At 42.4% G+C, this 71,482-nt stretch overlaps 2 protein-coding genes across 3 annotated transcripts in view; one reads left to right on the forward strand and one right to left on the reverse strand.

The window, feature by feature from the left end:
- The window catches only part of LOC110051049 (uncharacterized), a 7,974-nt gene extending 2,139 nt beyond the window's left edge, over positions 1-5,835 (reverse strand). The window contains exons 1-6 of one of the 2 annotated variants that reach the window (XM_020757020.2): positions 5,651-5,835; positions 4,834-4,932; positions 3,862-4,009; positions 3,672-3,714; positions 2,160-2,376; positions 1,207-1,358 (exon numbers count right to left, since the gene is read on the reverse strand). In XM_020757020.2, the coding sequence (XP_020612679.2) occupies positions 1,207-1,358; positions 2,160-2,376; positions 3,672-3,714; positions 3,862-4,009; positions 4,834-4,932; positions 5,651-5,685 (694 nt within the window). In that variant the 5' untranslated portion in view covers positions 5,686-5,835. Of the gene's footprint in view, positions 1-1,206; positions 1,359-2,159; positions 2,377-3,671; positions 3,715-3,861; positions 4,010-4,401; positions 4,800-4,833; positions 4,933-5,650 lie in introns of those variants that run through there. The other variant, XM_089278492.1, reaches the window with a different exon arrangement.
- A 2,950-nt stretch (positions 5,836-8,785) lies between these two features.
- Positions 8,786-50,575, forward strand: LOC110051048 (uncharacterized). Its single transcript, XM_089276644.1, has 6 exons — positions 8,786-9,073; positions 12,984-26,069; positions 26,182-26,247; positions 41,830-49,062; positions 49,175-49,240; positions 49,658-50,575. Exons 1-6 carry the CDS (start codon positions 8,992-8,994, stop codon positions 49,780-49,782), a joined length of 20,658 nt encoding a protein of 6,885 aa, XP_089132770.1. The 5' UTR covers positions 8,786-8,991; the 3' UTR covers positions 49,783-50,575.
- The last annotated feature ends 20,907 nt before the right edge of the window (positions 50,576-71,482 follow it).

Genomic DNA, 71,482 nt, shown 5'->3' on the forward strand with positions numbered 1-71,482 from the left:
ACTACATTGCACATGTACATTTTGCACAGTCAAATTCTTGGATTAAACCATTTAATACTTTGCCATTTTGCAAGAAGGATGGTGGCTTTCACCTTGATATATTTATGCCCAATATTGTATATTTTAAGTACACACTTCAATGGCATTTCAAACCAGTTTGGTTGATTACCATACTCAAATTTTCAATTAGCCAATTAGAAGCCATGTCTACTGTCCTAATAGTCCACAATATCAAGTCACTGAACTGACGTGGCTATGATATCAAGCTCGCTTAGCCAAACTTGGGTACAATACATGTAAATACACTGTACCTACAGCGTAATCGTACCTTTTTGGTACGCTTTGGTGGCATATCAGGCATGTTTGGTCTCACAGATATGAATTAACCATGCCTCAACCAAACTCGCCTGATACCAAAAAGGTACTGACAATTGGGTACAGTGTACATAATGGTTCACACTTGGTGAAATGCCAAAATATCTATGGAGAGACCAAAATAAATAAATGAGCCCTATATGCTGCCAAAGCATAGCAAAAGAAAATGTAAGATTATGTCATGTACATGTACAATGCTGGTAATTTTTACATGCCCAAATACAGCTACAGACCTGGCCATATCAAGTCAGTAATTTGATATCACTGGATATCAGGACAATTGACATAGCTTTGGACTGGCTAACTTTGATTCTATATATGGTAATGATTAATATCAGACTCCAAGGCAGGAAAATAATTTTGAAAACCACTTGCCGAGTGGGCCAGTATATTTCAGCTTTCAGTTGCCCCTACTAAAATATTGCTTGCCCAATAGGTGCACAACGAACGCGAGGAAAGTATACTTAGCTTTAAATTAATCCATGCTTTCAATTCATTGTTTTGTTCATCTTGCAATCATAAGTTTTGAAATTTTTTCAGATTTGAAATTATCACTAACAAGACTACTGAGGCTAATTTCACTTGCCAAACAGACCACCAAACTTCCATTTTCACTTGCTCATGAACAAAATTTACTTCCTCCGGGCAATCAAACCTGGGTTTTTTTCCCACCCAGGACTCTGTGAACAGTTAGACAGGACAATTATGAAAATAATTGAATTAAAGATTTTAATAGAAGTAGCCAAGTAACATTTCCAACTTTCACTCTCTGGATGCTGCTTTTAGTAACCACTTATATGATCAACTGACAAAGACAATCAATTAATGTACCTATTTCAAATTCTGTGTCTGTAGGAAGGACTGTTGCTTCAGGGTTAATAATTCTGATGATTTCCATTTGTTCTCTGAGGCCCATGGTTAAGGAAGCCACTCTTGTTAAGCATTCAACTGCCTCGACTTGGTCATCAGATGACATTTTGTTCCTACGATAGAATTAATACAGGAATTAGCAAGAATGACAATAAATGCTACGATTTACATGTATTGTAGAAGTTTGGTTAGATTTACATCTAACTTTACTCAAATCCAGGGTGCAAAAAATAAAGTTTCCAGCTTACCATTCGGGCAAGCTGTAACAAGGATGTACTAGTCATTTTCACTTAAGCCCCCAAATTAAACCCCACTTACCACAAAATAACATTTCAGGGGAACATTTAGTGTCAGTAATTGAGAGGAACAATGTTATATGTTGAGTGAAGACTCTAAATCAAATCATTATGGTTCACTAAATACTCCAAGCTCAAAACATTAAAACCCTGTTACTAAATGTCCATGTTTTATAGTTTCATGTAGTTTGGAAAATCCACTAGACCATAATCAGAACTTTTTTTTAATTTAAACTGTGTACAGTGTTAACACAAAACAAATAACTTGTTAAAATTAAAAAGAAAGATAAATAAATACAAGGTGGAAACCCCACAGGCACAGTCCATATAGCTAGCAGGTGATGTTGGATAAAGCTCATAGCAAGCATGTTCACAGAAACAAAACAAGCTTGGGATTTAACATCCATTCATTTACCTCCAACTAAGTAGTGATTCTGTGAATTAATTATTACAGAACCACTGAAAATACATTTACATGATTGGAGGATTGCACATGAATAAGGTTAAGAATCAATAACCGTGTCCTTCACTACATAAAAAACAAAGAAATAAAAATTTAAAACCTCAAATACAAAATGTACATACATGTACAAAAATGTAATACGATATTTGACATACCAACTCAAGCCAAACTCCATGGATTCTTTCAATTTTTGGCATGGACACATATATTTATTTCTTGACTTGGAGCTTGAACTTCTCTCATTTTCCTGCTTGCTTCTCCCCAAAATATCATCGACTAGTGAGCTTTTCTTGGAATCTCCATTCCTTTGGTTCCTTTTTCTACTGCAATTTCGTGTCCAATTGAGTGAGCTGTTCTCTACAGCTTTTAATTCTAGAGAAATTAAAAGAAGGCAGTCAAGCTGTTTTTTTATCACACTGCTACATTTTGGAGTAAAATATATAATTAAAGTGTGTTACCATAAAACTTGTCTCATTTCAACATTTCACATGCTGTGCTGTGAAGCACATATAATTGTGAAACATCTACATGTAAAATAACTGCTAGGCTCAATTGCAGTCTACAGCAATATTGATACACTGCTAATAAGACAATAGTATGATATTGGATGGGTCAGACTAATATAACAAAAATTCCAAGTCAAGTCTTGAACATTTTTTTTAGCTCTGCCTGCACTGTGCCATGGCAAAGTTTCTGCCAACACTCTAATTAAAGTATATCCACACAAAATGTTCCACACATAATGAATTGTTTGTTTCAGAAATGAAAAAAATATTTGGGGGTCACCAACTTCATTTCAGAGATACTGTAAAACGTGTGGAAATTTAGTCTGATTTTGGAAAATTGGTGCACCTAAATCAGCATGGTCTCCAGGGTTTTTAGCTTAAAATATCAAAGATGAATCAATGGAGACAAACTATCCTAGTAATATTTTGTATGAGTGAATCCATTGCGTTAATAATTCCAAATATTGCCAACATTTTCATGAAACTTTACCCTTCAAGAGGCATTTGAAACCGCCACACACATAAATGAAGAGCCAAAAAGAATGGAATTAGATGGTGCATTTTGCAAAAAATTTAAACTTCTAATCAACAGATTTTCTTCAATTTTTCACTAAATGTAGAAAATCGGTAGAGAAAATGATCCATCACAAGAAAAATAGGGGTCACCAAACGTCCAAGATCATTAAATCCAGGTCTAGCTATAGCAATGGCCATCTGCCCCGTACAACAGCCCTATCATTGTTCATTTTATTACTTTGCGCACGCTTGATGCATGACATGGCATCTGAATTTGTATGCACAATAAGGATGAGCAGAAACAACTGGCACAAACATCTCTAAGTGCATGTAATTTTTTCCGAGGGAATGTTCCCCTACAAAAACCTAAAATTGCACAAGAGCATGCCACAAGGAATTATAGATTATAATACTACATGTAGTTCATGGCTGGTAGATTAAAGTTCAGAAAGTTTCCACATGAAGGGAGGAGAAACCATGAATACACATTTGGATTTACGTTCTATCACACTGAAAAACACAATCCATCGACTAGCGATAAACTGACACTACCCATCATTCATATTGGCACTGTTACATACCCTTGTACACTTTTGAAGGGCAACCATTGTCGAAACAGCTGTAAGTGTAAATACAAACTCTCACCTCTACATTTCCTCTCCAACTCTGCAATATTTAGATATGAGCCCTACAACACAACAGCGACGAACAGTTCAAAAAGAGTTTGCAAATATATGTTCCAATGTAGTTTAACAGGCATCACTCAAGAATGAAAAGCCACTTAAAAATAATTTTGTATACCAAATGCACACCACATGTTTATACATGTACTTACTGAGAAAGAAGAGATTTTTCCATCTTCACTCTCAATGTCTATAAATCCGTCATCTGAATTATATTCTGAAGAATTGACTGAAGATGTAGCCGATGTTGATTCACTGTACCAGCAATCTTTATCTTCCTCTATCTCTAACCCTTGACCACTAAACGAAGCAACAAATCTCAAGTTAGTTTGAAATATGACCACAAATCTTCAATCAGGGAAATACATATTTATTTTACTCTGCATGATACAGGAAGTCCAATTGTCATTCACATGTAGTTAAATGTAAAGAAAACTGATACAATTGTTTGTTATAAAAATAAGAATCCTGTGAGCACTACTCCTTTTGCTAACCTAACCAATATCTTTCGTTCAAAGAGTCACCACAAAGTGTGTAACCCTACAGAAGTACTTAGATCACAATTTAACTCCAAGATAGGTCTTCACACCTCAATATTACTATTACACTTGAGAAGCCCCCATTCCCCTGGTGTTTCCTGTACATATAAACATATGCATGTGTGGTGTAGTTCATGTACATGTGATAGGAACCTTTTGATGGCAGTACAAGCACTGTGGTTGTCAATCTGAGCTGGGAGACAAGAATGACTTATAAATTCAATCCAGTCGTGTTCCCAGAGCTTCACTCCTCCTTTTCTACTCATCAGTTGAATGAGGAGACTAAAGGTACAACACAGGTGAGAAACATGATAATCAAAAGCATAATCACTGGGTTTCAAAATTCATAATCACACTCTATCAGGTAATCGAACTGTACTCTTAAGTTCCCTTGTAACAATCGTCGTCACATTCAAATTTACCTGAAATACCCATTGGTTTCCTATGTACGAGTATGCAACAAATTCAATATAGTTTAAGTTTAAGGTTTGACACGTCACTACTATAAATCTAGTCTGCTTGTCAATTAATTTAAAGAAACCCTTGGCTTCATCTGAAAAATGTAAAAAATATTTTATTACTGACCATTCCACTTCTGCAGCTACATCATATTCCAGGAAGGAAGGGGTAGAATAATCATCAAAAAAAGAATCTTTACTAAATGGAGGGGGACTCCCCCAGAGTCTGAAAAAGAAAGGCGACAACACCTGGTTAAAACGAGATGTAAAAACTGCCTTTTCTTGATTAAAGAAAGTAAGCTTAAAGTGAACGAAACCGAAATCAAGACATTTGAAATATACAGTTCACAAGCTTACAAATCACTTAAGAAACAATTGTACTTGAGCAACCAAAGCCCTCATATAGTAGAGATTAGACAAGTACAAAACAAAATAGTACAACAATATCGTCCAAAAACGTCCATTCAAAAGTGGAAACCAAACAAGACGATAAAATTCCTCCTCAAAAACTTGGATGTCATGATCGAATTATCTAGATGAATAATTTAGTCGAACTTTATAATCCCAAATTACATTATGATGTCGTTCACTAACATGTCGCATAGAATGAACAATTGACTTGTTAAAAAATGAGTACGTAGAGTGTAAAAAAACATTCCCAGTACTAAGGACAAGCAAACCTCCTCTGTTCTAAGCTAAAGCTCGCTTCGTACAAATACTCGTGTTAAAAAAGAATTTTACGCAAACTTTCGCCTTCGATGTCTTTGATCAAACAGATATAAAACTGGCAATGTTCAGCAGAACATTCACAAATAGTTTGAGCGGCAACCCGACAAAATATCGACCTTCCGTGGCTTTAAATCCTTTTAACACGTAAGCTTAGTGAAATCTCACTAACTTCAGTGTATCACAACGCGTCCATGGCGACTTTCAACGAAGCTCACCTCATTTCGCTGGGCTCTTCAGGGATCGCTAACATTCTAACCACGCGTATTGAAACATTTCCTTCACGACTTGATAGGTATTCAGGTTATTAGAGGGGCAAACTTCCTCAAAAATACATTTTGCTTCGTAAAATCTTCTCAAGAACAATGCATTCCGTCGAATAGCGCCAAGGTTTCCTCTGCCGTGTTCGTAGCCCACGTGGCTCTAGCCAATCATAACGCAGCGTTTGCGCCATGTGGGAACAAGCTCTTGCGCAATTATGGTCGCCATATTTGGCGCGTCTGAGAACGGGAAATGAATAGCAATAGCCTCCTGAAAATGCACAGAAAATGCAGTCAAATGAGTTGCAATAAAAAAAACCCCGTAACTTTAGAAAACAAGAAAAAGGTGTTTAAATGGCTGAGAAAATGGCAATCTTTCCAGTGTTACCCAGTTTTCTTCATAATTCATAGAGCGAGAGACCAAAATGAAATAGAAACGGAGAAAATATTTGGGCCTGGGCTCTAACCAAATCTTTCTTTCTTTCTTTCTTTCTTTCTTTCTTTCTTTCTTTCTTTCTTTCTTTCTTTCTTTCTTTCTTTCTTTCTTTCTTTCTTTCTTTCTTTCTTTCTTTCTTTCTTTCTTTCTTTCTTTCTTTATTTATGCCATATAATAAATCACTCATTAAGACGAAGCTTGTTCACTCGAGATGACTCGTTCTTTTATTACTTTTAATCAGAGGTCTTGACCGAGGTGAACGCAGTGAGGTCTGTTCACAAGACCGAGGTCAAGATTCTCAAAATTACGTTTAAATGGTAGGAAACCTGAAACTAACAGCTTAATAAGATAGAAAAGCACCAAAGAGATAATGATAAACCATAAAGGAACAAGGATGGCTAAGGATGGAAAAGATTAACACGGATTACAAACGACGAATTTAAAAAATTGAGGCTAAACTTTTCAATATGCGCAAACCATGATGTAACTCCTTTAATGTAACTGGTTTGTACTAGCTGACATTTTGCTTGCGAACGGAGATGAACTGAACTTAAATCTGTCAAAGTGTGCTCGTCCTCTTTACTTTTTTTTCTCATCAGGCTTTTAGGCACTTCTACTTATATATTTAAAAGAAAATAGTCGATATTTTTGTGTTTTAGTTTGCAACTTTTTCACCACAAAATGTAACTGGTCCAGTTGGGAAAATCTAGACCGCGGTCAATATCGATTTCAGCCAATCAAATTCGTGAATTCGGTAGTACCCAGTCTTTGTGGGAAATCGCCATATACTGTAAGTAGGAATATTGAATCAAAAAGGCACCCTGCGCAGAAAAACAACGGATGTCGTAATAAAACTATGATTTTAAAAACTTGGCGTTTCGTAGGCTTCCACTTTAATACATCTTTAGAAGTGACCGTTAAGCTGAAGTACATATAAAGTGAAAGATTGATAACTAATCAACCTCGTTCCCAGAGTCTCTCATCTTCCAGCCCCCCGGGCTCCTGGAGCAAGAGAGGAGAGACGGGTCTCTCCTCTCTCGCTCTGGCAGGGCGGGAAGATGAGAGACCCTGGGAACGAGGTTCAGATTTGGAGATATGTTTCTATCATTTTTGTGCTCTGTTTTGTTGCTTGATAAACTCTAGGTATTCACAATGTCTTGTAAAATGTTGCAAAGACCAAAGCAGCGACGCAACCGACTGAACGTCTGAAGAAAACTCAGTTTTAAGGCGTCCAAAACAGCATTCTAATAGTAGAAACCATTTTTTACCATAATTGCTACTAATCTTACAATCTGATTGGCTAATTTGCTGTTGTCGATAAGAGTTCAGACAACGCTGCTCGCGTCAATGTGTTACGCAATGCCTTTTTCAGCTGCGCCTCGTGAGTCCACAACATTTTGACCGCTATGATGACGCGTACTCGTTGTCGTTAAGAGTAGAGACAACGCTAAACCACATTCGATTTGTTAAGAATATTTCAAAAAATTATCAAAATCTTTTAGGATTACCTTCGGATTGAACTGTAACGCGAAAACGTCAAAGTTTAAAAAGGAACTCGATAATTGAGTCTGCTTTCCTTTGCTCAATCTCCTTTCTTTCCTGTTTTTTTTTTTGAAAAAGCTCTGGAAGCGAGTTTGTGCTTTACTGTATTCTAAAAATGTTTTTATAACATAGCGCGCGCGCTAGTCCTATCTATTTCCTATTGGGCCATCACGAACGAAATCTCTTTGTACGGACGGCCGTGCGTATATCATTAAGATGACGTGTGCAGTTTCAATTTAGCTGCAAAACTTCCGTCGAGTTTAGTGCAAGTTCCTTTTGTTTAGTTTCGGCGAAGTGAATCCAATCCAAACTCTACTTCCAGCCTTTAACTTTTCGGCAAGCTAAGATGTTTCCTTAACCTGAGTATTTTGACTTTGTTTGTCTACATTTTCATTGAGTATTATTAACTTTGTTTGCCTACATTTTCATTGTAAATAATTCCAAGAAGCGAATTTTTCATTGACAATTTTAGAAACCATGGCCAGGTTAAGTGTTTTCGTTCAACCATTGCTCAACTTATTGTGGCGTGTTAGGATCCTAATGACCTTTGTTTTCCTTCACCGTGCATTGTGAGAACTTTGTAGTCAATCACAAATAAAACATGTTTTAGCGCCCAAGTCACGTTTATCGCCATGTTTTTAGCTGTGCGTATATCGAGTTATGGATGCACTTTGGAAGTTTGGAGAGCACTCAAGAAGCTAGAGTTGCTCTCGGCTACGCCTCGAGCAACTCTTACGCTTCATTCGTGCTCTCCAAACTTCCCGCGTGCATTTATAACTCGATATACGCACGCTAAGCATGGACCAATTCTTCACTATTGCTACTAAGGAATTTGCGCAGCTTTTCATAACAAATAAATTGTCAGTGGTGGGAGAGGTCAGGCTTTTTGTTGGATTTCACGTGTATCTCTGGCATAGTTCATCCCATCTTTCTCATTCAGTCCTGCCTTGTAAAAAAGTTTCCTAATTTATCAGATGATCATTAAAAAATATCTTGTCATGTGAAAGCGATGACGTCACAATTGGCTAAAGGACAATTAATGGCAATCAGTGGTGTGAAATAAACCACGTCTCTATCATGCCCTCGGGTCTTATTCATTTTCTGGTCGGCCGACTCAGAGAGACAACAAGACGTGTCTCAAAATTTTCTTTGTTAAGCAAAACTACAGCTTTCCTAACTTTTTGCGGCTCATGGAGTTGCAGATCTGACCAACGCAAAACAAGTTTTGCAAAACGCTAAAAACCGTGATATTTAACTCATTGGGAAGGACTCTGTCAACTCCTTGCAAGCTTGTGTCAGTCGGTTAACGTATCAGTTTTAAATGGACGGACTGAGGAAATTTACAGAATTTTCCACCTTTCTTATAGTGCTGTTCTGTCTGGCGTTTAAGAATGCGTGTGAAGGTATCGTTTATTTCATTATTTTGTTATCGGTGTTATTACGGCCCAGGTAAATTATCTTTAATATACTGTTGATACAAAAACTGTATAGAGCCTTCACTAAGCCAATGGCTTGGGTTGGTAAAACACATAACTTCGTAACGGAAAGAACGATTAATGGCGTAACGAAATTCGACAAAACTATCGACATGTTGTAGAGAGAGTCGATAATTTCGGCCAGTTGACTGTAATAAGCATGCTGACCAGAAAAATTTGTCCACGAAGAAAAAAACTGTTCTGTTTAAACATAGTAGTAACTAACTATGGTTTAATACTGGATAATCCTAGCATTCTCAAACGGATGCGGAAATAATAGCGTGTGGTGCAATAAAAGCAAATGTTCTTAATAACTTCAGTACGATGTTTTTAACACATAGACAAAAGGCGCCACGGTACATTTTCTTCCGACGGTTTAATTTAAGAAATGCGCGATAAAGTTTTGAATATAGTAGAAAGCTTCTTCGTTACTAGAACTCTCTTAGAAGCATTTGTAAATGAACCATTAGCGATAGCAGATTTGGACGTTGTCGTCATCCCAGAATTCCTTTTGTTTTTCTTTATCATTTAAATTTTAAATAACAATTGCCCTAATTAACATAAGAAACAGAAAAAGTGAAGGATTCTCTTAATCGTATTCAAGTGAGGCCATCATGCAAATCGCGTATTACACAACAATGAGAATTATTACAAGAATCAAAATACCCATCGGTTTGGTTGGTTTAGGAATTGGGTAAATAGTGATGTATCTTGTATATTATGAAAGTAACAACAGCTCTGTATTTGGTTCACGCGGAAAATCTCGTTCATGCATGCTGTTTCAGATCTACATGCCATATTTGGAAAGCTCGCCTGGCGCCATGTTGTCAAAAGTCATGTTTCTGAAAACAGCATTCATTCATGTTGACCCAGTGTCCTTCTATATATCGCTCTGACAGAAATAGTTTTGTTTATATAATTTGAAATAATAAGACACTCTAAATGGTTCTCTTCTGTATAACAGAGGTTCTATCACCTCTTGTTGTCATAACAGAAGTGATAGAACTTCTGTTGCATTCAGTTGTCTAATTAAGCTGTGTTCACACAAGGCCGAAACATGATTAGTCTGATCACGAATAAAACATGTTTCGTTATGAAAAGTGTTCACATCAGACAGTGTATTGAGCGAATCATGGTTGAAACTCAATAATATTTATCCTCATTAATTGTAAATATTATTACAGTTTTAGTGTGAGTATTGCAATTTTTATAATTTTATGTGGTGATTTGTTTTTATATGGGGTCACGCAACTCTTTTACAAATTATCCTTACGGCTTTTAATTTCTTTCTTTTTTTTTCTTTTGTTATTGTTTTTTTTTTTGTTGTTGTTGTTTTTTTTTTTGTAAATCTGCCATTTAATTGTAATAAATAGAAACATGATTATGGGGCTATTAAGAGGCCAAATGTCTAGTTGAAATATGGGCCGATGAAGAAATACAACGGCAATTATCGGCGATGGGTAGAAAGCAGGATATTTGGGAGAGCATTGTCGCAAAACTTAATGAAGTGTAAAAAATTTATGCGAGTACCATACAACCATGTATGAAACGTGTTTGAAACCGACATCTGATGTGAACCATGCGATAACAAACATGTTTAGGCGAAACAGGTTTACTCTAATGCTTTAATGTGAACACAGCTTTATTTTATCAAATATATGCGACGAAACAAATAAGCACGCGACTGCAGTGACTTGAGAACTTAGACAGAGCCTCATTGAAAGGATAGTACTGTTGTTTTCGGCCTAACATTGATTGTTTATCGACATTTAAGATTAACTGAATTTACAAATCTTTTTTCTTTTTTAACTAAACTCCATGCGCAAACCGTAGGCATGTTTAAAACTATTGTCTTCTTGGCTCAAATGCTCACATACCTTGCTTTGTCCTCTGAGGCCCTAGGGCGCCAATCATGCCATTCTGTCAAAACATATTAATCAATTAAAGTTGTTTTGATAACTTTAGGTCACCTTAAATTTTTAAGCCAGTGTAAATTTAATAAAGAGACACCATGTTGTCGAGAGTCTGCTTAGTGCATTAGATCACAGAGGACGGCAAAACGTGGTAAGAAAAAAGGTGGCACACCAGCCGTTAGGCGATGGTTTTACTTATGTTCTCAGCACATTTTGACGTCATCTGTGACCCATTAACGAACAGACGCACGGCAACATGGAATCTATCTCGGATTGCAATAATGTAAACTGTCTTCCAAGAGATCATAGGACCAATCAAAATGCGACAATAGTTTGACTCATTATATAAATATCTATGAATAATAAGTTCAATTTATATTTCTTGAAAGTTATTTAGAACTTTTTCGCAATTGAATTCCATCTTGAGACAAAATAAACAATTATTGCACGGGGCTTAGTAAAATATCGTGTCTTATCAGTGAAGACCTGATGAATTGTACTTGATCTTCGAAACTCGCAGAAATCACGAGATTTTGCAATAACTGTGTTCAATAATTGTTCAGTTATCATTTAGTCATTAAGTTGGGATTTCGCGATTATTTTCCGAGACCTCAAGTGCGCGTTGCCTTGCTAAAGTAACAGCGGAACTGTCCCAGCACCTGTGTTGCAAGCTTGTCCTTCCATGATATAAGCTCGCCCGGCTTTATGCCGTTCCGTTTTTCCTTTTAAACATTACCGAAATAGGTAAAGAGCAACTTCTGTTGCCTTCTTTAAAGAAACGTATTCTATATTACACCTCAAATCGTTCTCCAACAATTCTGGGAAACGAGGTGCCATTCCTCATGCACAGCACCGACCAGAAGTGGACACAGCAAAACAAGACCGGAATATAAATTTCTCGTCCCCAGCGCCCTCACGTTCTCAGTCAGCGTTGCGCATACATCCAAGAGACAGCAATCGCTGTGGTTAACATTAGCTCACCATCCAATTTGGGCCGGAACTCGATCCGATTATTAGTGCTGACCATAAAGGTTATGGCCTCTGGGAACCATATCTCAAATCACTGTCAGACAATATTGGGCATGAGCAGAACAATATTTGTAGACAGACAGATGCAGATCTCGTGCAGGGATCTGGGTCATGCAGTGAGCAGGAAATGCTTTATAACATATTTAAAATCCTGGTTGGTTCCTTTCTTATAGAAAAGCCGTTCTCGGCATAAGCTAAGGTTGAATCCCACTACCTCGATTTTTCAAGGGAAAAGCAAAAATGTTCAAAATAGCGAACGTCGTCAAAATAACTGGCTCAGCTTGTGTTAATACAATAAAATCAGTGCGCATGCCCGATGATGAATGACATGATGAATATATCATCTGGCAACCAGGTATTCAAACGAAACGACAACAAATCGATTACAAATAAAACAATTAATCTGCTAATAATATATTTGACTAATTTACTCGATTCTGTTTCGTTAAAAAAGAGTGCAATTTTGTTAGCCTTTTAAAACTTTACTCGTGCTTATTTATTCCAAATTGTAGTTGAAATCATGGAATTACCTTTTACAAACAAGGTTTAGTTTAATTTGCTTCCCTATCGCTGAGAGAAAAGAGCAACCTTGTTTTGTCTTAATACAGAGAGTAACACGAGCATTGAAAAGAGCTTTGAGACAGGTCTTCTGAGTCATAAGGCTTTTCCACTCTCCGGCCTGCAGTAAACCTATATCAAGCGGATAGGACATATTTAGTCACTTTATTACTGGTATGGTATAAAGGGAATATTTCGGTGTAACAATGTCGATATCAAGGAAGTTCTCAGGGAAATCTGTGGACTGACATGTATTTAACGTCACCTACAGGCAGCAAAATACCTGTCCCAACAATACATGTTTAGCATGTTCCTTATAAATTATTGCACTTTTCCAGGTCAAACTGCCTCAATCAGCCATTTCAGTGTGACTCCAAATCAAAGCACCATTGCTGGACTAGTTTCAGAATCAAGCCGCAGTTTCAGTGTGTCTCCAAGTTCAAGCACAAGTGCAAGTGTGTCTCAAAGATCAAGCAGCCGTGCCACTGTGTCAAACAGTTCAAGCAGCAGCGCTGCTGTGTCGGATAGTTCAAGCAGCAATGGCAGTATATCTAAAAGTTCAAGCAGCAGTGTCAGTGTGTCGCCAAGTTCAAGCACCAGTGCCAGTGTGTCGGACAGTTCAAGCAGCAGTCTCAGTGTCTCTGACAGTTCCAGCAGCAGTGCCAGTTTGTCTGATAGCTCCAGAAGCAGCGCTAGTGTTTCAGAGTCCGTAAGGCCAAGTAGCAGTGCCAGTCTGTCTGCCAGTTCCAGTAGCAGCGCTAGTGTTTCAGAATCCGTAAGTTCCAGCAGCAGTACCAGTGTCTCTGACAGTTCCAGCAGTAGCGCTATTGTTTCTAAATACGTAACTTCCAGCAGCAGCAATGCCAGTGTGTCTGAAAGTTCCAGCAGCAGCGCTAATTTTTCAGAATCCCTAAGTTCCAGCAGGAGTACCAGTGTGTCGCCAAGTTCAAGTAGTAGAGTCATTGTGTCGCCAAGTTCTAGCAGCGGTGCCAGTGTGTCGGACAGTTCCAGAAGCAGCGCTGCTGTTTCAGAGTCCGTAAGTTTGAGCAGCAGTACCAGTGTGTCACCAAGTTCTAGCAACAGTATCAGCTTGTCTGACAGTTCCAGCAGCAGCGCTAGTGTCTCAGATTTTCTAAGTACCAGCAGAAGTGCCGGGACGTCTGACAGAGTCACCAGCAGCGCACGTGTTTCTGAGTCCAGCAGAAGTACCAGTGTGTCTGACAGTGTCAGCAGTAGCCCTAGTGTTACTGAGTCCATCAATTCAAGCAATAGTCTCAGTGCGTCTAACAGTTCCAGCCGAAGCGCAAGTGTTTCAGAGTCCGTAACTTCAAGCATCAGTGTCAGTGTGTCGTCAAGTTCCAGCAGCAGTGCCGCTATGTCGCCAAGCTCCAGCAGCAGTGCCAGTGTGTCTGACAGTTCCAGCAGCAGCGCTAGCGTTTCAGAGTCCGTAACTTCAAGCAGCAGTGTCAGTGTCTCGCCAAGTTCAAGCAGAATTGCTACTGTGTCACCAAGTTCCAGCAGCCGCGCTAGTACTTCAGAGGTCGTCAGTTCAAGAAGCAATAGCAGTGTGTCAAAGATTTCAAGCAGAAGTGCCACTGTGTCGCCAAGTTCCAGCAGCAGCGCTAGTACTTCAGAGGTCGTAAGTTCAAGAAGCAGTACCAGTGTGTCAAAGATTTCAAGCAGAAGTGTTACTGTGTCGCCAAGTTCCAGCAGCAGCGCTAGTGTTTCAGATTCCGTAAGTTCAAGCAGCAGTATCAGTGTGTCTGAAATTTCAAGCAGCAGTGCCAGTGTTTCAGAGGCCGTAAATGCAAGTAGCAGTGCCAGTGTCTTTGACAGTTCCAGCACCAGCGCTAATGTTTCAGAGTCCGTAATTTCAAGGAGCAGTACCCGTGCATCGCCAAGGTCTAGTAGCGGTGTCAGTATGAATGAGAGCTTAAGCAGCATTGCCACTGTGTCGGCAAGTTCAAGCAGCAGTGCCACTGTGTCGCCAAGTTCCAGCAGCAGCGCTGGTGTTTCACAGTCCACAATTTCCAGCAGCAGTGCCAGTGTGTCCGACAGTTTCAGCAGGAGCGATAGTGTTTCAGAGTTCATAAGTTTAAGCAGCAGGACCAGTGTGTCGTCAAGTTCTAGCAGCAATGTTAGTGTGTCTGACAGTTCAAGCATCGGCGATAGTGTTTCAGAGTTCATAAGTTTAAGAAGGAGGACCAGTGTGTCGCCAAGTTCTAGCAGCAGTGCCACTGTTTCGCCAAGTTCCAGAGGTAGTTTCAGTGTGTCTGACAGTTTCAGCAGCAGCGTAAGTGTTTCAGAGTCTGTAAGGTCCAGCACCAAGGCCAGTGTGTCTGACAGTTCGAGCAGCAGCGCTAGTGTTTCAGAGTCCAGAAGTTCGGGCAGCAGTGCCACTGTGTCGCCAAGTTTTAGCACCAGTGCCACTGCTTCGCCAAGTGCCAGAAGCAGTTCCAGTGTGTCTCACAGTTCCAGCAGCAGCGCAAGCGTTTCAGAGTCCGGAAGGTCCAGCAGCAGGACAAGTGTATCTGAAAGTTCCAGCAGCAGCACAAGTGTTTCAGGGTCCAGAAGTTCAAGCAGCAGTGCCACTGTGTCGCCAAGTTTTAGCAGCAGAACCAAAGTGTCTGACAGTTCAAGCAGCAGCGCTAGTGTTTCGCATTCCATAAGATCCAGTAGCACTGTCAGTGTGTCTGAAATTTCAAGCAGCAGTGCCAGTTTTTCAGAGTCGGTAAGTTCAAGTAGCAGTGCCAGTGTGTCTGACAGTTCAAGCAGCAGTGCAAGTGTGTCGCCAAGTTCAAGCAGAAGTGCCGCAGCCTCCGTAAGTTCAAACAGCAGTTCCAGTGTGTCTGATCTTTTGGGCAGCAGCGCTACTGCCACTGTATCGCTAAATTTTAGCAGCAGTGCCAGTGTGTTTGACAGTGTCAGCACCAGCGCTAGTGTTTCAGATTCCGCAGGTTCCAGCAGCAGTGTCACCGTCTCTGAAAGTTTAAGCAGCAGTGCCAGTGTATCTGACAATTCCAGCAGCAGCACTAATGCTTTAGAGTCCGTAAGTTCAAGCAGCAGCTCAACCCTGTCGACAAATTTAGGCCTTTCCACTGTTTCACCAAGTTCCAGCACCAGTACCCGTGTGTCTGACAGTTTAAGCAGCAGCGCTAGTGCCACAGTCTTGTCACGTTTTAGCAGCAGTGTCAGTGTGTCTGAGAGTTCCACCACCAGCGCTAGTGTATCAGATTTCGCAGGTTTCAGCAGCAGTGTCAGCGAGTCTGAAAGTTCAAGCGCTAATGTTGCAGAGCCCATAAGTTCAACCAGCAGTACGGATTTGACGGCAAGTTTAAGCAGCACCACTCTGTCGCCCAGGTCCAGCGGCAGTGCCAGTGTGTCCAATAGTTCGATCAGCAGCGCTAGTTTTTCAGCGTTTGTAAGTTCCAGCAGCAGTGCCATTGTCTCCGACATTTCCAGCAGTAGTGCTAGTGTTTCAGAGTCCGTAAGTCCAAGGAGCAGGCTCACTGTGTCTGACAGTTTCAGCAGCAGCGCTAGTGTTTCAGAATCCGTACGTTCCAGCAGCAGTGCCAGTGTGTTTGACAGTTCCAGTAGCAGCCTTAGTGTTTCAGAATCCGCAAGTTCCAGCAGCAGTGTTAGTGTGTCTGACATTTCCCGCGGCAGTGCTAGTGTTGTAGATTACGTAAGTTCAAGCAGCAGTGCCACTGTGTCGTCAAGCTCTAGCAGCAGTACCAGTGTGTCTGACATTTCAAGCAGCAGTACTAGTGTTTCAAAGTCTGTAAGTTCAAGCAGCAGCAACATAAGTGTGTCGCCAAGTTCCAGCAGTAGGCTTAGGGTGTCTGACAGTTTCAAAAGCAGCACTGATGTTTCAGAGTTTGTAAGTTCAAGTAGCAGTGCCACTGTGTCGCCAAGTTCCAGCATGAGTTCTAGAGTGTCTGACAGTTCCACCAACAGCGCTAGTGTTTCAGAGCCCGTAAGTTCCAGCGGAAGTGCCAGAGGGTCTGAGAGTGTCAGCAGCAGTCCTAGTAATTCAGAATCCGCAAGTTCCAGTAGCAGTACCAGTGTGTCCAACAGTTCCAGCAGCAGCGCTAGTGTTCTAGATTCCGTAAGTTTAAGCAGCAGTGCCACTGTGTTGTCAAGCTCGAGCAGCAGTGCCAGTGTGTCTGACATTTCAAACGGCAGTGCTACTGTTTTAACGTCTGTAAGTTCAAGCAGAAGTACCAGTGTGTCGCAGAGTTTAAGCAGAAGTGCTACTGTGTCGCCAAGTTCCCGCACCAGGGTTAGCGTGTCGGACAGTTCCAGCAGCAGCACTATGGTTTCAGAGTCCGTACGTTCAAGCAGCAGTACCATTTTGTCGTCAAGTTCCAGCAGCAGTGCCAGGGTGTCTGACAGTTCCAGCAGCCCCAGGGGCTCAGAATCCGTAAGTTTGAGCAGGAGTGCCAGTATGTATGACAGTTTTAGCAGCAGCTCTAGTGTTTCAGAGTCAGTAAGTTCAAGCAGCAATGTCAGAGTGTCGGCAAGTTCAAGCAGAGGTGCTTCTCATTCCCCAAGTTCCATCAGCGGCGCTAGTGTTTCAAAGTCCGTAAGTTTAAGCAGCAGTACCAGTTTGTCGTCAAGTTTAAGCAGCAGTGCCACTGTGTCGCCAAGCTCAAGCAGCAGTGCCACTGTGTCACCAAGTTCTAGAAGCAGGGCCAGTGTGTCTGACATTGCCAGCAGCGCTGGTGTTTCAGAGTCGGTAAGTTCAAGTAGCAGTGCTAGTATGTTTGACAGTTCCAGCAGCGGCGCTAGTGCTTCAGAGTCCGGAAGTTCAAGCAGCAGTATCAGGGTGTCGCAGAGTTCAAGCAGAAGTGCTTCTGTGTCACCAAGTTCCAGCAGCAGTGTCATTGTGTCTGAAAGTTTTAGCAGCAGCACTATTGTTTCAGAGTCCGTAGGTTCAGGCAGCAGTGCCACTGTCTCGCCACGTTTTAGCAGCAGTGTTAGTGTGTCTGATAATTCCAGCAGCGGCGCTAGTGTTTCAGAGTCAGTTAGTCCAAACAACAGTGTCATTGTGTCTATCAGTTCCAGCAGCAGCCCTAGTGATTTAGATTCCGTAAGTTCTAGCAGCAGTGTCAGTGTGCCTGACAGGTCAAGCAGCATTGCCAGTGTTTCACCAAGTTCAAGCAGCAGCGCTAGTGTTTTACAGTCCGTGATTTCTAGCAGCAGTGCCAGTGTGTCTGACAGTTCCAGCAGCAGCGATAGGGCTTCAGAGTCCATACGTTTAAGCAGCAGGACCAGTGTGGCGCCAAGTTCTAGGAACAGTGTTAGTGTGTCTGACAGTTCAAGCATCAGCGAAAGTGTTTTGGAATCTATAAGTTTAGGCAGCAGGACCAGTGTGTCCCTAAGGTCTAGCAGCAGTGTCAATGTGTCTGATACTTCAAGCAACAGTGCCAGTGTATCGCCAAGCTCAAGCGGACGTGTAATTGTTTTCCTGAGTTCCAGCAGTAGTGCCAGTGTGTCTTACAGTTCCAAAAGGACCAATAGTGTTTCACAGTCCTTAAGTTTAAGAAGCAGTACCAGTGTGTCGCCAAGTTCTAGCAGCAGTGTCAGTGTGTCTAATATTTCAAGAAGGAGTGCCAGTGTGTCGCCAAATTCAAGCAGAAGTGCCACTGTTTCGCCAAGTTCCAGAGGTAGTGCCAGTGTGTCTGACGTTTTCAGCAGCAGTGCAAGTGTTTCAGAGTCCGTAAGTTCCAGCAGCAGTACCATTGTGTCTGACAGTTCCAGCAGCAGCGCTAGTGTTTCAGAGTCCGTAAGTTCAAGTAGCAGTACCAGTTTGTTGCCAAGTTTAAGTAGCAGTGCCACTGTCTCGAAAAGGTCCAGTAGCAGCGCCAGTGTGTCTGACAGTTCCAGCAGCAGCGATAGTGTTTCAGAGTCCATAAGTTTAGGCAGCAGGACCAGTTTGGCGCCAAATTCTAGCAGCAATGTTAGTTTGTCTGACAGTTTGAGTATCAGCGATAGTGTTTCGGAATCCATAAGTTTACTCAGCAGGACCAGTGTGTCACCAAGTTTTAGCAGCACTGTCAATGTGTCTAGTAATTCAAGCAACAGTGCCAGTGAATCGCCAATCTCAAAGAGACGTGCCATTTTTTCCTTAAGTTCCAGCCGTAGTGCCAGTGCCTCTAACAGTTCAAGTAGCAGCGCTAATGTTGCAGAGTCCATAAGTTCAAGCAGCAGTACGGGTCTGTCGGCAAGTTCAAGTAGTAGTGCCACCGTGTCGCTCAGGTCCAGCAGCAGTACCAGTGTGTTTGACAGTTCCAGCAGCAGTGCTAGTGTTTCAAACTCTGTATCTTCCAGCAACAATGCAAGTGTGTCTGACAGGTCCAGCAGCAGCACTATTGTGTTGAAGTCTGTAAGTTCAAGCAGCAGTGCCACTGAGTCGTCAAGCTCCAGTAGCGGTGTTAGCGTGTCAGACATTTCCAGAAGCCGCGTTAGTCTTTCAAATTCCTTAAGTTCAAGCAGCAGTACCAGTGTGTCGCAGAGTTCAGGCAGAAGTGCTACTGTGTCGCCAAGTTCCAGCAGCAGGGTCAGTCGGTCTTACAGTTCCAGCAGCACTACTAGTGTTTCAGAGCACGTAAGTCGAAGCAGCAGTGCCACTGTGTGGCAAATTTCCAGCAGCAGTGCCAGCGTCTCAAACAGTTCCAGTAGCAGCGCTAGTGTTTTAGAATCCGTAATTTTCAGCAGCAGTGGCAGTGTGTTTGACAGTTCCAGCAGGAGCGCAAGTGTTTCAGAATCTCTAAGTTTTAGCAGCAGCGCTAGTGTTCCAGAATCCGTAACTTCAAGCAGCAGTACCAGTCTGTCGCCAAGTTTAAGCAGCAGTGCCACTGTATCCCCAAGTTCTAGCAGCACTGCCAGTGTGTCTGACAGTTCCAGCGGCAGTGCTAGTGTTTCCAGCAGAAGCGCCATTGTGTCTGTCAGTTTCAGCAGCAGCGCTAGTGAGTTCGTAAGTTCAAGCAACAGTGCCAGTTTGTCTGACGTTTCTAGTAGAGGCGCAAGCGTTTTAGAAACCGTAAGGTACAGCAGCAGTGCCAGTGTGTCGGACAGTTCAAGCACCCCTTTCAGTGTCTCTGACAGTTCCAGCAGCAGTGTCAGTGTGTCTGAAAGCTTAGGCAGCAATTATAGTGTTTCAGAATACGTAGGTTTAATTAGCAGTACCAGTGTGTCCGACAGTTCTAGCAGCACCGCTAGTGTTTCAGTGTCCGTTAGTTTAAGCGGCAGTCCCACTGTTTTGCCAAGCTCCAGCAGCATTGCCAGTGTGTCTGACAGTTCAAGCAGCAGCGCTAGTGTTTTAGTGTCCGTAAGTTCAAGGAGCAGTACCAGTGTGTCGCCAAGTTCAAGCGGAGGTGCTACTCTGTCGCCAAGTTCCATCAGCAGAGTCAGTGTGTCTGACAGTTCCAGCAGCAACACTAATGTTTCAGAGTCCGTAAGGTCAAGCAGCAGTGCCAGTTTGTCGTCAAGTTTTAACAGCAGTGCCGGTGTGTCTGACAGTTTCAGCAGCAACACAAGTGTTGCAGATTCCGTTAGTTCTAACAGCAGTGTCAGTGCGTCTAAAAGTTCAAGCGGCATTGCCAGTGTTTCAGGGTCCATAAGTTCAAGAAGCAGTGCCAGTGTCTCTGACATTTTCAGCAGCAGCGCAAGTTTTTTAGACTCGGTAAGTTCAAGGAGCAGTGCCAGTGTGTTGCCAAGTTCTAGCAGCAGCGTCATCTTGTCTGACAGTTCAAGCAGCATTGCCACTCTGTCGCCAAGTTTAATCAGCAGTGCCACTATTTCGCCAAGTGCCGGCAGCATCGCTATTGTTTTGGAGTCCGTATTTTCCAGTAGCAGTACCAGTGCATCTGAGAGTCTCGGCAGCAGCGATAGTGTTTCAGAGTCCATAGGTTTAAGCAGCAGCACCAGTATGACGCCAAGCTCTAGCAGCATTTTTAATGTGTTTGAAAGTACAAGAAGCAGTTCCAGTGTGTTGTCAAGTTCAAGCAGAAATGTTATTTTTTTGCCAAGTTCCAGCAGTAGTGCCAGTGGGTCTTACAGTTCCAGCAGCAGCGCTAGTGTTTTAGAGTCCTTACATTCAAGCAGCAGTACCAGTGTGTTCCCAAGTCTAAGCAGCAGTGCCCCTGTGTCGTCAGGTTCCAGCAGGAGTAAAAATGTGTCTGAAAGTTTCAGGAGCAGTGCTAGAGGCAATGTGTTGCCAAGTTTTAGCAGCAGTGCTGACATTTCCAGCAGCAGCGCTAGTGTTTCAGAGTCCGTAAGTTCAAGCAGCAGTACCAGTGTGTCGCCAAGTTCAAGCAGAAGTGTCTATGTGTCGGCAAGTTCCAGTAGCAGTTCTACTCTGTCGCCAAGTCCCAGTAGTAGTACTAGTGTGTCTGACAATTCCAGTACCAGTGCTAGTGTTTCAGATTCCGTAAGTTCAAGCAGCAGTACCAGTGTGTCGCCAAGTTCAAGCAGCAGTGCCAACGGGTCTGACAGTTTTAGCAGCAGCGTTGGTGTTTCTGATTCCGTAAGTTTAAGCAGCAGTCGTACCAGTGTGTCAGGGAGTTCTAGCAGTAGTTTCATTGTGTCTTACAGTTCAAGCAGCATTGCCACTGTGTTACCACGTTCCAGCAGCAGCACTAGTGTTTCAGAGTCCGTAAGTTCAAGCAACAGTGCCAGTTCGTCTGACGGTTCCAGGAGCAGCGCCAGCGTTTCAGAAACCGTAAGTTACAGCAGCAGTGCCAGAGTGTCGGACAGTTTAAGTAGCACTTTCAGTGTCTCTGACAGTTCCAGCAGCAGTGTCAGGGTGTCTAAAAGATTAAGCAGGAGTTTCAGCGTTTCAGAATACGTAAGTTTAAACAGCAGTACCAGTGTGTCACCAAGTTCTAGGAGCAGTGTTAGTTTGTCTGACAGTTCAAGCAACAGAGCCAATGTATCGCCAAGTTCAAGCAGAAGTGCCACCGTTCAGTCGCCAATTTCTAGCAGTAGTGGCGGTGTGTCTGACAGTTCAAGCAGCAGCGCTAGTATTTTAGAGTCCTTACCTTTAAGCAGCAGTACCAGTGTGTCGCCAAGTTCCAGCAGCAGTGCCACTGTGTCGCCAGTTTTCAGCAGCAGTGCTAGTGTGTCTGACAGTTCAAGCCGCAGCGATAGTGTTTCAGAGTCCATAAGTTTAAGCAGCAGTACTAGAGTGTCGCCAGGTTCTAACAGCAGTGTCAGTGTGTCTGACAGCTCAAGAAGCAGTGCTAGTGTTTCGCCAAGTTCAAGCACAACTGCCACTCTTTCGCCAAGTTCCAGCAGTAGTGACAGTGTGGCTGACAGATTAAACAGCAGCGCTAGTGTTTTGGTGTACTTACGTTTAAGGAGTAGTATTAGCGTGTCGCTAAGTTCAAGCAGGAGTGTCACTGTGCCACCAAGTTCCAGCAGCAGTACCACTGTGTCGCTAAGTTCCAGCAGCAGCCCTAGTGTTTCAGACTCCGTAAGTTCAAGCAGCAGTATTAGTGTGCCGCTAAGTTTTAGCAGTAGTTTTAGTGTGTCTGACAGTTCAAGCAGCATTGCAACTGTGTCGCCAAGTCTTAACAGTAGCGAAAGTGTTTTAGAGTCCATAATTTCCAGCAGCAGTGCCAGTGTGTCTGACAGTTCCAGTAGTAGCGATAGTGTTTTAGAGTCCATAAATTTAAGCAGCAGTACCAGTGTGTCGCCAAGTTCTAGCAGCAGTGTCAGTGTGTCTGACAGTTCAAGCAGCACTGCCAGAGTGTCTGTCAGTTCCAGCAACAGCGTTAGTGTTTCAGAGTCCTTAAGTTTCAGCAGCAGTGCCAGTGTTTCTGACAGTTCCAACAGCAGTACCAGAGTGTCTAATAGTTCAAGCAGCAGTGGCAGTTTGTCTACAAGTTCAAGTAATAGTGTCAATGTATCGGACAGCGAAAGCAGCAGTGCCAATGTTTCCCACAGTTCAAGAAGTAGTACCACTGTGTTTGACAGTTCAAGCCGCAGTTTCAAGTTGTCTACAAGTTCAAGTAGCAATGCCAGTTTCTCTACAAGTACAAGTAATAGTGTCAATTTTTTTACGTGTTTGGGTATCGGTTCTTGTTTGTCTAAAAGTTCAAGCAGCAGTGCCACTTTGTTTCCAAGTTCAAGCAGCGGTGTCAGTGTGTCAGACAGTTCAAGTAGCAGCGCCAACGTGTCGACAAGTCCAAGCAGCCGTATCAGGGTGTCAGAGTCCTTGTCTCACAGTTTAAGCAGCAGTGTCAGTGTGTTATACATTTCAAGTAGCAGTGCCAGCGTGTCGACAAGTCCAAGCAGCCGTGTCAGGGTGTCAGAGTCCTTGTCTTACAGGTTAAGCAGCAGTGTCAGTGTGTTAGACAGTTCAAGTAGCAGTGCCAGTGTGTCGATAAGACCAAGCAGCCGTGTCAGAGTGTCAGAGTCCTCTCACAGGTTAAGCAGCAGTGTCAGTGTGTCAGACAGTTCAAGTAGCAGTGCCAGTGTGTCGACAAGTCCAAGCAGCCGTGTCAGGGTGTCAGAGTCCTTGTCTTACAGGTTAAGCAGCAGTGTCAGTGTGTCAGACAGTTCAAGTAGCAGTGCCAGTGTGTCGACAAGTCCAAGCAGCCGTGTCAGGGTGTCAGAGTCCTTGTCTTACAGGTTAAGCAACAGTGTCAGTGTGTCAGACAGTTCAAGTAGCAGTACCAGTGTGTCGACAAGTCCAAGCAGCCGTGTCAGGGTGTCAGAGTCCTTGTCTTACAGGTTAAGCAGCAGTGTCAGTGTGTCAGACAGTTCAAGTGGCAGTACCAGTGTGTCGACAAGTCCAAGCAGCCGTGTCAGGGTGTCAGAGTCCTTGTCTTACAGGTTAAGCAACAGTGTCAGTGTGTCAGACAGTTCAAGTAGCAGTACCAGTGTGTCGACAAGTCCAAGCAGCCGTGTCAGGGTGTCAGAGTCCTTGTCTTACAGGTTAAGCAGCAGTGTCAGTGTGTCAGACAGTTCAAGTGGCAGTACCAGTGTGTCGACAAGTCCAAGCAGCCGTGTCAGGGTGTCAGAGTCCTTGTCTTACAGGTTAAGCAGCAGTGTCAGTGTGTCAGACAGTTCAAGTAGCAGTGCCAGTGTGTCGAGAAGACCAAGCAGCCGTGTCAGGGTGTCAGAGTCCTTGCCTCACAGGTTAAGCAGCAGTGTCAGTGTGTTAGACAGTTCAAGTAGCAGTGCCAGTGTGTCGACAAGTCCAAGCAGCCGTGTCAGGGTGTCAGAGTCCTTGTCTTACAGGTTAAGCAGCAGTGTCAGTGTGTCAGACAGTTCAAGTAGCAGTGCCAGTGTGTCGACAAGACCAAGCAGCCGTATCAGGGTGTCAGAGTCCTTGTCTCACAGTTTAAGCAGCAGTGTCAGTGTGTTAGACAGTTCAAGTAGCAGTGCCAGTGTGTCGACAAGTCCAAGCAGCCGTGTCAGGGTGTCAGAGTCCTTGCCTCACAGTTTAAGCAGCAGTGCCAGTGTGTCGACAAGTCCAAGCAGCCGTGTCGGGGTGTCAGAGTCCTTGTCTTACAGGTTAAGCAGCAGTGTCAGTGTGTTAGACAGTTTAAGTAGCATCGCCAGTGTGTCGACAAGTCCAAGCAGCCGTGTCAGGGTGTCAGAGTCCTTGTCTTACAGGTTAAGCAGCAGTGTCAGTGTGTCAGACAGTTCAAGTAGCAGTACCAGTGTGTCGACAAGTCCAAGCAGCCGTGTCAGGGTGTCAGAGTCCTTGTCTTACAGGTTAAGCAGCAGTGTCAGTGTGTCAGACACTTCAAGTAGCAGTCCCAGTGTGTCGACAAGACCAAGCAGCCGTATCAGGGTGTCAGAGTCCTTGTCTCACAGTTTAAGCAGCAGTGTCAGTGTGTTAGACAGTTCAAGCAGCAGTGCCAGTGTGTCGACAAGACCAAGCAGCCGTGTCGGGGTGTCAGAGTCCTTGTCTTACAGGTTAAGCAGCAGTGTCAGTGTGTTAGACAGTTTAAGTAGCAGCGCCAGTGTGTCGACAAGTCCAAGCAGCCGTATCAGGGTGTCAGAGTCCTTGTCTTACAGGTTAAGCAGCAGTGTCAGTGTGTCAGACAGTTCAAGTAGCAGTACCAGTGTGTCGACAAGTCCAAGCAGCCGTGTCAGGGTGTCAGAGTCCTTGTCTTACAGGTTAAGTAGCAGTGTCAGTGTGTCAGACACTTCAAGTAGCAGTCCCAGTGTGTCGACAAGACCAAGCAGCCGTATCAGGGTGTCAGAGTCCTTGTCTCACAGTGTAAGCAGCAGTGTCAGTGTGTTAGACAGTTCAAGCAGCAGTGCCAGTGTGTCGACAAGTCCAAGCAGCCGTGTCGGGGTGTCAGAGTCCTTGTCTTACAGGTTAAGCAGCAGTGTCAGTGTGTTAGACAGTTTAAGTAGCAGCGCCAGTGTGTCGACAAGTCCAAGCAGCCGTATCAGGGTGTCAGAGTCCTTGTCTTACAGGTTAAGCAGCAGTGTCAGTGTGTCAGACAGTTCAAGTAGCAGTACCAGTGTGTCGACAAGTCCAAGCAGCCGTGTCAGGGTGTCAGAGTCCTTGTCTTACAGGTTAAGTAGCAGTGTCAGTGTGTCAGACACTTCAAGTAGCAGTGCCAGTGTGTCGAGAAGACCAAGCAGCCGTGTCAGGGTGTCAGAGTCCTTGCCTCACAGGTTAAGCAGCAGTGTCAGTGTGTTAGACAGTTCAAGTAGCAGTGCCAGTGTGTCGACAAGTCCAAGCAGCCGTGTCAGGGTGTCAGAGTCCTTGTCTCACAGTTTAAGCAGCAGTGCCAGTGTGTCGACAAGTCCAAGCAGCCGTGTCAGGGTGTCAGAGTCCTTGTCTTACAGGTTAAGCAGCAGTGTCAGTGTGTCAGACAGTTCAAGTAGCAGTGCCAGTGTGTCGACAAGACCAAGCAGCCGTGTCAGCGTGTCAGAGTCCTTGTCTTACAGGTTAAGCAGCAGTGTCAGTGTGTTAGACAGTTCAAGTAGCAGCGCCAGTGTGTCGACAAGTCGAAGCAGCCGTATCAGGGTGTCAGAGTCCTTGTCTTACAGGTTAAGCAGCAGTGTCAGTGTGTCAGACAGTTCAAGTAGCAGTGCCAGTGTGTCGACAAGACCAAGCAGCCGTGTCAGGGTGTCAGAGTCCTTGCCTCACAGTTTAAGCAGCAGTGCCAGTGTGTCGACAAGTACAAGCAGCCGTGTCAGGGTGTCAGAGTCCTTGCCTCACGGGTTAAGCAGTAGTGTGAGTGTGTCAGACAGTTCAAGTAGCAGTACCAGTGTGTCGACAAGTCTAAGCAGCCGTGTCAGGATTTCAGAGTCCTTGCCTCACAGGTTAAGCAGCAGTGTCAGTGTGTCAGGCAGTTCAAGTAGCAGTGCCAGTGTGTCGACAAGTCCAAGCAGCCGTGTCAGGGTGTCAGAGTCCTTGCCTCACAGTTTAAGCAGCAGTGTCACAGGTTCGCCTTTTAGATCGTTATGTATGAGCGTGTCTCCATCCTCAGCTTCGCTGATCATCATCTGTTGGCGTGTTACAGCTGATCCAACATTATTTTTATTTTTCTTTGATAGAATCATCAGTCCTTATTCTTTCAACCCCATCGGAATCAGTACTTTTGTCTTCTGCAGTTGTTCCAGGTACGCAATCGTTTTGAATGTTACTCTATAGACTTTGCATTTTCAAGTGATTAAATATCTTCAGTAGGAAATATGAAATAACTTCATAACATTACCAACGATCCAAAACGACGACTTTCTTATTGTAAGGGCGAAGTCCAGTTTAGTGGCATTGTTACCGATCAGTCAGTTTTTCTTGAGAAGCATTCTCCTGTCTTCGCTTACTTTTTCCCCCCGATGCTACCATGTCTTGCGAAATTTCTCAATATTTGTTAGTATATACAAAACCTATTGGTGAAATTAGTGTAGCGACGTCAGCTCCGGTGGCAGAGTAGTAGGACGTGCAGGCGAACGTTGTGTGGGTCTGGTAGTGGTAGTGGGTGTGGCTCTGGTAGTGGTTCCCTTCGAAGTTCTGTGACGCTTTTGAGATTTTTTATGCTTTTTGTGATATTTAAGCGGGTCACGTGGTAGCTAGCGGGAAACCATTGTGACGTAAATGTGGCTCTAAAAAGAAAATATATAGAAATTCACGGTATGAAAAAAAAGTCACACAGGTGCAACCTCGTTCCCAGGCTCTCTCTCCACTGCCTCCCTTGGTCGTTGGAAGAAAGACCCTGGTTTCGCCTGATCACGTAACAACCTGTGACACAAACTTTTTCTCGGGGGTAGAGTCAACGAATAATTTTTGTCGATCTCAACTGAAGCGAAAGAAAGGCGATCGCTGGTCATCGCTATATTAAACCACACACGAGCAAATACACCTTTAACATTCTCCAGTCTTATACTGAGCTTCACACAGGTCAAACGAAACATATTTACATATATCCAGCGCATTGAAGTATCACCCTGATTTCAATTCAGCCGGTCGAATTAATAAGAAGTAAAACTGTTTCGATGTTTCTTTTTGCCTGAATTTACCTCACAGCACATTGTTCGCTATATAAAACGATGTTTTATTTACCATTTTGCAAAATATAATTTTTTACTATGCCAAGGAACTGTGTTTAAACATTTGTCTAAATGTAAACTTACATAAAACTGATGCAAATGAAATATAAGTGCAGGCTTATGTCAACAAAACTGTAAATCATTTTACATTGCCCTAAATCAAATGCTAGAATACGCGGCTAATCGGCCGTGTGACAGAAATACTTGTTAACATCCACAATACCCCAAAAAGAAGAAAATAAATTAAATGCGAATTCAAAGATTGAAGATTCGGTGCGTAACGTTTTACATATGCTGACCGTCGAAAAGTTTGAACTCCATTCGGCCGCCGAATCAATTTCTTTGTGAACGAAAGTTTTTTATGTTTTGGAGACGGCAAAAATAATACAACGATCTTCATCGGCAAAATTCCACATTAAACCCCGATAAAGTGGGTAGCTTTTAGTGACTGCTCGAGGTTTTGAAACCCACAAAGTTTGCCTCAGCAACAATCAAAACACTCCGCTACCCCTCCCGCCCAACAATTTTTTTTACATCCCATCTTTCTCATTCAGTCCTGCTTTGTAAAAACGTTTCCTACTTTATCAGATCATCATTAAAAGCACTTTGTCATGTGAAAGCGATGACGTAACAGTTGGTAAAAGGACAATTATGGCAATCAGTGGTGTGAAATAAACCACCTGTCTATCATGCCCTCTCTCTATTAAGCCCCCTCTCGTTGAATTAAGCCCCTTGGGGTCTTATTCATTTCCTGATCGGCCGACTCAGGACCTAACAAGACGCGTCTCAAAACATATCAAACTTATTGCCCACGAACATGAACATTTGCTGTAATTGGCGTCCAGGCTAGCGCGGGCATTATTTGTCTGTAATGCGCTTGCGCATTAGTTTATCCATGGGACTGGGGAATAATTTCCATACGTAAACAATACGTAAATACGGCGGCAGGGAGAGTGAAGAGAGAATCCAATGCACCAAAACGACACATAGGCGAGGTTTTCCATGAGTTATCACCCCAAAGGAAGACGCTGCGAGTAAAAGCAGACCGTAAACTTTATCCTGTGGTTGTCACAGACGTGACAAGATCGGAAAGCGGGTTCATTGTCTTGGTTATAATGTGCGGTACTGATGACGATGACAAAAAATAAAGATAAAGATTAAAGATGACATTCTTTTCCAGCGGATGGAACCCCTTTTTATTCCTTCTGCTCCTTCTTTTGACGACCGTGCGGAATTATTTCACGCAGAGCTATATCGTGAAATAAAAAGAAAGTTGTATTATGGCCGAAAGGACGATCCAGCAACTCGCATTGGAATTAGAATTGATCAGGATGTATTTGATGGAGGGCTTGCATCAGTCGGAAAATCACGGAAAGAACGAGGAAAGACTGTGTATCGAATTAATTCAAACCAGGTCTTAGACCATTTTCTGGGAGTCAAATGGGATGAACGTATATTCGATGAAAATTTACTTGTTGATACTCCAGGTAAAGGAAGCCGATGAATAGCCCGCGAAATCAGACTTTCGGCCATCCTGTCCTTCTCCCACAGCACTCACGGTCGCGCTAAATGCGAGTAACAAATAATAATAATAATAATAATAATAATAATAATAATAATAATAATAATAATAATAATAATAATAAAGATCTTTCAACAGGGAGCCCACTTCACATACATGTGGTTTTCAGTGGGGCCCTGCAAAAATAAAATTGCAAAAGCTAAAGAAATAGTAGATTAAAAATAATAATAACATTTAACCATTGTACTAATAGAAATATACAAAACAGTAAAAAAAAACAAAAAAAAAAAAAACAGAAACAAAAAAAACAAAACAAAAACAGTGTAATACCAATAACTTGGGCGGCCATTTGCCCCATCGAAATCAGCTGCAATCCGGATGAATTATATACCAAAATAAAGGAAATTTTTCGCTTTATTCGAATTGTGCGGTACAAATGTGATCGGAACATGTGCGAAAGTGCGCGGGCTCATTCTTTTGCGCCAACCGTGACAGGAGCTCGAAATCTTCTATAAACATTGCGTAATTCAATTTCAAAAATTCGATTTTGCCCCATTAAAATTTATCGCTATGACATTTGAAGCCATCTTCTGATGCAGCTTGAATGTTCTGTTTTTTGAATTCAAAGGTACAAATTGTTCCCATCCACACGTTTTTGAGTTAGAAAGCAAAATGTTCAAAATTGTGCGTGTTTTTGCATGACCTTGAGTCAGACATTAGTGGGGGCGTGACCACTGGAACTTGATGTAATCTTTTGTTAACACTGAGTTTGATATGTTTTCTTTGTAAAGCAAAACTACAGTTTTCCTCACTTTTTAGCGGCTCACGGAATTGTAGATCTAACCAACGCAAAACAAGTTTTGCAAAACGCTAAAAGGCGTGGTATTTAATTTATTGGGAAGGACTCTGTCAACTCCTTGCAAGCTTGTGTGTCGGTTAACGTATCAGTTTAAAATGGACGGACTGAAGAAATTTACAGAATTTTCCACCTTTCTCGTAGTGCTGTTCTGTCTGGCGTCTGAGAATGCTTGTGAAGGTATCGTTTATTTCATTATTTTGTTATCGGTGTTATTACTCAGCTAAATTGTCTGTAATATACTGTTGATATAGAGCCTTCACTAAGACAATGGCTTGGGTTGGTAAAACACATAACTTCGTAACGGAAATAACGATTAATGGCGTAACGAGATTCGACAAAACTATCGACATGTTGATGAGACAGCCGATAATTTTGGCCAGTTGACTGTAATAAGCATGCGGACCGGAGAAATTGATCCACGAAAAAAATACTGTTCTGCTTAATACTGGACAATCCTAGCATTCTCAAACGAGTGCGGAAATAATAGCGTGTGGTGCAATAAAAGCAATGTTCTTAATAACTTCAGTATGATGTTTTCAACACAGGGACAAAAGGCGCCCTCGTATATTTTCTTCCGACAGTTTAATTTAAGAAATGTGCGATAAAGTTGTTAATATAGTTGACAGCTTCTCCGTTACTAGAACTCTCTTAGAAGCTTTTGTAAATGAACCATTAGCAACAAAACAACAGTCAGAATTATTTCAACAAACAAAATACCCATCGTATAGGTTGGTTTAGGAATTGGGTAAATAGTAATGTATCTTAATGTATTACTGATGTAAGTAACAACAGCTCTAGATTTGGTTGACGCGGAAAATCTCGTTCATGCATGCTGTTTCAGATCTACATACTGTATTTGGAAAGCTCGCCTGACAGCATGTTGTCTTGGTTGCTACGAGAAAAGTCAGGTTTCGGAAAACAGCATTCATTCATGTTGACCCAGTGTCTTTCTATATATAGCTCTGACAGAAATAGTTTTGTTTGTATAATTTGAAATAATAAGACAAACTAAATGGTTATCTCTGTATAACACAGGCTCTATCACCTCTGTTATCATAACAGAAGTGATAGAACTTCTGTTATATTCAGTTGTCTTATTTTTTCAAATGTATGCGACGGAACATATGCGCACGTGACTACAGTGACTTGAGAACTTAGACACAACCTCATTAAAAGGATAGTATTGTTGTTTTCGGCTCAGCATTGACTGTTTATCGACATTTATCATTAACTGAATTTACGAATGTTTTTTTATCTAAACTCTATGCGCAAACTGTAGGCATGTTTAAAACTATTGTCTTCTTGGCTCAAATACTCACATACCTTGTTTGGTCTTCTTAGAACCCAAGGCGCCAATTAAATATGCCATTCTGTCAAAACATTTTAATCAATTAAAGTTGATTTGATAACTTTTTTAGGTCACCTTGAATTTTTTAAGCCAGTGTAAATTTAGCAAATAGACTGCATGTTGCCTAGCGTCTGCATACCAGCCGTAAGGCGATGGTTTTCCTTATGTTCTCACCACATTTTGACATCATCTGTGATCCATTATTACCGAACAGACGCACGGCAACATGGAATCTATCTCGGATTGCAATAATATAAACTGTCTTCCAAGACATCATAGTACCAATCAAAATGCGAGAATAGTTTGACTTTTTATATAAACATCTATGAATAATAAGTTCAATTTATATTTCTCGAACGTTATTTGGAACGTTTTCGCAATTGAATTCCATCTTGAGACAAATTATTGCACGGGGCTTCGTAAAATATCGTGTCTTATCAGTGAAGACCTGATGGATTGCACTTGATCTACGTAACTCGCATAAATCACGAGATTTTGCAATAGCTATGTTCAATAATTGTTCAGTTATCATTCAGTCATGGAGTTGGGATTTCGCGATTATTTTCCGAGACCTCAAATACATGTTGCCTTGCTAACGTAAGAGTGGAACTGTCTCAGCACCTGTGTTGCAAGCTTGTCCTTCCATGATATGAGCTGGCCAGTCTTTATGCCGTTCCCTTTTTCCCTTTAAACATTGCCGAAATAGGGAAAGAGCAACTTCTGTTGCCTTCTTTATAGACACGTATTCTGTATTACACCTCAAATCGTTCTCCAACAATTCTGGGAAACGAGGTGCCATTCCTCATGCACAGCACTGACCAGAAGTGGACACAGCAAAACAAGACCGGAATATAAATTTCTCGTTCCCTTTCAGCGGTGCCCGTACATGCAAGAGAGAGCGATCACTGTGTTTAACACTAGCTCACCATCCGATTTGGGCCGGAACTCGATCCGATTATTAGTGCTGACCATAGAGATTATGGCCTCTGGGAACCAAGTCTCAAATAACTGTCAGACAATATTGCGCATGAGCAGAGCAATATTTGTAGACAACCAGATGCAGATCTCTTGCAGGGATCTGGGTCATGCAGTGAGTAGGAAATGCATTATAACATATTTAAAATCCTGGTCGGATCCTTTTTTATGTAAAAGCCGTTCTCGGCATAAGCTAAGGTTGAACCCCAGTACCTCGATTTTTCTAGGAAAAAGAAAAAATGTTCAAAATAGCGAGCGTCGTCAAAATAACTGGCTCAGTGTTAATATGATAAAATCAGTGCGCATGCCCGATGATGAATGATATGATGAATATATCATCTGGCAACCAGGTAATCAAACGAGTCTATCTTTTTGTCTCGGGTCTCGGGTCTCGGGTCTCGGGTCTCGGGTCGAAGGTAATTTTTTTTTCTGGGTTTGTTTTTTACTCTTTGCTGTAAGCTCAATTTCCGTCACTCAGTCGAGTCCGGTCTACATGTTCCTCCAAGATTTGATTAAATGTCTGCTAGCATGATCGCACTTCATATCACAAACGTCTTTGCGACAGCGAGAAAGATAATTTATGTAGTCTGCTCGATTCAGATATCTTTTTGGGTCCCATGTCGAGGGTTTAATAACATATCACAGACTTGATTATTTATCTATAACCTTCTATAACATCCAAAGTCCGGTTCTCATGTGACTTCATCAAGAAGCCTTAAGGCTTTCAAGCGGGTCATTTTGGCCGATGTACTAATGCCATCAACTTTTGAATGGCTGTATAGAAATAAATCCAAACGGAAATGCTAACATTCAGTTTTGCAGTTGTAATTTCTTCAACAAAAAGATAACACACAGGGATAACAGAAAGTGGTTCGCGTTAATATTTGCATTGATAGTGACAATATTGTGTCAAAGTGCCTCACTCGCTTCAAATTTCACATTTTCAGCTTCAAATTTTTCATTGTGGAAAACAAAATAATACCCTAAAAACGCCTTCCCTGGTTTCGTTTGTGTACCTTTTTTTACTATGTTGCTGTAGTGGTTTAGGTCGTGTTACTACCTGAGCGATTTCGTGTTGACGTCATTGTTTTCCAGTGTTATTGTTACACGCTCAACTCAGACGAAAACAACGTTTTATTAAAGCACAAACTCCGTACTATTGGTATAATCTCCGAGCACATGTTTTCACTCAGCAAAACCAAATCCCAGCATACATTGCGGTACGTGAGCTCATAGTCACACACTCAACATAACATGTCACGTACCCTGCACACTTCCCCACCAAAAATGAAAGTGTTCTCCTAACTATTACAAGATTATTTATCAGAGTTCTCTGCAGCTATAAATGTTGCTTAACATTGTCTCCTTTAGCGCCTTGCGCTCTTTTCTCTGGAATGTTCAGGTTTTAGATGAAGTTCCTCTCATGCCCTCTAGTAGTAGGCAGGTTGTAAGCAGCATGGCCACACCCAGAAATAAAGGGGCGCTCCAGGGTGAATAGCTGCCGCAACAGGGGCTCCGATGGAGTTAACAAATGAACTGCTGACTACTGGTTCAACACACTGGTACTGTGGATTTCCTAGGGAGTTGTAAGTCAGGATCTGCGGTGGTCTCCTTTGGCGCTGCGGCCGAGTCGGCACTTCCTGCTCAGCAATGTCCTCCCCCTCTGATTGTTCAGTCTCGTCATGTTCAGCACTCCCTTGGTTTGCAGGTTCCATTTCGTCTGACGGCCCGTTGTTGCCCTCCGTAGTCGCATGACTCTCGACTGAATCTGAAGGCAAGTCTTGATCTGGAGGCACTGACTCTGAAGCTCTTACTTCACTAGGTATTTCTTCCATAAGGTCCACACTAACGAAATTATCTTCTTCTTCTCTCTCTCTTCTCTGCAAATCATCTCCCGACAAAGGTTGTCTCTGTTGCTGTTTTTTGGGGTCGCTTACCAGAGCCCAAGTTTGGGACATCTAACTCTAGAGCGTCACAAGGCAGTAGTAAATTCCGATGAAGCACTCTTGTACGGCCACCCGCACTCTCAGGCTTAACTTTGTAAGCTGGACTCTGGATTCCCATTCGTTCCTCTACAACATGGATAACGTGCCCCCAGTGGGATCGTAATTTTCCAGGTCCACCGCGTTCTGATAAGTTCCTAACTAGCACCCGGTCGCCTGGCTGGAGGACTCCACCTGAGACTCTTTTGTTGTAATATTCCTTGCCTCGCTCGGCGGTCTTCTTTGCGTTCTGTTGAGCTATCTGGTATGCCTCCTGCATATCATTCTTCCAAGTTTGGACGTAAGTATTGTAATCTCTCTGTGCGCAGTCTTGATTCAAATTAAACACCAGGTCGATGTGCAGGCGTGGTGTTCGTCCAAACAACAAATAATACGGAGCATATCCCGTCGCTTCATGCTTAGTACAATTGTACGCGTGGATCATTTTGTTGAGTGACTCATCACACTTTCGTTTCTTCAGATCTGGAAGTGTTCGTAACATAGACAATAGCGTGCGGTTCATCCTCTCAACTTGCCCATTCCCTTGAGGGTGGTAGGGGCTGGTGCGAGACTTGGAAACGCCAGACAGTTTATGCAGTTGACGGAAGAGATTGTTCTCAAACTCTCCTCCTTGATCACTGTGTATACGGGCTGGAAATCCAAATCGTGGTACAAAATCATTGTAAATCTTTTCAGCCACCGTTCGTGCTGTCTTGTTTCGGGTTGGGTAGGCCTGTGCAAACCTTGTGGAGTGATCTACTATCAGTAAAATGTACTCAAATCCCCGTTGGCTTTTCTCCAAATGGGGAAAGTCTATGGACACCATCTCAAAAGGGGTAGTTGTCGTAATGCTCTCCATTGGTGCTTTAGGGGGAGTTTGGGGCTTCTCTTGCTGGATGCAGCGACATTTGTTGGCAATGAAGTATTCAATTTCCTCTTGCATGTAAGGCCAATAGAACCTGGATCTGGCCAAGTCCACCACTCGATCTGCACCCAGGTGACCCATCTCAATGTAGAGCTCCTGGTAAACCAGCTGCATAAACTTTATGGGTAATACCAGCTGCAATCGACTCTTAGTTTGACGCCACAGAATCCCGTCCGCTGATATGTGGAGTTTATTCCATGCTCTTAAGTAACAAGATGTTGTACGAGTCTCGTTTTTCCGTTCTCCTCCCGATGGGGGATATTCCCGTTTCTTATATGCTAAGATTCGTGAGATATCGGGGTCTTCTCGTTGAGCTTTTTGTATTTCTTCTGAAGTAAGTTGTTGGAAAACTAAATCTGTGACTGCCGGTTCTGCATGAACAATGTCAATGTTTGCTGAGACTGCTGCCACCCAGGGTGTAACGTCTTCTTCCTGATGGATCACTGCTTGTATTGTTGCACAGATTGTGTCCTTTTCCATTTCTGCAGTAGAGTCTTCCATGTATTCACTGGGGTCTAATGGCAGGCGAGGTAGTACATCCGCGTCGATGTTGGATTTACCAGGCCGATACTTGATGTTAAAGTTAAAATCTGCCAGTTCTGCCACCCAACGATTCCCCACTGCTGACAACTTGGCTGACGATAGTATGTAAGTAAGTGGATTGTTGTCGGTGTAGACGGTGAAGGAGGTGGAGTAGTACAAGTAATCACGAAACTTCTCAGTTACCGCCCATTTGAGGACAAGGAACTCCAATTTTCCCGCGTGCATATGATAAATTTTCTCTGATGGAGTTAGAGTCCTAGAAGCATAACCTAAAACTCTCAACTTTCCATCCTGTTCTTGATACAATACGGCTCCAAGTCCCTCTTGGGAGGCATCTGTGTGAAGCACAAATAGTTTGGTAAAGTCTGGGAATGCCATCACTGGAGGAGAAGTCAGTCGATGGATAAGCATGTCAAGCCTTTTCTGATGTTCCTCTGTCCATGTGACCCTATGATTACTAGCCAATGGATCAGGGCCAGCCATTAGATCATACAGGGGTTTAGCTATGCGTGAGAAATCCTGGATGTATTGTCTGTAGTAACTCAGGAACCCTAGCAATTTACGCACATCACCAACGGTTGCTGGTTTCTGTTTCGCTAAGTTCTGTACAGCGGCCGTGTCCTCTGGGTCTAGAGAGTAGCCATCGCCGGAAACAACCCGTCCCAAATATCTAACTCGTCGCTGGAAGAACTTGCACTTTGATGGCTTTAACTTTATCCCATGTTCCTGTAGTCGACGCAGGACTTGCAGGACATCCTGAACATGTTCATCAAAAGTTTTACTATACCCCAAGATATCACCCAGGTAAGGAATGCGGATGTTGTCACGTAAGCCGTCTAGACATTCATTCATACACCTTTGCAAGGCGCTGGAGCATTCATTAACCCAAACGGTATTCTATTCCATTGATACAATCCCCAGGGGGTCACAAATGCAGTGAGGGGGCGACTTTCTTCTGCCTTGAAACCTTGGTGGTAGGCCTTCCCTTGATCAAGAACTGTAAACCATTTGTTGCCGCCCAGACCATTTAAGATGTCTTGTATCCGAGGAATCGGCTGCCGTTCTGGGTATGTTTTCTTATTCAGTTCACGATAATCGATACACAGTCGCAGGCTCCCATCTTTTTTTCCGAACACAGACCATGGGTGAGGAGTAAGCCGAACGGGACTTGCAGATCCAGTTTCGATTAATCAGGTCTTCTAAGTATTCTTTGACTTCATCATAGAGTGGCTTGGGGATGGAGATATAGTTCTTCAGTACTGGCTGATTGTCCTTTAGCTGGATTTCAAACACAGCCAACATAATCGTCGCTTCTTGCAAAGGCACCAGCTTCTTGTCGTAGCATTTCGCGGATTATCAATTGTTCGTTTTCTTCTAACTGACTCAAGTCAACTGGTGGCTCCCATTCATCTTGTTCGTGACCTTGTGAGGTAGCTCCGGAATAAGGTTTCTCCTCTCCTTGAGTGTACTTCTGCTCCGGAGGATTTGGAATCGGCAACACTGACTTAACCATGTGTACTCGGCCCAGTTCTGTTCTGCGCTTTATCACAATGTTTCTGTCTGTATTGTTGCGGACCAGGATGGTCACGTGACTAGATGTTCCTGGGGTGATTTTAGTGAGTTCCTCACTTAATTCCAGTCCATCTGGGAGCTCGCTGTGTTCTTTGGGCTCAAATGTCACTGGCATTCCCTCTGGAACAGGCCCAAAGTGAATTTGACACTTAACTCTTGTTGCCTCTCCTTTTGGCAGCATCACATCTCTCTTTCGGACTTTGGCAGTTGTAGTACCTGTATCCTGTGATCTTGACTGGATGAGATTTACCAGAGCACCTACTTGAGTGTGGTGAACTAAAGGGAATGACTGCTGAATGATGTTACATGCAGCTTGGGGATTTTCGCTGTGTTGACTGAGAACTTCTTCTATAACATTGAAGCCAATGATCGGGTACTCTTGTTCCTTTTGTCCAACCAGAACTGGAACTGTCAGTTCATCAGCGGTTGTGTCATCTCCAGCCAACTTAAACCTGACCTCTATCCAACCATCAAATGGAATGTCTGTCCCATTCATTGCTTCCAGATTTAACTCTCCTCCAGCCCCCAACAACTCTTCGACATTCCTTAACACCTCCAGCGGCAAGTGAGTTTGTTGCCACTTCCTTGACACAACACAGACATGGGAGCCTGTATCCCATAATGCCTCCACTTCCTTTCCCTGAATTAGGCATTTTACCACGCACCTCCGCCCTACCAGTTTTGTCAGCCCGGCCTGCTGTCTTGGTATTAAGTGGCAGGGGAACGTCGTGTTCAAATCATCATCAGCATCTTTAGCTATTTTCCGCTTCTCAAGTTCCTATATAGCCATGCAAACTGGTTTGTGCACAGTTCTGTGTTTTAGTTGACATCCCTTTGAACAATATCTACTGGTCTTACAAGCTCCGCAGCGGTTAAGCGGTACATGGTCTGCTCCTTGTTTTCCACACTGAACGCAACGGGACTGATTTTCCGGCCCGGTCACACCCTGTCCCATGGGCGTGACCTCCGACCGTTTCCCTGAAATTCTGCAGGAGAGCGTCGGCTAAACTGGGCAGTACACTCGCGCACATAATTTCCACTAGCCCCACACCTGAAGCAATGGTTGCAAAGCCATCCATTCCCGCTTTGTTGGCAGGTCCTACACTGTGGAGGTTGTCTCATAGGCTGTTGTGTGGGGGGATTTTGAGCTTGGGGCGTGGCCCGAACTCTCTCTTTGACTGCAGCTACTTCTGCCTTAAGCTCCCTTAGTTCTTTCATAAGGGCTTGCTCCACCTCAGTATTCTTTTTTGCCTGCTTGTCCCCTCCTTCTTGAGCAGCATTCACCTTGGGTGTTAGCTGTGAACCAAATTTCTGTGATCGCTCCATCTCGTTACTGACACACACATTTAGTTTCTCGAATAGCTCTTCATCGCTCATGGTTTTCTTCTCCAGGTAAGGCTTCATTTCGATCTTGATATTCTCATTTTGCAGGCCAAGGGAAAAGCTATGGACAAACATGCCATGTACTAAAGTAGTATCATATTTCAGTTCCGAATCAGTTTCTTGGGATGCAAACAAGATCTTTTGTTTCAAATCGAGAAGACGGATCAAGAACTCTTGAGGTTTTTCCTTTGGCTGCTGGACAGTTGAGCTCAACTGATGGTATAGTTCGGTTGCCGTTCTCTCCTGATAATGAGAACGCATAATTCTCCTCAATTTGGCCAGGTTAAATCCGCCTTACCCTCCAAATAACTTCTTAGGCTTAACGCCGGATTTATTGCTTTTATTACAGCTTCTTTTATTTCATCCTCTGTATAATCATTCTTTAAACCATTTTCAATTTGATGTACTAGCGAGGAAAAACTCAACCGATCCTTCCGCGACACGTCGCCAGTCTGGCCCGAAATCTTGAAGTCACGTTTGAATTTTGAGATTGATACTGCGGGTTTCTGTTCTGCTTTGACGCTCGCCTTATTGTTATCAGGGGCCTCCAGTGGTTCCGTTTGCTCTTTCGGTGCAGTCTCTTGTCCCTGCATGCTTAGAGATGACGATAACCCTTTTAACTTTTCATAATCTAGTTCCTCCGTTTCGAAATATTTATTTAGGGCTCGGATAAAGACCAACCTTACCTTGCTCTCAGGCGGCAAAATAATTTTCAGCCCACTACAAACTTCTTTAAGCCTTTCCTCGCTCAAGGTACACAACGCGGCCTGAATTGCGATCTGCAGACTCTCGGTATCCGCCATACTGCAAACAAATAAACCTTTCGTACTCACCAATAGTACGATCAGCCGTCCACAATAGAAATGTGACGTTTCCCGTCGCAATTAGTCCGCAGTCGACTCGACCACAACCAACTCGCTCTCGACAAATCAACCAAACGTGCCAAAACCACTTGTCCTTTGCAATTCCCAGCGGCTCTTCGTCGATGAAAAGCTTCTTTGGTCCAGTCCCGGCAGGGTCGCCAATGTTACACGCTCAACTCAGACGAAAGCAACGTTTTATTAAAGCACAAACTCCGTACTTTTGGTATAATCTCCGAGCACATGTTTTCACTCAGCAAAACCAAATCCCAGCATACATTGCGGTACGTGAGCTCATAGTCACACGCTCAACATAACATGTCACGCACCCTACATTATTGACGGGCCGTGATTGAGAAATATTCGTTTGCCATCTATATCAAACATGAACTGTAGGCACAGGCAGACCACTCTATGTGTTCGTGGTTAATAAATATGAAACGAAGAGAATCTATGAGAGTTCTGAATAAAGCTCTGAAAATTGCATATCTAAATTGCATCTCGGTCTGAATATCCCAGTAAAGTTAAGTGAAACGTTAATTGACTCGTGTGGCTTTTTTTCGTCCTCCTGGTCCGTCTGAAGCGTCTTGTATTAACGATCTCCGGCCAAAAGTAATTTCGTAAAAAGACGCTTCGATTAACGTTTCATTTAACTTTATTGAGATACTCAGACCGAGACGTAATTTAGATATGCAATTTTCAGAGCTTTATTCATAACCCTCTTCGTTTCATATTTATTAACCACGAACACATAGAGTGGTCTGCCTGTGTTGTAGGTGAAATCTGAAGGCGATGGGAACTTCTGAAGCAAATTCACGGCTATTTTCCTCTTTCGGTAAATTCATTGTTAAAAAATATCTGTGAGATTTGCGATCTAAATTAATACTCTCCTTCGGTGAACTTGCTGGGCTTTGCGATGGGTCGCGATGGAAATATCTGTGAGATTTGAGAGCTTAAATAGACTACACATCACGGCTTTCGACGCCATCTCGGTGGGTAGGCAAAGCGGTCAAAAATGTTTTTCATCTGGATGCCTACTTAACTCTCCACCGAAAAACACTGACTCAGATTTTCCCTTTCGGCAGGTGCGAACTGTGTAATTTCTTACATGACAATTACATAGCGTTGACCGGTATTTCCAAGCACGGAAGCTGCGTCCCTTATTTTGGCAGAGGATTTTTCAAGTTCCTTTCTTTTAGCGCTTGCTTTCTCAAGTTTAAATTTTAATTCTTGCCTCTTTTCCTCAATCAACCTTCCACATGGGCTAAGTAACTGACGCCTGCTTGTCGAAAGAGAAACGTCGCTCGTTTTTGGTACTCGATACTCGTCCGCATCATCGTTTGAACCCGACTTGGAGACCTTTGTTCGTGCGGGAGATTTCAAATTTGATTCAGGGCTTTGTAACTGCTGTGTTGACGTTGTTTGACGCTTCAAGCCGCTTTTTACTCTCTCAGGTGTTGTTAGCCGAGCAATCATGTTCAAGACTAGTCTTTTGTGGCCTTCAGGGAGAAAATCAAGATCTTCTTCAGCCAGATATCGCGCAGACAATGTTGAGGTGAACCCTTTCTTCCTTAATTCCCCTGCATATTGTAAAAGATCACAGTCAATATCCGACAGAAATTCCTCTATTGATTTGCTATCATTCATTCTGATTTTCAAAACTGCAAAAGACCAAATGCCCGTACGCGTTGCTGACTTTGCTTCCCTTCAGGTGTTTGCGGAGTAGCGCCACAACGGTCCCAAGTGGGCGGATAAACTCTAAAGTTTGATTGTCAAAACTTTGAATTTTGATTAGCCGGCAGAACATGTTTTTGTCACGCGACAAAAAATGCAAGCGACGGTAAGACCTTTTTTTAAACGTTTCCTCCACCGGGCTCTTCGTTTTGTTATAGCAAGTATATACGCTATACGGCAAGTTCGACTGGTCTTGTGACAGAAAGTCACGCCAACATTTTACCAAATTAGCTTTAATGCTGTGAAAGCAAATACACGTCAATGTACTGAATGGTCACGTAAAATGGGTTTAACAACTCCTACGATTTGTGAAATTTGAAAAAAAACCTCGACCCTCGACCCTCGACCCTCGACCCTCGACCCTCGACCCTCGACCCTCGACCCTCGACCCTCGACAAAAAGATAGACTCTATTCAAACGAAACGACAACAAATCGATTACAAATAAGACAATTAATCTGCTAATAATATATTTGAAAAATTTACTCGATTCTGTTTGACTAAAAAAGAGTGCAATTTTGTTAGTCTTTTAGAAATGTACTCGTGCTTATTTATTCCAAATTGCACTCGAAATCTTGTGGTTACCTTATACAAACAAGGTTTAATTTAATTTTCTTCCCTATCGCTCAGAGAAATGAACATCTTGTTTTGTCTTAATGTAGAGAGTAGCACGAGCATTGAAAAGACCTCTGAGACAGGTCTTCTAAGTCATAAGGCTCTTCCGCTACCGGGGCCTGCCGTAAACCTATATCAAGCCGATAGCCATATTTCAGTCACTTTATTACTGGTATGAAATAAAGGGAATATTTCAGTGCAACAATGTCGATGTCAAGGAAGATCTCAGGGAAATCTGTGGACTGGCAGGCATTTTGAGCGCCACCTACAGGTAGCAAAATAGTTGTCACAAAAATACATGTTTAGCATTCTCCTTATAAAGTATTGCACTTTTCCAGGTCAAACAACCTCAAGCAGCCATGTCAGTGTCACTCCAAACCAAAAAACCATTGCCGGACTAGCTTCAAAATCAAGCAGCAGTTTCAGTGTGTCTCCAAGTTTAAGCAGCAGTGCTAGCATGTCTGGCAGTTCAAGCAGACGTGCAAGTGTGTCTCAAAGATCAAGCAGCAGTGTCAGTGTGTCAAACAGTTCACGAAGCAGTGACACCGTGTCGGATAGTTCAAGCAGCAGTGCCACTATGTCGCTTAGCTCCAACAGAAGTGCCAGTCTGACTGACAGTTCCAGCAGCATTGCCAGTGTGTCAGACACTTCAAGCAGCAGTCTCAGTGTCTCTGACAGTTCCAACAGCATTGCCAGTGTGTCTGACAGTTCCAGCAGCAGCGCTAGTATTTCCGATTCCGTAAGTCCAAGCAGCAGTAGCACTGTGTCGTCAAGCTCCAGCAGCAGTGCCAGTGTGTCCGAAAGTTCCAGCAGCGGCGCTAGTGTTTCACAGTTATTAAGTTTTAGCACCAGTACTAGTGTGTCGCAGAGCTCACGCAAAAGTGTTACTGTGTCGCCAAATTCTAGCAGCAGTGCCAGTGTGTCAGACAGCTCAAGCAGCAGTCTCAGTGTGTCTGACAGTTCCAGCAGCATTGCCAGTCTGTCTGACAGTTCCAGCAGCAGCGCTAGTGTTTCAGAGTCCGTAAGTTCCAGCAGCAGTGCCACTGTGTCTGACAGTTCTAGCAGCAGCGCTAGTATTTCAGATTCCGTAAGTTCAAGTAGCACCAGCACTGTGTCGTCAAGCTCCAGGAGCAGTGCCAGTGTGTCCGACAGTTCCAGCAGCAGCCCTAGTGTTTCAGAATTCGTAAGCTCCAGCAGCAGTGCCACTGTGTCTGAAAGTTCCAGCATCAGCGCTCGTATTTCAGATTCCATAAGTTCAAGCAGCAGTACCACTGTGTCGTCAAGCTCCAGCAGCAGTGCCAGTGCACCCGACAGTTCCAGTCGCAGCCATAGTGTTTCACAGTTCGTAAGTTTAAGCAACAGTACCAGTGTGTCGCAGAGTTCACGCACTAGTGTAAATGTGACGCCAAGTTCTAGCAGCAGTGCCAGTGTCTCAGAGAGTTCAAGCAGCAGACTCAATGTCTCTAACAGTTCTAGCAGCATTGCCATTGTGTTTGACAGTTCCAGCAGCAGTGCCAGTGAGTCCGAAAATTCCAGCAGCGGCCCTAGTGTGTCACAGTTATTAAGTTTAAGCAGCAGTACTAGTGTGTCGCGGAGTTCACGCAGAAGTGTTACTGTGACGCCAAGTTCTAGCAGCAGTGCCAGTGTGTCAGACAGTTCAAGCAGCAGTCTCAGTGTCTCTGAAAGTTCCAGCGGCATTGCCAGTCTGTCTGACAGTTCCGGCAGCAGCGCTAGTGTTTCAGAGTCAGTAAGTTCCAGCAGCAGTGCCACTGTGTCTGATAGTTCCAGCAGCAGCGCTAGTATTTCAGATTCCGTAAGTTCAAGTAGGAGTAGCACTGTGTCGTCAAGCTTCAGCAGCAGTGCCAGTGTGTCTGACAGTTCCAGCACCATCGCTAGTATTTCAGATTCCATAATTTCAAGCAGCAGTATCATTGTGTCGTCAAGCTCCAGCAGCAGTGCCAGTGTGTCCGACAGTTCCAGCAGCGGTCCTAGTGTGTCACAGTTATTAGGTTTAAGCAGCAGTACTAGTGTGTCGCAGAGTTCACGCAGAAATGTTACTGTGTCGCCAAGTTCTAGCAGCACTAGTGCCAGTGTGTCAGACACTTCAAGCAGCAGTCTCAGTGTCTCTGAAAGTTCCAGCAGCATTGCCAGTGTGTCTGACAGTTCCAGCAGCAGCGCTAGTGTTTCAGAGTCAGTAAGTTCCAGCAGCAGTGCCACTGTGTCTGATAGTTCCAGCAGCAGCGCTAGTATTTCAGATTCCGTAAGTTCAAGTAGGAGTAGCACTGTGTCGTCAAGCTTCAGCAGCAGTGCCAGTGTGTCTGACAGTTCCAGCACCATCGCTAGTATTTCAGATTCCATAATTTCAAGCAGCAGTACCACTGTGTCGTCAAGCTCCAGCAGCAGTGCCAGTGTGTCCGACAGTTCCAGCAGCGGTCCTAGTGTGTCACAGTTATTAGGTTTAAGCAGCAGTACTAGTGTGTCGCAGAGTTCACGCAGAAATGTTACTGTGTCGCCAAGTTCTAGCAGCACTAGTGCCAGTGTGTCAGACACTTCAAGCAGCAGTCTCAGTGTCTCTGAAAGTTCCAGCAGCATTGCCAGTGTGTCTGACAGTTCCAGCAGCAGCGCTAGTGTTTCAGAGTCAGTAAGTTCCAGCAGCAGTGCCACTGTGCCCGACAGTTCCAGCAGCAGGACTAGTTTTTCAGAGACCCTAAGTTCAAGCAGCAGTGCCACTGTGTCGCCAACTTTCCGCAGGAGTACCAGTGTGTCTCACAGTTCAAGCAGCAGCCCTAGTGTTTCAGAATTCGTCAGTTCTAGCAGCAGTACCACTGTGTCTGACAGGTCCAGCAGCAGCACTAGTATTTCAGATTCCGTAAGTTCAAGCAGCAGTACCACTGTGTCTTCAAGCTCCAGTAGCAGTGCCAGTGTCTCCGACAGTTCCAGCAGCGGCCCTAGTGTTTCACAGTTATCAAGTTTAAGCAGCAGTACTAGTGTGTCGCAGAGTTCACGCAGAAGTGTTACTGTGTCGCCAAGTTTTAGCAGCAGTGCCAGTGTGTCAGACAGTTCGAGCAGCAGTCTCACTGTCTCTGACAGTTCCAGCAGCATTGCCAGTGTGTCTGACAGTTCCAGCAGCAGCGCTAGTGTTTCAGAGTCAGTAAGTTCCAGCAGCAGTGCCAGTGTTTCTGACAGTTCCAGCAGCAGCACTAGTGTTTCAGGGTCTCTAAGTTCAAACAACAGTGCCAATGCGTCGCCAAGTTCCACGAGAAGTGCCAGTGTGTCTGACAGTTCCAGCACCATCGCTAGTATTTCAGATTCCATAATTTCAAGCAGCAGTACCATTGTGTCGTCAAGCTCCAGCAGCAGTGCCAGTGTGTCCGACAGTTCCAGCAGCGGCACTAGTGTTTCACAGTTATTAAGTTTAAGCAGAAGTACTACTGTGTCGCAGAGTTCACGCAGCATTGTTACTGTGTCGCCAAGTTCTACCAGCAGCGCCAGCGTGTCAGACAGTTCGAGCAGCAGTCCAAGTGTCTCTGACAGATCCAGCAGCATTGCCAGTCTGTCTGACAGTTCCAGCAGCAGCGTTAGTGTTTCAGTGTCCGTAAGTTCCAGCAGCAGTGCCAGTGTGTCTGACAGTTCCAGCAGCAGCGCTAGTATTTCAGATTCCATAACTTCAAGCAGCAGTACCATTGTGTCGTCAAGCTCCAGGAGCAGTGCCAGTGTTTTGGACAGTCCCAGCAGCAGCACTAGCATTTCAGATTTTGTAAGTTTTAGCAGCAGTACCACTGTGTCGTCAAGCTCCAGCAGCAGTGCCAGTGTCTCCGACAGTTCCAGCAGCGGCCCTAGTGTTTCACTGTTATTAAGTTTAAGCAGCACTAGTAGTGTGTCGCAGAGAGCACGCAGAAGTGTTACTGTGTCGCCAAGTTCTAGCAGCAGTGCCAGTGTGTCAGACACCTTAAGCAGCAGTCTCAGTTTCTCTGACAGTTCCAGCATCATTGCCAGTGTGTCTGACAGTTCCAGTAGCAGCGCTGGTGTTTCAGAGTCTGTAAGTTCCAGCAGCAGTGCCAGTGTGTCTGACAGTTTCAGCAGCAGCCCTAGTATTTCAGATTCTGTAAGTTCAAGCAGCGGTTCCATTGTGTCGTCAAGCTCCAGGAGCAGTGCCAGTGTTTCGGTCAGTTCCAGCAGTAGCATTACTATTTTAGAGTCCGTAAGTTCAAGCAGCAGTGCCACTGTGTCGCTAAGTTCCAGCAGGAGTGCCAGTGTGTCTGACAGTTCCAGCAGCGGTACTGGTGTTTCACAGTTATTAAGTTTTAGCACCAGTACTAGTTTGTCGCAGATTTCAAGCAGAAGTGTCACTGATTTACCAAGTTCTAGCAGCAGTGCCAGTGTGTCAGACAGTTCAAGCAGCAGACTCAGTGTCTCTGAGAGTTCCAGCAGCATTGCCAGTGTGTCTGACAGTTCCAGCAGAACTACTAGTGTTTCAGAGTCCCTAAGTTTAAGTAGCAGTGCCACTGTGTCAACAAGTTCCAGCAGGAGTGCCAGTCTGTCTGACAGTTCCAGCAGCAGCGCTAGCATTTCAGATTCCGTAAGTTCAAGCAGAAGTGCCATTGTGTCGGCAAGTTTCAGCAGGAGTGCCAATGTGTCTGACAGTTCCAGCGGCAGCCCTAGTGTTTTAGAATTCGTAAGTTCTAGCAGCAGCACCACTGTCTCTGACAGGTCCAGCAGCAGCACTAGTATTTCAGACTCCGTAAGTTCAAGCAGGAGTGCCACTGTGTCGCCAGGTTTCAGCAGGAGTGCCAGTGTGTCCGACAGTTCCAGCATCGGCACTAGTGTTTCACAGTTATTAAGTTTTAGCACCAGTACTAGTTTGTCGCAGATTTCAAGCAGAAGTGTTACTGTGTCGCCAAGTTCTAGCAGCAGTGCCAGTGTGTCAGATAGTTCGAGCAGGAGACTCAGTGTTTCTGAGAGTTCCAGCAGCATGGCCAGTGTGTCTGACAGTTCCAGCAGCAGTACTAGTGTTTCAGAGTCCCTAAGTTTAATTAGCAGTGCCACTGTGTCAACAAGTTCCAGCAGGAGTGCCAGTCTGTCTGACAGTTCCAGCAGCAGCGCTAGTATTTCAGATTCCGTAAGTTCAAGCGGCAGTGCCATTGTGTCGCCAAGTTTCAGCAGGAGTGCCAATGTGTCTGACAGTTCCAGCAGCAGCCGTAGTGTTTCAGAATTCGTAACTTTTAGCAGCAGTACCACTGTGTCTGACAGGTCCAGCAGCAGCACTAGTATTTCAGATTTCGTAAGTTCAAACAGCAGTGCCACTGTGTCGTCAAGCTTTAGTAGCAGTGCAAGTGTGTCCGACAGTTCCAGCAGCAGCCCTAGTGTTACACAGTTATTAAGTTTAAGCAGCAGTACTAGTGTGTCAGAGAGTTCACGCAGAAGTGTTAGTGTATCGCCAAGTTCTAGCAGCAGTGGCAGTGTGTTAGACGGTTCAAGCAGCAGTCTCAGTGTTTCTGACAGTTCCAGCAGCATTGCCAGTGTGTCTGACAGTTCCAGCAGCAGTGCTAGTGTTTCAGAGTCCGTAAGTTCCATCGGCAGTGCCAGTGTGTGTGACAGTTCTAGCAGCAGCGCTAGTACTTTAGATTTTGTAAGTTCAAGCAGCAGTTCCACTGTGTCGTCAAGCTCCAGGAGCAGTGCCAGTGTTTTGGACAGTTCAAGCAGCAGCACTACTATTTCAGATTCCGTAAGTTCAAGCAGCCGTGCCTCTGTGTCGTCAAGCTCCAGCAGCAGTGCCAGTGTGTCCGACAGTTCCAGCAGCGGCCCTAGTGTTTCACAGTTATTAAGTTTAAGAAGCATTACTAGTGTGTCGCAGAGTTCACGCAGAAGTTTTACGGTGTCTCCAAGTTTTATCAGCAGTGCCAGTGTGTCAGACACTTCAAGCAGCAGTCTCAGTGTCTCTGACAGTTCCAGAAGCATTGCCAGTGTGTCAGACAGTTCTACCGGCAGCGCTTTTATTTCAGATTTCGTAAGTTCAAGCAGCAGTTCCACTGTGTCGTTAAGCTCCAGGAGCAGTGCTAGTGTTTCGGACAGTTCCAGGAGGAGCATTAGTATTTTAGAGTCCGTAAGTTCAAGCAGCAGTGCCACTGTGTCGCCAAGTTCCAGCAGGATTGCCAGTGTGTCTGACAGTTCCAGCAGCAGCCCTAGTGTTTCAGAATTCGTAAGTTCTAGCAGCAGTGCCGCTGTGTCGTCAAGCTCCAGCAGCAGTGCCAGTGCGTCCGACAGTTCCAGCAGCGGCCTTAGTGTTTCACAGTTCGTAAGTTTAAGCAGCAGTACTAGCGTGTTGCAGAGTTCACGGAGTAGTGTTACTGTGACGCCAAGTTCTAGCAGCATTGCCAGTGTTTCAGACAGTTCAAGCAGCAGACTCAGTGTTTCTCACAGCTCCAGCAGCATTGCCAGCGTGTCTCACAGTGCCAGCAGCAGCGCTAGTATTTCTGATTCCGTAAATTTGAGCAGCAGTACCACTGTGTCGTTAAGCTCCAGCAGCAGTGCCAGTGTGTCCGACAGTTCCAGCAACGGCCCTAGTGTTTCACAGTTATTAAGTTTAAGTAGCAGTACTAGTGTGTCGCAGAGTGCACGGAGAAGTGTTACTGTGTCGCCAAGTTTTAGCAGCAATGCCAGTGTGTCAGACAGTTTAAGAAGCAGTTTCAGTGTGTCTAACAGTTCCAGCATCATTGCCAGTGTGTCTCAGAGTTCCAGGAGGAGCGCTATTATTTCGGAGTCCGTACGTTCAAGCAGCAGTACCACTGTTTTGTCAAGCACCAGCGGCAGTGCCACTGTGTCCGAGATTTCTAGCAGCAGCCCTAGTGTTTCGCAGTTCATAAGTTTAGGCAGCATTACCAGTGTCTCGCAGAGTTTACGCCGAAGTATTACTGTGGCGCCAAGTTTTAGCAGCAGTGCCAGCGTGTCAGACAGTTCGAGCAGCAGTCTCAGTGTTTCTGACAGTTCCAGCAGCATTGCCAGTGTGTCTGACAGTTCCAGCAGCAGCACTAGTGTTTCAGAGTCCCTAAGTTCAAGCAGCAGTAGCACTGTGTCGCCAAGCTCCAGCAGCAGTGCCAGCGTGTCTGATAGTTTCAGCAGCCGCGCTAGTGTTTCAGAGTCCGTAAGTTCCAGCAGCAGTGCCATTGTGTCGGACAGTTCCAGCAGCAGCGCTAGTATTTCAGATTCTGTAAGTTCAAGTAGCAGTATTACTGTGTCGTCAAGCTTCAGCAGCGTTGCCAGTGTGTCCGACAGTTCCAGCAGCAGCCTTAGTGTTTCTCAGTCCGAAAGTTTAAGCAGCAGTACCAGTGTGTTGCAGAATTTAAGCAGAAGTGTTACTGTATCGTTAAGTTCTAGCAGCAGTGCCAGTCTGTCAGGCAGTTCAAGTAGCAGTGCCAGTGTGTCGGCAAGTTCAAGCAGCAGTGTGAGTGCGTTGGACAGTCCAAGCAGCCGTGTCAGGGTGTCTACAAGTTCAATTTCAAGCCGTGTCAGCGTCTCTCCAATTTTAAGCAGCAGTGGTAATGTTTCTGACAGTTTAAGCAGCAGTGTCATAGGTTTGTCTTTTAGGTCGTTATTTATGAGCATGTCTCAATTTTCAGCTTCGCTCATCATCATCTGTTTGCGAGCTACAACTGATCCAACATAATTTTTATTTTTCTTTGATAGAATTATCAGTCCCTATTCATTCAACCCCATCGGAATCAGTACTTCTGTCTTCTGCAGTTGTTTCTGGTACGTAATCGCTCGGAATGTTATCCTATAGAATTTGCATTTCCAAGTGATTAGATATCTTCAGTAGGAAATTTGAAACAACGGCATAACATTACTAGCAATCTAAAACAACGGCTACCTTAACTGTAAGCTCGAAATCCAGTTTAATAGCATTTATTAAGCATTACTATTCGTAACGCCTGTAAGATTCACCCTTAAAATATAGCAATCCGCATGAAGTTTAGTTAAATTTATTTATTGTGTGTATCTTAAGTTTCAGATTAATTTTAAGCTCGAGTCACGTGGTAGCTAGCGGGAAGCCATTGTGACATAAATGTGGTTCTAAAAAGAAAATATATAAAAATTCACGGTATGTAAAACAAGTCACACAGGTGCGGTTAAAATTTGCACCAGTTAATTCCTTTGTCTTGATCACAGATCCTTGTAGTTCTCTGGTTTGTCTTAACAATGGCATGTGCATAGTGAATAACAATGGAACTACAGAGTGTGAGTGTGTCCCTGGTTTCAAAGGATCGACTTGCGAGCAAGGTAGAGTACAATAATACTTAGATGTCGGAAGTAACCGCCCCAACAATCACATAAAACTTAACTACAGATAATGACACAGTCTCTAAGCCTTAGAGTAGGTGCTGTGGCTCAAAAGTTGGCTCACTGAACGCCAGATCGAATGGTGGCCTGGAGTTTGAGCTCTAACCGGAGTCACTGCTTTCTCTATCCAGGTGTATAATTGGGTTGTGGGGAATGTAATGCAGTGATGCTGGGGTGTAAAACTGCGATAGACTAGCCATACAGAGGATTAATTAGTATAAATCTAACTAGCGTTCTATCACCAGCCGTTCTGTGACTGGCTAAGCTACTCACTATTTATTCTGTTGTACATAGTGAGTATTACGGCTGTACATGTGTGCGCTTGTTAATAAACTTTCGGCCGCTTCTTTGCGTTTTCGAAGTGTCTGCGAAGTGGGTTTAGATAAAGTTTTGAACTACTAGTAAATTCAAACTAAAACACCTAGATTATAAGTCGCTCTCGATTTCTATACGTGATAGTCACGCGACACAAATCGAGAAATTGTCGCTCCATGCTACATATACGGCCGAACCAAAATAAGCTCCGGCACCTAACGGACACTTCGGCCCAGTGAAACTTTACTTTTGTCTAAACTGAGGTTATCTTGGATATATTGTCAGCTCTGTGAAATGCGGAACAAAATTTGTACTGGTTTTGCTGCAAAATTTATCAGTCTTCCATATCCCTCACGGAACAAAATTAATCGCAAAAAATCCTATATATAGTTGTGTAATTTAAAATTATGCAATCTGTATTTTTACTACAAAGATGATTTCAAAATATATATAAAACACAGATTTCTATTTCAAAATTTCTAATTTGTTATTTTTAAATGCACAACTCGGATTTTTACGCACAAAAATCTTAGTTGTGTGATTCAAAATATGCATCTCAGATATTTTCTCAAAACTCACAGACGTATGATTTCGAAATGTACAACTTAGATTTCTACTGCAAAAATCCAAGTTGTATAATTTCAAATGAACAACTCGGATTCTAACTACCAAAATCCTAGTTGTGTGATTTAAAATATACATCTCAGATGTTTACACAAAAATCCCAGATGTATGATTTCAAAATGAACAACTCAGATTTCTATTGCAAAAATCCAAGTTGTATTATTTCAAAGTTACAACTTGGATTCTTGTGTGTTTTCAAAATGACTGTACAACTCTGATTTTCTACGACAAAAATCTTAGTTGTATATTTCAAATGTACAACCTGGATTTCCCTATGAAAATCCAAGGTGTGCAATTTTTCTAGTGATAACTTTATGGGTTGTCACAAAATAAGAATGGCAAACCCATTTGTAGCACTGTGAGAAAATGTGATCAAGAACTTCATTTTAGCCAGCCGATGTGTTCAATTTATGTTAACAACTAACCGAATCTTGCGGAAAGAGCTTTTATTTCAGATTTGCGCCGATGGAATGATTCTTGACGATGAGGATTTAGAAGTGAACAGCCAACCAGTTCCCAGCCTGGAATGGTAAAATTGTTTCACTTTCAACGTTAACATGTTGTTGTCCCCACATTGGCCAGCAATCGACCACCTTGATTGGTCTGATCCGGTTTACAAGACTGCCTCAGTCTTTGATCACGCGAACCGTGCGGAAGGCGTTTTGCTGAATTCTACCAAGTCCGCACAACGGTACTTGGTAGATCAGGTCAAGAGTCCAACGATGACTCGTCCTGGTTTAGTCCTATATGTTTAGTTCCGTTACAGCCCCCTTAGTGCTTGTGGTAACATATGGCTGCTGGTGTGATCCGAGGAGGAAGACAAGAGAGACGTCCAGGATACAATGGTAAGTCCTCTGAAAATACAATTAACCTCCCATTCTTCCTCTTGCGACGCCTTTTAACATTTAAAACCAAATGGTCCATATTTTGCATGAAACTAAGCACAGGCAAAATTGAGTAATAACCCTCGTTATTTTCCGATTTTGTCGGAGGCGCGGTGGCCTCATGGTTAGTGCGCTTCGTCTCCGGATCGAACGGTCAGGGTTCGAACCCTGGCCGGGGACATTGCCTCGTGTTCTTGGACAAAACACGTTACTCTCACAGTGCCTTTCTTCACCCAGGTGCATAAATGGGTACCGGCGAGCTTATTGCTAGGGGTAACCCTGCGATGGACTAGCATCCCATCCAGGGGGGAGTAGAAATACCTCTTAGTCGCTTCATGCTACAGAAAACGGGATAAGTTCCGGCCAGATGGGCCACCTGGCTCGTATGCAGACTTAACCTTTTTACCTACTTTCCGATTTTTGCAACTTCTTCTTATCGCGTACTTTCGGAGGTTGGAAATTAAACTTCCGTTTGCTGCCATTTTTTGGTAGCTTAACAACTACCACTTGTCGGACGATTCATTTTTAAATAACTTGCTTTCAAATAGATAGAGAGAAGAAGGGACAAATTTTGTCCAAAACAATCTGTCCCTCTTCAGTAATATAAAACTTTGTGATAAGACCTAATAAGGGCAATCCAACACAAATATCAGATTTGTTTCAGCTTGTTGGATCTACTACTTTCCGAATGTGGCTATTTACGGAACTTTAGAGCATTATCATGGAGCACTTGCCGAAAGTAAATACCAGACATGAATGCCTTTAACTAGCACTGTCCGCTACATCTGAATAGACCTCATCACGGTTTTGGAAGCCAGTTTCATACAGGGCTAAGATTTAGTCAAGCTGTTTCGTTAGGGTTAGGAGTAGACTGAATTTATGTTTATTAAACACCCTATTAGAAGAGGCGCTCTAAAAGCCGTTCGTACTTAAATTCGATAGAAACCATCCTCGGAGACCCAGGGGCTGCTAGCCGGGACGATGCGATATTTTCGGGCGAGCGAAATGTTCCGGCGAAAGTTTACCTCAAGTGCGGCTTGTCCGCTCTTGAGTAACCATATTTTAGGAAAGAAAAACAAAACCCTCTTTTACGTTATAACCTTAAAGCGACAAACATAAATTACCATAGCCAGGTACCACATATAAAACAGTAAAACACCTGGGTTGTCAAAGAAGGTAAATACTGACCAATAGCTCTTTTGCTCTTTCTGATATGACTAATGTGATGCCATGCATTAAATCCTTTAATTTGTATCTGTTCCTTAACTAGTTGGGTGGATCTAGGCCTCAGTCAGTTTCTTTCGTTTTTGTTGTTTATAGTCATCATAAACGTTCCAAATACCTGGAAAGAGAATTTAACCAGAGATATTGCCTCACTCATAATTTCTTCATGGACATTGCCTCATGCGGTCATATTTTTTTTTTCTGGATACGGCTCTGGGATCTCGCATTTTAATTATCCAGTGGAAACTATATCGATGGTTACATCTTTTCCTTTCCTTGCAAACGGGAAGTTATTTCTTGTCATGTTCATGTAATTTGATGCCACTTTCAAAGTTTGTCTGTCATTTATTTTATTACACCAATATGCAGTGCATTATTTTTTCTTTTACTACATTCATTTTGAAATCACTTGTGATTTCGCAATCTGATTGGTTCTCAGCAGTGCCATTTATTCACGAATTGCGGTATTTTTTTTTTTCTGTAGATGGTATCTTTTTTTAAGCCAATAAGAATGAAACACTAAAACAAAACAGCCAATCAAATTTCAAGGCTTGTTTAAAGTTACCAATCAAAGTGAAGGAAAGCCCGTGCGATTATTTCAGAATTGCACTGTTTCTTCCTCTAAATCGCATTGTTGATTTTACTATGTTAACTAATTAATACATTACATTCCCGTTTTTGCATTAGATAATTTTTTTGGCTTGTTTCTAGATAGATCTTATCTATAATTATCTCATACTTTCAGCTCTGCCTTTTCTCTCACTCTGAGAAACGATATGCTTTGAAAATGGCATTAACTGAAATCAATTAAAAACCTCTTTCAGTGTTCAAGGTTCTGACTGAATCAACCAAATCTGTAAAGTTAGAGCATTTGTTTCCTCTGTTTTCTGTGTAGAGAAACACCGTCATACCAAACGAAGCTTTTTTATCAAACAATGTGAATCTGATTCATGAAGTATGGGCTGTGCATCAAAGTAGCTCAGTCACGGTATTTTGAGTTATTTTGGCCACATACAAAATTATCTTTAAATGGTAGGAAACCTGAAAATAACAGTTTAATAAGATAGAAAAACACCAAAGAGATAATGATAAACCAAAAAGGAACAAGGATGGCTAAGGATGGAGAAGATTAACACAGATGACAAACGACGAATCTGAAAAATTGAGGCTAAACTTTTCAATATGCGCAAACCGTGACTGAGCTCCATTAACTTGATAAACCACAGTGTTATTTACAACCGTCAGAGACTATCCCCAAGCTGGTTAACAATTGATGGTAATCAGGACCCGAACAAAGGATAATCTTGGACAATTAAGATAAATATTGCAACTAATAGGATGTACCTTATTACATGAAATTTTCGCGACACGTTAATTTCGCGAATTTCGCGATTTAGAAAAAAACGCGAAATTTAAGTGACGCGAAAATTAAATGTCGCGAAATTAACATGATGCGAAAATTAAGTGATTCACGTTACGTCAATAATTAAAAAAGCGACTTTATTACCATTACACACGTTTATAACAATCATTTTGAACTATTCTGTGGTAATGTTCTGGTCCTCTTCATCACTACTGCTTTCCGTCTCCACTCCAGGTAGCACTTCTTTTGTACAATCCTCACACTGCCCATTTACTGGCTCCTTGTAGTGCTGTTCCACTAGTTGCTTAAACCTTTCAATTGCCTTGTAGACACTGTGAGAACATCTTCCTTGTTACTGTTAACATAATCAGTTGCGTTTCTGTTTATTTGGACGTTGTTGATTAAGTTGTTTGATCAAATTCAGGGACATCTTAAATAACATTGACAAAGAAAATAGTGTGTCTCACTTAAAAACGCGAAATTAAAGTGAGTCAAAATGCAAAATTTTCGCAAAATCGCGAAATATGCGAACCTCAAAATCGCGAAATTAACGTGTCGCGAGAATTTTATGTAATAAGGTAATCATAATCGAAATGAAATACTACGATAGTTATGCAGGGTATTTTTCAACACACGGTTTAAGATTTTCAAAACAAGACCAGAATCTCTTCATGATGACTTAAGAATCATGAAATGGCAGCATGCTTGCAGTTTCAAGTCTTTAACATGTTCTGAACTAATCTAATTTAAACGTTTAGAGGCTTTTTTCTTTTATTAAGAACTCAAACCACTGTTCAAATAAATCAACGTGTTTATACACACTATCTATTTAGAAGGCGGCCCTTGAGGCATTTTCAGGCTTTTTTTGTAATTCCTGGTAATTGCTAAAATCCTGAATTACCGGCATTTCAAAGAAAACTGGAAGTGGTTCCCCCCCCCCTGTTTTTCATTTTTCTCGCATATTGAATTTCTGTACTTCTTGGAGTATGCCAAATGATCCTGAAGCGAGGGATTTCTAACGTTTGAATAGTGAACTGTGATTCCTAGAGCGGAGAGGAACTCAGTTACACCTGGAAAATTTTATCGTGTTACGCTAGCTATAGAGAAATATTATTTGCGTTAGGCTGCATTAGAAGATTTAACAGTGGGAGACTACCACTTATAAACAGCCGGTACCAAACGTCGAACAATATGACACCTGCAGGAATACCATCATCGAATGCGATGAGCCGTAGTTACGTGTAATTCTAAGAATTATCTAGGGGTGAATCTTACGGTATATACATTCTTAAATTTGTTCCCAGTGAACAAACTAGAGTGGGGAAGATGTCGCAATTTGCGACACTTTTGAAAATATTTTGGTGGGTAATTGCCCTCTTTATTATACTTACGGTAAGTTCAGTGATCTTTTGTTACTATTGTTTTCATTTAGGATAAAACTAATTTGATGCGTATTTTCAAACAGTGTCACCGGCTTTTTGTTACCTTGTAATTGATAAGTTAGCGAGTCTTTATTTATATTACTACACTGTTTGTTTTGGTTATATCTGTTCTATATTCGTTAGACTTGTGGTATTACAGTTTTGGTATTTACAAATATAGTCCTTGTTCTAAAAATGCACGTCTTCTTTGTTTTGTGGCCACAGTGTGATACATGACAAGCCTTGAAAATAGCGTTAAAATTGTTAAAGACATTTTAAGCGTTAGCGTCATTACCGGAAAGGATCAAACAAATCTGTAACATTGAAAGGTGTTTTCTTCGGTTTTACCTTGTACAGGAACAGTTTTATACAAAATGTCATAAGTAACTTATCACAAAACAATGTCATCTTCTTGTGGGGGGGGACAGGGGGGGGGGCGGGAGCCCGGGATAATAGGGGGCGGGAGGGGTACGGGAGGCGGGAGAGGAAAGGGCGGGAAGCGGGAGTTCTAAGAGGGCGGGAAGCGGGAGAGAAATGCGAAACGCTAATTTTTTTAATTCAACAATGCGTTAGAATACTTTCAAAAACAAGAACCCAAAATATATTTGACTTGCATTTAACGTCTTCTCAGTCACTTCTGAGACTTCTGAGCAAACGAGCAAACGAAAATTTGCGCTTGGGCTGAAAAACAGGCTTACTTCCGGGGAAATAGTAAGCCCGTTTACAGTGGTTACGTCATAAGTCACGAAATGCCAAGCGGCATGAGTGCACGTGTCGCGTAAGCTGTCAAATTGCAAAAAGGTGAGACAACCTACTTCCATGATTTAATTGTCTGATCCCAATAAACGCCGGACTGGTTGCTGGAAATGCGTATACTTTATCAGATCACGAGACAACTTAGAATTAACTTTTGAGACCGTCGTCACTGAAAACGGATTTCAGAAACAAATCTGAAGAGCCGATGAAAATGGACTCAAATGGTGAAACTCAAAGAAGATAAACAAGTTAGTAGGTCAAAACTTCATTGAATTGAAACATATGGCAGTGGTAATCTTGTTAAATTATTTAAAAACAAAGGAAATGCTTAAGAATTGCGAAGCTAAATGACTAGGATGTGTTTTGACTGCCAATTTACAGGGAACGGGAGCAGCACGCAAAAGGGCGGGAGGCGGGAGATAAAGGTACGGGAAGCGGAAGAGCAGGGTACGGGAGGCGGGAGGTTCTGACCTCAACAATTTTACAAATAAATGATTAGTATAAATGAAGAGGGATTCTCTCGACCCTTACTTAATTTCACAGACGTAGTTCAAAAATAAACGTTAAAATAACTTACCTGATTATACAACTAACCGTACAATGCCAACATTGCAAAATCTGCCTTACGGAAGTAAAGATGAGCTTAACGAGGCTTCAATCTTATATAAGGATCACGCACAATACTTATCGTTTAACATTACAATGGTAAACAACATCACCTAATGGACTCTTTCCTAAAAGTTAACTAAAAGATAGATTACTAGTAGAACACTGTAGGTTAACAAAACTTTATTTCTCCACATATCGGATATTATGACCAAAAGCTCGTTTAAATGCAAATGCGCCCTATTAGATATTAAATTAAAACTACTATCAGATATAATTAACAGTGACATTTGATTGTTAAAATGTACACAAATAAAAGTCATGATATAACAGTTAAACCTGTTACAATCCCAATCTGTAAAAGTACAAATCCAGTCATTGAGAAGCAAAAGCGAAATGCTAGTGTCAGCACGATCGATCTTTTAACAGTTAACAAATTTTTTACGAGATGTTAGCTGAATAATCGTATTTCTACTCGCAATTCAACTCAAAGACCACAAGATCGTAATGACAGAATGAATTAATATCGTTTCTAACTCCATTCGGGAACCAGCGAACAAAAAGGTTTGACCTCTAATGGACTATTCACAAACACAATGATAGCTCGAGATGTTTATAACGGAGCGTAAATGTAAACGCTATGTTTGGGCGCTATGTTTCAATGATCGCCACAAAAACAAGCAACGAAAACCACGAGTATTGTTTATGATTTCTTGCTACTGCGTCATAATTTCTTAACCGTAAACCGCAAGATAAATGTGAATGTGCTCGCAAACCGGCACTCAAAATTGGCTTAAACCGCCAAACAGCCAGAGTATGAAAGACCCTCTCTAGGGGAATATTGGTAAATTAGACATGCGTTCGAGATTCAAGATATTGGGGATAAAATTACAGGAAAACAAAACCAACTTAAACGACTTTTGGTCCGAGTTATTGGGAGGTTTAAAAAATCGTGGGTTTGATAAATCGGGATTCCATTGTATCAGAAGCACATAGCCCTAACATGCTTCTGACTGTATACACAGCGCTCACATTAAATTGGCAATATTTAAGAAATAGAAAAGATGTACCGTGTTTCTATCGAGTTAAATAGAAACAAGATTTTTAACAAATCAGCGCGACTATTTTCTTAGGGCTGTTTTCCAAAATAGTATAATGATAACCTCTGTTTTTCTGGTTTTTGGTGGTAATCTTTTATCTAACAAATCTCAGTTTCTGAATCACTACACCGTTCAGCAATAAAAAGACCTTTCAAACACAGGAATAAGCTCGGAAAGGTAGACAAGTGGTTTACATGGCAGGTTTAAATTTAAAGTGACTAGTATTACAACCAGTTCTTCACAGTGTGATCTCAGTAAACCTTCATTATATACATGCATGTATATAAAAGTATAAACTAGAAAGAATATCAAAATATATATTGTAATAGCTCACTATGTCGAAGTACGTTGCCTGACAGGGACCGCAGGCATCACTTTGAAGCCCTGTGGTAGGGGTATCAAATCTGGCCAAGACAACCAAGCGTTACAGGTCACTGTTACACTATTTATCACGCCGTTATGGTTACAACCCCAATAAATATAACAAAAAAAGTGGTAGGGCTACAGCTCTACAAGCCTTCCACCCTAAAGTCCCTGTGCCACAGTGTACTTTAGTGATCTTTTTTGATGAACAAAGTTCACAAACTAAGGTAAAAAAAAAAAAACGCCAAAGGTGCAACAATAAAACATGATGGAGAAATGTATATCTCATCTTCAGCGCCTTTGTTTCTTTTCGTCACATGGTCAGCGAAAAAGTATTTAAAACAAGCATTACTGGGAATAAGAGTGGTATAAACCTAACAAGACTTGCATTGAATAATTAAACAAATATCATGGGTTTCTTGTTTGGGACATGCCAAGATTCCTAGTTGTGGAAATTTTAAAAAAAAATTAAATCCCACTTTTAATGTTTAACAGTTATCCTGTTCGATAAGTTCAACGGATACACCCATTCCAGGAACCGCGAAAGAAATCGCTCCTCAAGGAGCACCAACAACAAGCAGGGCTAAGGCATCTAATCCTGTAGGTGACGAATTTCAACACGGTAACCCCAGGCCATGGCCTCTAGACGCTCATTCGAACAAAATAAAAAACAAACAAAACAAAAAACAAAACAAAAAAAAAGGAAAAGAAAATGAAAATGTCGTTGGACTGTGTTTATCTTAACGTATGGATTTTGAAACAAAAAATACTACTTACCTTCGTTCACAATAGAGGCCCGCATCTCGGGAAGTAGGGCCAACCGGGCCACCAGGAGGAGCCCGATGAATCGGGCATGGAAAGGTGGAATTACAACAACAACATCGTGTCGCTTGCCCTTCCAACATCAAATCCATTAAGCAAGGGCGGTGTATCCTTGCGGCACAGTAGGGCACCGCCTCTCAAAGTCTCCGCGGCCGCTCACGGGAATGAGTAAATACAGAATTTTTTCGGGAGTTCAAACGGGGTTTTGTGAAGTGTCCGTTAAGAGAGCTTCCACTGTACTTTGGTCCTGCAGTTGGTTTAACTACGGTTTGAGATTTGCTGAGTAGCCTAGTAGGTAAGTAGTTGTTTTGGTTCTGGTTTTCCGACACTCAATAGCCCATTGCAAAAAACGTGAGAGGACTGGGAAAGAGTATGGTTGTTTCCCGTTTGTTTGAAAAACTATGATATTCAAATGAAAGAGAAACTAAATTTGAGCAAGAATAGAGGTATTTAGAGGAGGAAAATGGCAAAATGATAGCTCTTCAAATATCACCTAAAATAGAGAGTTTGTATGGATTGGGTAGACAGGCCACAACATTGTAAGGGTTTGTATGGAATTTTGCCACTATTGCAAGGCTCCCATTTGGACAATTTTCCGCTGAAAACTCTCAGACTTGACTGGGTAGCTTTTCATTTAGTAACATTTCATTTGAAATGTTTAGATTTTCAATGTGATTAATATACGAAACTTATCCCAGTCCTCTCACGTTTTTGCAAACGCCGTAGACAATGAGTCGAACCGAGAGACGATCAAGGTACTTTATACCTTGATCTTCTTTGGTCAAACCTAATCGACAAACAGGTCGAAGCAGAAATAATTACAGGTTTTTCTCAGTAGTATTTGCGACTACTGTGAACTGTTCACCGAAGTTTGACTTGGTCGAACTGAAAGGTACTTAATTTTGGTTGACTCACAGGGAGCACACAATCTTGTTGAATAGAAAGAGAGTAAATAACGGAATGAAAAGAACGAATAGTTTACCTTTGTCTCCTGTTGTTATTTCTTACGCGACCTTACGGAGAAAACCGCTACACGTACTTACAAGTCCTGCGTAACAATGTAGCGATAAACTCGTACCTAGACCTTTTCGCGCTCTGCAAATTTTTTTTTTTTTTGGTTTACATCAGAAGCATATCACCTAGAAGCGTTTAACTCTGGTTCAATGTTGCGGATTATTCCGAACCAATCAAATTTAACTTCCTAATATGGAGCAAGGGCTCTCGCGTGGATATGTCATAAACGCGCGGACTACACGCGGACAGCAATGAAGGACACATTCAGTCGTTGCGAGTTGAGAGAAGGTTGGTGTTTCTGGGCCGATTTCTCCTCTCATCATGAGAATCAAACGAACCTTTTCTAGGAGCTGCCAGTGTCATACATAGGCCAGTTATTTGCCAGGTCTCAATTGCAGGTAAGCATTTTTTGCATCAAAACTAGTCAATGGAAATCATGCTATGCTGAAAACGTTTGTTTAGCACACGGGCTTTCGTTTGCTGGATAACAATGATCAGTATTGTGGATTATTTTTTGCGTGATAGTTGAACTTTAAGAAAATCGGACTTGAAATTGTGGCTTTTCCCTTGATTTGTCATATGTTCGCACCATGATTGTGTGATTTATACCCTTGTTTTATCACGATAAGTGAATAATTTTGTGGCTCGGCTTGTTCCCTTTACATCTTAACGAATGCTTTCTTATAAATAAAACTGTTGGAGCGATCTGTGCTCATAGTTCTTTAAAAAACGTTTAAAACAGATCTAAAAGTAAAACTGTCGCTAAATTTTCGACGGCCTTCTGCGGTCTTCTTCAGAGAATGATGATTTCGCGCGATTCACAGAATTTTTAATAAGCTGGGACGTTATTACTCGTTGCCCCCTAGGGAGGCAACCAGTGGCGCATAAACCCTTGGGAAGGGTGCTCTTTCATTTACGGAGTTTTTGTCTAAGAAAGAGTGCAAAGATTCCAGAAACAGTCTTTTGTTCTTGCCGCTCACACCTGTTTCAAGAATGTTGGCGTAACTAGGATGTATATCGTGGGCGGATTCAGCATGTTGTTTGATTGCGGAATTGACATTTCCATTGGTTCTGGGCTTGTGTTCGGCCCCCCGAGATTTCCAATTTCTTCTGCTTTCCCCGACATACGTGAAAGAACATTGCCTACAGGTCACTTTGTACACAATGCCTTTTAATTGCTCTTTTGTCGGCCGATCCTTGGGCTTTTTGAGAAACATTTCCCAATGTTTGTATTGGTTTGAAAGCTGTCCTGATGTTTTCGCGGCTCAAAATGCGTCGAACACGTTCGACGCCAAGTCAGGTCAAATCCTGGATCTACTCTCCTTTCTCTTGCACAATAGCTATTTTGTATTCGAGGGAACCCAATACCATCAGGTGTCGAGGTGTGCCATGGGATCTCCGGTGAGTGCGGTGATCGTCGAGCTTGTAATGCAAGAAGTTGAGGAGAAAGGGTTAGAAACTTCGCCCGTTAGACCAAAGTGGTGGCGTCGCCATGTCGACGATTCGAACGCTTGTATTAAGAGGGACGGTGTTGAAGTTTTTCACAGCCACTTAAACTCGATAAACGCCAATATTCAGTTTACAGTAGAGATGCCTACGACAACTATGGGCAAGAACAGCATAGCCTTCTTGGAGACCAACAACACCGTTAATGAGGATGGTAAGATCGAGGTGGGTGTATACCGCAAGGCCACACATACGAGCAAGTATTTAGACTTCCATTCACACAGCCCAGCGCAAAGCAAGAGAGCTGTCGTTAAGACTCTAATGGACCGAGCTAAATGCATTCCTTCAACAACTGCACAAAGACAAAACGAGAAACGACGTTTTATTAGCGATCTAAAAGCTAATGGTTATCCCGAGAGCTTCATCAAGTCAGTTGGTCCACAAAAGAGCAATTAAAAGGCATTGTGTACAAAGTGACCTGTCGGACATGTTCTTTCACGTATGTCGGGGAAAGCAGAAGAAATTGGAAATCTCGGGGGGCCGAACACAAACCCGGAACCAATGGAAATCTCAATTCCGCAATTAAACAACATGCGGAATCCGCCCACGATATACATCCTAGTTACGCCAACATTCTTGAAACAGGTGTGAGCGGCAAGAACAAGACTGTTTCTGGAATCCTTGCACTCTTTCTTAGACAAAAACTCCGTAAATGAAAGAACACCCTTCCCAAGGGTTTATGCGCCACTGGTTGCCTCCCTAGGGGGCAATGAGTAATAACGTCCCATGCAGCTTATTAAAAATTCTGTGAATCGCGCGAAATCATCATTCTCTGAAGAAGACCGCAGAAGGCGGTCGAAAATTTAGAGACAATTTTACTTTTTTAGATCCGTTTTAAACGTTTTTTAAAGAATGTTTTCTTGTTTTCTTGTTGTAGTACGTATGCCATCCGTTTGTTTGGTCGATGTTCAAGGGTTTTGGATCCTGCTTTGGATACTAACTGCTCTACTAAACTGAGACATCATCTCATTTACCCTGCATTTACATATTCATTACCATGTTACTGCCTGTCTTCAATTGTTATCTCAATCAAAACTTTACTACTCTTGGATGTTATTGTTCAATCATTTTTGATTTCCTACTTCTGTACACTTGTTTTCCTTTGAATGTTGGCGGTAGTGGGAGACTACACATAAGCTTAAATCAATAAATAATAAGTGTTTTATGTGAATTTACACATGACTGTCAACCCACCTGGTGTTGAGTTTAAAAAAGATACTTTGTAATTAAGTTATTATTTTCAAGTAGATGCAAGTCAGTGTTTTTTTTTCATCTCCCATCTGCAATTTAAGTTACAACCACTGTAAATAGTATGAGGTCTATTATTTGTCCAAAACATTCTTTTCATGTCATTCAACCAGGCCTTTCCATTGAGCCCAATTTCCTTTTACATGGCCTCACATGAGGGCCCCTCACGTGTACTGAGAACCCAGGTATGGACACACCGAGCAAATAAAAGTTACATACAACAACTAAACACTAGGTGAAGAGAAATCTCTAACTCTCATCAGTTTTAACATTGATATTGTCAATGACCATGACTGAGGCAAACTCATTAGTAGGCCTTTTACTTTAAACACATTCAAGCAAGTTGAGCAAGACCAAAATCATCTTTATCACACTTGTCTACAAAATAAATACATGCAGCACATTAATCTTGGATTTGTAATGTTATTTTTTGCCACTTACATTGGTTGCCCTTAACTTAGTGATTGTTGAAGCAAACCATACCCTACTTCCACAATATTATTATCAATTTGCCATTATTTATTGATTTATTGATTTATTCCAGTCACTGCAATTTATGTTTGTTATTTTGAAAGAAACATCGTTCATTAAGGACTGTTCGTTTTTTATGGGGTGGGGAGGGGGACAGCTGGTGGGATTTGATAAAAAGTACCTCTTCATCAGAAATTTTTTTCCTACCCCCCGTGTACCCCTAAATGTCTGTGATGACCCCCCAGGAAAATTAAAAAGTAAAATCATTGCAGTCTGAAAAACATAGATGATTTTAAGCCAGTATAAGCAGTTTTGACACTGCACCAGTTAAGTCATAAAAATAGACAAGGATCAGAGCCCCTAAATCATAGCTGAATTGCCTTCACTGTTTCATGAAAAGGAGTTGTATGGTCATTAGTGAAGGTTTGAGCGTATTTAGAGGGTTCAAAGCAGGGGGATCTGAGGGCATACTCCCACATAAAAAATTGAATGTTCAGGACTTCAGGAATTTTATTTCAGGCATTCTAGCAGGCCTTTTGCACTTATAGATGCTGTCATCACAACACCCACATTCAAATAGAAATAAAAAAAGCCTGAAATAAGCTGACATTGCCTCTTTTTAAGTTACTCAAGGAGGTTCAGCTATATTTAGCAACCAAATTCTTACAAGGAGTTTAATTCCTACTGTAGGATACCTTTCATAGCAGGGGGGGGGGGGGGGGGGGTCTGGGAAGATTTTAAAGCTTCAGACAGGGCTCGTACCCTTTCCAGAAAAAAATTTCCAGGACTTTTCCAGGACCCAGATTGATTTTTCCAGGACTCTAAAATTCACATTATCCCTTTCACTCCCGAGATCTCAATGTTAATTCTTCTTACTGTCTGCCATACATTTCATATTTTTTACTTGAGTTTAACAGATTTCCAGAACTTTCTAGGACCAGTAGCCTTTTTCCAGGACTTTCCAGCCCTGGAAAAATTATGCCACAATAAAATTCCAGGACTTTCCAGGTTTTCCAGGACCTGTACAAACCCTGTTCAGAACCCGAGGAATGCTATTTAGGTATTCTGGCATAAATGTTGCACTAGATAGATGCCATCATGAAATACCTGTACGACGGAACAAAATTAGATACAGTCGAACCTCCCGTAAGCAACCACCCAAAATGTCAAGCCTAAGTGGTTGCTTACGGGAGGTGGTTGCTTATGAGAGCTTAGACCATATTGGGTCAAAATTTTGCCTCATTAGCATATGGTAACTGCAGAGACTTACCCCATGTTTTAAATGTTTTATTCATGTCAAAAGTCAATTTGGGAAAGAATCTGGTACTTTCCAATGAGAAATTCCAGTCTCTTGTACTACACAGGAATGCAATAATGATACAACATCAGATTATGAAATTTAGGCTCTATTATTTGTGAAGTGGTCGCGGCCGCTTAAGAGGTGGTTGCTTACAAGAGGTTCCAAATATAGTGCTTTGACTTTGAAACTTTTTGTAATCTGGAGAACTGTTTGCCGAGGAGAGTAGGTCACGCTAAGAGTTCAACTGTATTCAAGTTAAAAGAGACAAAAGCTGACATTTCCTCTGTTTTATCAAAAGGAAGTTATTTGTGTAAGTTGAGCTATATTTAGCAACCAATGCCATAATCTTTCTGGTTACCACTTCTCTGGGTTCCCCTTTTTGATGTTTTTGTTCTCCACTCCCACTGTTTGAGCAAAAGAAGGATGTAATTTCCAGCCCCACAAGAAGGTGCATAAATTGTAAAAATACTTACAAATGAATTAAAATCTCAGTCATTTCCAAGACTTGTGCTATTTTTGGAGTCACAACACAAAGTTCAAGTTGCTATTCAGATTGGCAATTATTCTCAGCACCTTGAATTGCTAAGTTTTGCATTTAGTTTACACAAGTCACACAATGTAAATTACGCACACACACACCGAGAAAGCTTTTCTTTCAGTTTGATTGGCTTATATCTTTCCGTAACACAATCGTGATCGTCTCTTTGCTACCCTAGTAGACACTTAACAGAATAGCCATAACCTTTAAGGTGAAAAAAAAAAGTTGTGACATTTTGCCAAAAACAGGATCTCCTGTTGCCCTGGATACAATAAATTGTCAACTTGAAACATAGAGGAACAACTCTGAACAAGTAAGTACATCAAGTAAACCGTACGACTATAAAGCCAGAAAATGACGTAAATGTGATAAATGAAAGGTTTTAAACTGACCTTGACGACATGATGGCTTGTTACCAAACAAGTTGTAGCCCACTTGGTTTACCACTAGCTCTGAAAAAACCTTCGAGAATGACTCGGCGAGAAAGGGAATTAAATCTTACTTTAACACGAACAAGTTCTCTTCCTTCAAACACATTTATTTTTACTACTTATAACCAGGCATCCTTTTTTTTTTTCTTGTCCTCCGTAACATCGATCGCTGCGATCTGCTTCGCAATCCAACAGGTGGTTGGACGTTCGACTACATATGGAGATCTAGAACTTTACGAAGCCGTTTCCGAAGACTAAGAGCCGCAGCAGACCCAAACTTTAACAAAGAAAACCTTATCCTCTGGCGTATATGGATGATACTTAACCTCCGACATTTTGCTTTGCCATTTCTCTGAAATTCCATGACATACTTCAAACTGTAGCGCTTATTACATTCCAGATAACACGAAACGATCGACTGTACAATATCACATCTTTGCAACTGTCCTGAACAATCTTCCTAACTTCCTCACTTTTTCATACCTCCCTTACATATTCATACCACCTAACCTAAGTACCGCGTATTTGTAGCGAAAGAACTTCGCCTGTTCACTAAATAAATCAAAAACTCTCTCGAATGCTAAATACCCCAGACATGTTAATAAAGGTTTTTGTTGTTGCTTATTTATACTACGGACAGACTGCTACAATGTTTTACCGATCCGAACTCGCTGGCACAAGAGTCCAGTTAAACCTTGAATGTTTCTGCCAACTCACCACAAACTCTTTCAAGTACAACCTCCTCTCTTAATGCTTTTCCTTTGACGCTAATCTTCTTTATCATCATGCCCGAGAACTTCTTCCCAGTATTGATAATAAAATGCTGACCATACCTAATACCGCTGTTAATACCTAGTTCACCCATTGTTTCCATTCATTCCCCTTATTCACCTTCATTTAGCCTCATCCACGATCATTCATATACCCTCATTCACGTTCCGTCACTTGCATTCACCCTTATTCACGTTCATTCACCCTCATGCACCTTCATACACCCTCATTCACGTTCAGTCACTTGCATTCACCCCTATTCACGTTTATTCACCTTCATGTAAATGCAAAGTCAAGGATTTTATTCCAGCCTGTGCGTCAGCAGCAGAGAAAATGTACGTCAAACGGAAAGAAGTCATGTTTATCGGGGACTTTAATATGAACATGCTTGAATCACCTGATAACCCAAATGGCCCTAATAAAGATCTGACCAAGTTCAGCCAACAATTCTGTCTAACGAATGTTATTCACGAGGCTACAAGAACAACTAATTATTCAAGAACTCTACTTGACATTGTTTTAACATCACACCCTGAGAGATTGGCGACAAGTGGAATTTTGCAAGTCGGGATTAGCGATCACGACCTGATCTTTGTTGTGAGGAAACAAAAGCTACCGAGACCTAAGGCAAGAACAATAGAATTCAGATCCCTGAAGTATTTGGACTCGAACACATTTCTTTCTGATCTCAGAAACGTCCCCTGGGACAGCGCTTATATTTATGACAACATCGATGATATATGGGCACATTGGTCTGGCCTATATAAACAAGTCCTAGACGAGCACGCACCTGTAAAACGAATACAGCTTCGTAATAACCAATTGCCGTGGATCAGCCCAGACATTCAAAAGCAGATTCGCATACGAAACCGACTCTACAAGAAATTCCGTCGCGCGCCAACAGACTCAAACTGGTGTAAGTACAAAGAACAACGGAACAGAGTTACAGGTCTAAAGAGAAGAGCAGTCAAAAATTTCTGCGCCGATGCAGCCTCAGGAACATCATCTGCTGGTTTATTCTGGAAAAAGATGAAACCTCTTCTTCCGAACAACAAATCTAACACTGATGGCACAGCTAACATCCATCTTCTGGATGATGGGAAACTCGTATCTAATCCCAGCAACGTATTTAACGACTTCTTTGTAAATCCAAGAATACAGGACTCAGCCTTGAGCTTAACGGAAGAGAATTTCGGCGACCATCCTAGCATAGCAGCAATTAAAAGCAAATCATACAACCTTGACTTTGCTTTTAAGGAAATCAACAAGGAAACCGTAACCAACTACGTATTAAAAATGAATGCCAAGAAATCCACTGGCCCCGACGGTTTCTCTCCAAAGATTGTTAAACTTTCCGCTATAGCCGTGGCTACTCCGTTAACGTCTTTGTTTAATTACTGTATTCGCACGAGTACTCTGCCCAAAGAATGGAAAATGAGTAATGTCACCCCCATCCATAAGAAGGGCGATGTGACCGATAAAAACAATTACCGACCAGTCAGCGTGATCTCTGCAATCTCCAAACTATTTGAGAAAGTGCTGTTCGACCAGATGTACGCCTCCTTTGCACCAATTTTCTCGCCCAACATGTCGGGTTTTCTTAAGGGACACTCCTGCGCTACAGCGTTGATCAAATTAACAGATGATTGGAGACGCGCACTTGATGAAAAAAAAGAAGTGGGTGTAGTTGCTATCGATCTCTCCAAGGCCTTCGACTGCATTTGCCACAATCTGCTGCTAGCAAAGCTAAAAGCGTATGGCTTGCAAGAACCAGCCCTACAACTTTTAAGATCATTTTTGCATGACCGTAAACGAAGGGTAATATGCAATAATACGTGCTCTAGCTGGTCACTTTTACAGTGCGGCGTCCCGCAGGGAAGTCTCCTTAGCCCCTTACTGTTTAACATCTTTATGAACGACATGAACGAATCTGTTTCCGTCTCTTCCCTCCGCCTCTACGCGGATGATACAACCGAATATATGGCGGACGAAAGTCCTCTTGTGCTTCAACGCGTCTTAAATCAAGACATGGAAAAACTATCTACCTGGCTTAACTACAACTATCTTCAAGCCAACGGGGACAAGACACAAGCAATGATTCTTGGGAATTCAACATACAATTACGATTTGGAGTTTGATGGCACCTTAATCGATATCAAAGAACATTTAAAGATCCTTGGAGTATGTCTGGACAATAAGTTATCTTTCAAAGAACACACAAATGTAATGCTGAAAAGAGTATACGCTAAGATTGCCGCACTTCGTCGCCTCAAACGCTTAGTACCCATAGATACTTTATTACTTTTATACAGGAGCTTTATAATACCGCATTTTGAGTATTGTAATTCTTTACTGATTGGTATAGGTAAAACGCTCAACAAAAAAGTGGAAGACGCTAACTACTACGGTCTACGAACATTAATGAACACGGGGAAAACTTCTAATTATGAGTCATTACTCAAACTGCTGGGCATGAGAACGCTAGAACATAGACGTATTGAACAATCTCTGATAATATTTTTTAAGTGTTTTAAAGAAAATGGTCCACGTTATATCACCAACTTATTCAAGCCCCGGGTCACGCCATACAATCTTAGAAGCAGCGGGCTAAACGTAGAACAACGCCCTTACAATAGTAGATTCTTCCACGGCTCGTATTCTTATATCATCTCTAGAATTTGGAATCAGTTACCGCCGGCAGCAAAAAATGCAGCAAACGTTCCAGCTTTTATCAATCATCTTAATACAACAAACTTTGGTGGCTGCCAATGCAGTTCTTGTCTTAAATGATTCCTTTATAGACATGTTGTATTTTTATCGTTTTTTAATATTGTATTTTTAACGCATATTTTTTAAGATATTAATAGTATGATAATTTTGTATTTTTTAATATATAGTTTTTAAATCTTTTTTTTAACATGTATGTCAAACACTTTTATCATGAGCCCCTGGCTCGGGAGACTTGAATAACCACTCCCCGTGTTCTTGACGTAAAATAAATTACCTTACCTTACCTTACCTATGTACCTTCATACACCCTCATTCACGTTCAGTTGCCCTTATTCACTTTCATTTACCCTCATTCCCCTTCATTCACCATCATTCACTCTCATTCACCCTCATGCACCTTCATATACCCTCATTTATCTTCATTCATCCTCATTCGCCTTCATACACGTTTATACACCTTCATTCACCCTCATTCACTTTCATTTACCCTCATTTACCTTCATTCACCCTCATTCATCTTCATTCACCCTCATTTGCCTTCATACACCCTCATTCATTTTTATTCACCCTCATTCGCCTTCATACACCTTCATAAACCTTCATTCACCATCATTCACCACCATTCACCATCATTCATTCTCATTCACCCTCATTCACCCTCCTACACCATCATTTACCCTCATTCACCTTCATTCACCTCATTCACCTTCATTCACGCTCACTCACCATCATTCAACCTCATTAACCCTAATTCACCTTCATTCACCTTCATACACCCGCATTCACCTTCATTAACCTTCATACACCATCATTCATCCTCATTCATCTTCATACACCCGCATTCACCTTCATTAACCTTCACACACCATCATTCACCCCCATTCACCCTCATTGACCCTCATTGAGCCTCATTCACTCTCATTCACCTTCATAAACCTTCATTCACCTTCATACACCTCCATTCACCTACCTAAACCTCTATTCATCTTCATACACTTTCATACACCACCATTCACCTTCATACACCATCATTCACCCTCATTCACCTTCATTCACCCTCTCTCACCATCATTCACCCTCATACACCTTCATTCACTATCAATCATCCTCATTCACCTTTATTCACCCACCACTATTCACCTTCATTCACCTTGATACACCTTCATTCACTATCATTCATCCTCATTCACCTTCATTCACCATCATTCACCTCCATTTACCTTCATCCACCTTCATCCACCTTTAAACACCATCATTCACCTTCATTTACCTTCATACACCATCATTCACGCTCATTCATCCTCAATCACCTTAATTCACCATCATTCACCTTCATACTCCATCACCCTCATTCACCCTCATTCACCTTCATTCACCCTCGTTCACCCTCATTCACCTGCATACACCTTCATTCACCATCATTCACCCTCATTCACCTTCATTTACCATCATTCACAATCATTCACCCTCATGCACCTTCCTACACCACCATTCACCCTCATTCACCTTCATACACCTTCAGTCAACCTCATTCACTCTCATGCACCTTCATATACCATTATTCACCCTCATTCACTTTCATTTACCATCATTCACCTTCATACACCTTCATTCACCATCATTCACCCTCATGCACCTTCATACACCCTCATTCATCTTCATTCACCCCCCATTCGCCTTCATACACCTTCATTCACTATCATTTACCCTCATGCACCATCATTCACTCTCATTCACCGTCATTCACCTTCATACACCATCATTCACCCTCATTCACCCTCATTCACCATCATTCACCCTCGTTCACTCTCAAGTACATTAATGCAAAGAATGTTGTAATACATTTGCAAACTTCTGTAACGTTTACACTGTAGCCCAAGAGAATTACATGCAGTGGGAATGTTTTATGAGAACTACATATTGAGCTAAGTCACCCACTCCTGTAAGAAGGCCAGCTGTATCGCGAACAAACGCACTTATGTCCAGGATTGAGTGTACTTACAAAATTAATAATATACATGAAAAAATTAAACGATTCTGATTGGCTGAGAGCACTGCAGTTCAAGTGTAACACGAGTGCGAAAAGTGTAACATCAGTGCAAAAAGTGTGACACCAGTGCAAATTACACATCGTGATTTTGGATTAGGATTGACTGAAAGACAATAG

This window comes from Orbicella faveolata, unplaced genomic scaffold (assembly GCF_042242905.1).
Source record: "Orbicella faveolata isolate gen_17 unplaced genomic scaffold, um_ofav_v1 contig_46, whole genome shotgun sequence".
Lineage (NCBI taxonomy): Eukaryota > Metazoa > Cnidaria > Anthozoa > Scleractinia > Merulinidae > Orbicella > Orbicella faveolata.

Bases quoted from the DNA above. Each gene is read 5' to 3' on its own strand.
- LOC110051048 (XM_089276644.1), top strand. From the start codon at position 8,992: ATGGACGGACTGAGGAAATTTACAGAATTTTCCACCTTTCTTATAGTG. The intron at 9,074-12,983 runs GTATCGTTTATT...GCACTTTTCCAG, and splicing joins GTTTAAGAATGCGTGTGAAG to GTCAAACTGCCTCAATCAGC. The intron at 49,063-49,174 runs GTTTGTCTTTTA...TTTCTTTGATAG, and splicing joins TTTAAGCAGCAGTGTCATAG to AATTATCAGTCCCTATTCAT.